The following is a 65,076-nucleotide window of genomic DNA, read 5'->3' as shown; positions in this document are numbered from 1 at the left end:
AACTCATTAATGTTGGTTTAATTGTGAGTGTTGGGAATGGTAATTAATATGGTTTGGTTATGTGATAAACAGAGTCCTCAAGTGTCCTGTTAGCAATGGGGAGGTTAATTTCTGTTACTCAGCCTCTGAGATGGCCTGATGTTAATATTGAAAAAGGACTAAATACTTACATCAATGAAGTAAAACTTTTTAGAAGGCAAACTTCTGGGTGAAAATCCAATTTTCTGAATTTGGATCGAAAATATTTAATAATGCTGTGTATAATTCTAATTATATTGGTTCAGTTACTTTAAAATGGAAATACTTTTTAGTGCCTGCAATTTAGTGGGGAGGGAGGACCTACATTTTCAATAATAGCAAACTCGAATGATAACCAAGGTAGGAATCTCAATATTTTTGACATCCTGCCCATCACATTGCTGCTTTTCTGTTAAGGGAAGTACTGCCTTGAGATCAGGCAAGATCCAGTTTGCTAGTTTCACAGTGGGCTTTTCTTTTGGTTTACTTTAAATTGTCCATAAGATATAAAAACAAATGAAGATAAATTTTACTGTTTAAAAGTACATACATTTGGGCCCGGCGTGATAGCATTGTGGTTAAAGTCCTCGCCTTGCAGGTTCCAGGATCCCATATGGGCGCCGGTTCTAATCCCGGCAGCTTCACTTCCCATCTAGCTCCCTGCTTGTGGCCTGGGAAAGTGGTCGAGGACGGCCCAAAGCCTTGGGACACTGCACCTGAGTGGGAGACCTGGAGGAAGTTCCTGGCTCCTGACTTTGGATCAGCACAGCACCAGCCGTTGCGCTCACTTGGGGAGTGAGTCATCGGACGGAAGATCTTCCTCTCTGTCTCTCCTCCTCTCTGTATATCTGGCTTTGCAATAAAAATAAATAAATCTTTTAAAAAAATGCATACATTTCTGTCAACTTACACTTTTTGAAATATGGGCATTTTCAAAAGAATGTCATTTTAGATCTTCAGGAAAGAAGATCATGGAGGGAATTAAGTTTATGACTCATGTGTTCTAATTTGGATAGATGAGTTGGCTTGATGCTTTTATAGTCCAGAAACTTTAGTCTTACCTTTTCTGGCATTGAATATTACTTACTTTTATCAATATAATTATAAAAACTAAATTGTACCCCCAAAAGGCTCTGAAAATAAAAAATAAAATATTATGTAAGCCCATTAAAAATGTATTGTTCATTACCACATACTAATAGATACTTACCCCAAATTGGCTCAAAATAGAAGTGATTAACTGTAAAAGAAATCAATGATTAGTATTTGCATTTGGTTTATTTTAAAATTGAGTGTAGTACAATGTAAGTTAAAATATGTTATATATTTTTATGTAAAATATATATATATATTTTATGTAAAATATTTTTATGTAAAAACCTCATTTTGCTGTTTATTGTGTACATGGGATTTTGAAATGAAAATGCAATCTTGATTAAAATTCACAAAATATTTAAATATTTTCTGTTTTTTTCCCTATAACTGTGTTCACCATATTTACAAGGTACCTTTAGTTGACTGCTTAAGAAATCTGCTGGGATCTGGTATTGTGGCATAGCAGGTAAAGCCAGTGCCTGCAGTGACAATCCTGTGTCACGGCTGCTCCGGCTCAGGATGGCTCAACCGGCTAATCCTACCCTTTCGAATGCCAGGATCCTATATGGCACTAGTTTGTGTCCCAGTTGCTCTACTTCTCATCCAGCTTCCTTCCTGTGGCCTGGAAAAGCTGTGGAGGATGACCCAAAGCTTTGGGATCCTGCCCCTGCCTGGGAGACCCAGAAGAAGACCCAGTCTCCTAGTTTCGGATGAGCTCTGCTAAGCTCTTGTGGCCACCTGGGGAGTGGACCGGCAGACAGAAGATCTTTCTTTCTCTGGTCTCTGTAAATTTGCCTTTCCAGTTAAAATAAATAAATCTCTTTTTAAAAGTTGCTTTGTTGATTCATAGTTTGTAAGAACTGAGTGAATGATGCAGAACTCCTGTGCGTTCAGATGTCCGGCTTCTAATTTAATGGCCGTGCTCTGCTTTGTGTCCAAATGAAATGGACCAATAAAGACAGCAGCTTTTAAAATATAGGTTAGTAAACGTAATATTTTTAAAAACTTTATAAGTTAATAGGACAAAATATATTTATCGCCATAAAGTCATTGGGTGTCAGGATCTGGAAAAAAAGGAAGCAGAAATAAGGAGTTGTAATTTAGCATTTTCTCTCTCCTACTAATGAAAACAGACTTTCTATCGTTTTTGGCATTTAAGAAATTGCATCAAGATTTATATTCATGAATACTTAAAATACCTCCTCTTCCCCCACCAGCCTGTGTCTGAAAACATAATCTATATTCTTTTGTGGACTCCAGATGAGGCAAGGACCTTATGAAAATTAAATGCATGTCTGCTAGGTTGGGAAAAATACTATTTTGGGGATCACTTTATGAAAAGAAACTTTAATAATGTTATTTTCTATAACTGTAACAGAAGTACCATGTAAACATTTGGAATTAACATATGCCTCACTCCCTTTCTTATGGTTTATGACCAAGATGAATCTCTTGTATGTAATTATCACTAATTTGGTAAAATCTGGTAGAAAGTAAAATACCTCTTATGCCATAATTAACCTTAAATCTAGTTCAAAGGCATGTAGGACAGATTACATTTTAAGTAAAACTTCTTTGTCCCCAGTTAATGGCAAATCATCAGAGATGAGAGGGACTTTTCATGTCTTTTTCACTATCCAGTTTTCTAGAAAGGAAGCCTTAAAAAGAGTCTGAGATTGCTCCGAAGTGATACTAAGCAGCTCGTCTGGAGCTTGCCTTTCAGATTAGCTGACTTCAGATTGGATGGTTTCTCTGCTTCTCCCCAGAGTTCGCTTACATGATCATGGGGAGCTCAGATTTTATATTGTTCTGTTTTCAAGAGTATATGGAATTTCTAAGTTAATCAAAGTACTTACAATACATTTTGTTCCAAAGAGATTGTTAATCAGTAATTCTTGGTTATCAATGTTAATCATTAACGGTTGGTTATCAAATTCCTCTCCAACAAAAATATAAAGAAGTTTACAGTTTTTATTTTATGTTAACAAAAATGCTTTCTTAAAGGAATTTTTAAGCATAATTACCTGATTTGGAGCATATGGAAAGGGTAGAGGAATTGGAATCTGTAAGAAGGTAGGGGAAAGTGAATTATGAACAGAACAATCTGTGAACATTTTCTTTTGTCTTTTTTACAATTTGTTCATTTATTTATCCTTTCCCTTACCCATGCACCTGTCCAACCATTTGTCCCTCCATCCATGCGTTATATGTTGTACAATTCTGTCTGTTACTAGGGACGGGTAAAGATGGCCCTTCTGAGGGAGCTTACTTAGTTGGTGGAGATTGGAGTCCAGTGAGTTCTGTATAAATGTTTGTCTTTCAAGAAGTATGATCATTTGCTTAAGCAAACCCTCAGCCTGGGAACCTGTCTTAGCTATCAGTACTTGAAATTCAAGTTTCTGAATTAGAAATGTCATCCTTTGTCTGTTTTAAATACTATCCTGCCACCTGGTGGTCAAAAGCGTTTCCACTTTAAATACTAGTACCTTTTTATTTCCAGATAGATTTTACATAATTTTAGATAGAAGGTACTAAGGACGATTCCTTAATTCTAACCATGAATCAAGACTTCAGGATTTTTGCCTGAGTTTAAAATAAATCTGATTTAATCTTAGCCAAGAAGTAGGAATACTGCATCTAAACATAATCAAAAGCCAAAGATGATCAGTTTACTATAAATGCAAGTACTTAGAAATTAAGTCATGTGAAAAAATTCCATCAAGGACTCTAACTCGTGGGAAATCCTCATGAGCAGTTGTAGCGATGGAATGGGAGCTGAGGGGAGAACGGTGATCCTTGTGGCAAATGCAAGTTAATTCTCTGTGGAGGGAGACATGATGTCCGTCATTTCACAAGGCTGCAAACTTAACAATGACAAATGCATCCTTTGAAAATGCAAGAGGCTTACCTGTTCGCTGCAACTTTCTCCGGATTGTTGAAGCTTGTAAAACAACAACATCAACAAGGTAAAACAGCCTATGACAATCTATTACACGTTATAGGAAGTTTTATTCTAAATGAGAATAGTGAGGCACTGTTGAGTATTAGACCCATCGGTAACAGAGTTTCACCACTGAAATAAACCGCAGTTAAATATATACCACGGCAAAGCTGAATTAGCCCAGTGATTAAACTCACATTCAAAGAATATTTTCACTTATGCTTCTTACGAGTAATTATGTGTTGCATGCTTTAAGAGATCTTGAAATCAACACACGTTCAAGAGTGAGTTTTCAGCTTGTGTATGTTAAAAATGAAGGACAATTGGAAGTGTCTTTGTTTTTTAATTCCCCAAAACACATTTTGAAAGCTTGTTCAGTCCTTTAGAAGATCCTTTGTTAAGAATATGCAGAGGAAGGTTGGTTGCCTAGGAGTTATCCAACATTTTCAGACTGTAATAAACACAGATGACACTCATAGATATTTTTCAACGGAGAAGTTCTGGCTGTAGTTAGTTGATGGCAGAGGTCCACAGGATGAAAAATTGGTGTTTGGGGGTTGCTGTATTCCATGTGCGCTAAGATGCCATCATTGTAAAACCATTTTTTCATTTATTACCAAAAAATTATCACAGCAGAGATGCTAAAATATAAAGAAGCATCTATTAGAATCAATTAACTATGTGCACTGCAGCATTTCCAGGATTATCACAATATTAAGAGAAATGGTCTGAAGTTTTAGACAATTACAATGCTTGTTAACTTGGGTTACAAGGACTATGGTTCTAAAGGAACAGTTTTTTTGTTACCCATTAGCACTACCGTATGAATGCTGGCTTATAAAAGTTGAACTTTTAAAGATTTATATGTATGGAAACCTTTCAGGATATAACCGTATGTTGGATTCAAAAATAAGCTGTAGTCTTCACTATTCCTTTCTGCAAAATCAAATATAATGCTGTGGGTGATTTTCTGGCTCCAGGGCCTTCCTAGATTCTTGTTGCCTCTCTTATGAAAATGTAATAGGAAATACCATCTAGTACAGAAATGCTGTGTTCGCAACTGGAAATTAAATTCCCAGCGGAGAAGGGAGTTCTCACAGGGATGGGCAGGGAGGTGGCAATGCCCAGAAGGCTAGCCAAGATGAGAAGTTTCATCCTGAGGACTGAACCTGGACATGAAGGGTTAAGAAATCATTCCTAGTTTTGTTTTTCTTCCCTACATCTTACTCCATTGTAAATAGATTGTTGAGTTTGGCAATGGAATAATAGTCAGGCTATACCCTGCTTTCAACTTCAGGATTTGCAAGTCTACAAGATAAACAATATTGAATGTGTTTACATAAGAAATGCGCTCTTTGGCTCATAGCATTGTCTGGTGTGAGCTTCCAGACTTTGCTTACACCCCTACAGTTCACCGTATGTCTGGTGAAGGTTTACTCACACACGAGTCTTCAATGCTGCTTAATGGTTACTAACAGGAGTTGATCACTCCTGGCTGACCTGAGATTTTTCTCTGATGTGCCACATAAACGAGCTTCTCCCTCTGAGCCCTACTAGCTCTCTCTGTGGTCTGCATGCTGTCATTGGCAATTTTGATTTTTCAGGAAGGAAATAATACAGGAAAAATTTGCAAGGTAAAATGGGGTGGCAGAGAATGGAGTCGATATGAGTAAATTTAATAAAACAAATCAATGAGGTCTACCCTGGCCTGCTATTTCGGCAAAGAAATCTTTTTCTGTTTTTAAAAATCATGTTTAGTTTGGGTGAACTTACCTTGTGAATGTCACACAGGATCACTTTACTCTGGAATTGGATATGGGAGAGAAAAACAACTTTATCATAATCTTAGTAAGACTTATCTCTAAAACCTGAGATAAACTATAATTTTATTTTAATATTCAACTTTTTTTATAAACCCAAAACTCATATCTAATTTATCTTGCTGTTATTCTACTTTGCCTGAATTTAGGTAGCTTATCCCCTGCCTTCTCCATTTTTGTGTCTTTTTAAAAAATTTTTACTTTTTCCCTTTTTGGATTCAAACCCTTGGTTTTCTTTCTTGATAAATGGACTGACCTACTAGAAATCGTTGAATTACTAAGTACAAAAATAGCTTTTATTCTTAAGCTAGTGCAACAGAAGCAAATCATAATTCAAATTGCACTGTATATGTATTTAATTGCCTTTGCTTCAAATGGCTCTTGCAGCAACAAATTCAAGAAGTATGATCTGTAGTAATTGTGCTCAGCCAATATTCAAGCTGTATTTCTAAGAGCTGTGTGGTCGTAGGTAACATGAGTCACAGAATTCAAAGCTAAACTACGTAATTGATTTCAGACTAGAAGCACCAATGTCCAGTCTCAGTTACAAGGAGATGGGTTTTCAGACTGATTACTGAGAAAGCAATTCATCTCCTTGGTTGAATTAGCATCTTTATCACAAATAACTTACCATTAAGAAATTTGATCACCAAGGATCTTACCACACAACTGCTGAATATTATCCAAGTATGTATCTGAGAGCGCTGATGGAGAACTACTAAAAAAAAATTCATTTTTATTGGAAAAGTAGATTTCCAGAGAAGAAAAGGCAGAGAGAAAGATCTTCCATCTGCTGATCCAGTCCCCAAGTGGCCGCAATGGCCAGAGTGGAGCAGATCTGCAGCCAGGAGCCAGGAGCCTCTTCCAGGTGTCCGAGGCAGGTGCAGGATCTCAAGGCTTTGGGTCTTCCTCCACTGCCCTACAAGGACACCAGGAGGGAGCTGGAAGGGGAAGTGGAGCATCTGAGACACAAATCAGCACCCATATTGGATGCTGGCACTTGCAGGTAGGCGATTAGCCAATTGAGCCAGTCTGCCAGCCCACCTTTAGACAACTTTTGAAAGCATTTTAGGAGAGTGAAAAGTAATTTTAATGATAAGAACATAACCTAAATGTTTACCTGGATGCTTTTTTTTTTTGAAAAAAATTTTATTTTAAAGTGAAAAACAGTATTCAATAATAGAAATCCAAGGACAAAACTTTTTAGCACAGTGATTAAGTTGTTGCTTTGGATACTCATAGTCCCTATCAGAATGCCTGGTCTGGATCCCAGCTCCTCTAGTTGTGATCCAGCTTCCTGCTCCTGCTACGTATATTCTGAGAGGCAGTAGGTGGGTTCTCTGGTACCTGTGCCACACAGGGAGGAGACTCAACATAGCCAGGCTTCAAGCTTCAGCCTTACCCAACCCTGGCTGTCAAAGGCATATGGGAAGTAAATCAGTGGATGGAAAATTTTCTTGCACTCTCTCTTCCTTTCAAACACTATGAAAATAATATTTTTAAATAATAGAACTCTTGAACTTTTAATGTCTCCCTCATGGAGCCAATGCTGTGGTATTGTGTGTTAAGCTGCCTCTTGCAATGCAGGCATCCTCTATGGACACAGGTTGGAGATCCCAGATGCTCTGCTGTTATCCAGCTCCCTGCCAAGTTGTCCCAATCTACCCATGTGGGAGATAAGGGTGGACATCCTGCCTCCTGGCTCCTGGCTTCAGCCTGGTCCAGCTTTGATTCTTATAGCCATTGGGAGTGAGTAGCGGGTGAGAGATCTCTTTAACTGTCTCTCTCTCTTTCAAATGCATAAATAAATAATTCTTTAAAGATAGTTCTCCAGGGCCTGGCACTATGGCTCAGTTGTTAAATCCTCATGTTGCATGCTCCATGATTCCATATGGGCACTGGTTCATGTCCAGGCTGCTCCACATCCCATCCAGCTCCCTGCCTGTGGCCTGGGAATGCAATAGAAGACAGCCCAAAGCCTTGGGACCCTGAAACTACATGGGAAACTCGGAAAAAGCTCCTGGCTCCTGGCTTCACATGAGCTCAGCTCTAGCCCTTGCAGCCACTTGGGGAGTGAACCAGTGGATAGAAGATCTTTCTCTGTGTCTCTCCTTTTTCTATAAATCTACTTTTCCAATAAAAATAAAAGAATATATTTTTTTAAAAGAGGGTGAAGTATTCTTTGGGTCTAATTAATAGCTCCAAATATAATGTCACTATACCCAATAACTTGGTTTCTAATTACTTAAATCCTTTTTTTAAAATCCATGTACAAAAATACCTTGGGGAACTGATGTTAATGGCAGTGGGTCAAGCCACCTGCTCATGACATCAGCGTTTCATGTGTGTGCTGGTTTTAGTCCTGAATGTACTGCTCAACTTCCGATCCAACTCCTTACTAATTGCCTGGGACAAGCAGTAGAAGATGACCTAATTACTTGGGCCCCTGCCACTCATGTGTCAGACCTGGATGCAGCTCCCAGCTCCTGGACTCATCGTGGTCTAGCCGAGTCTTTGTGACGCTCTGAGAAATAAACTAGAGGATAGAAGATCGCACGCTTTTTGGCCCTCATTTTCTAACTCTTACTTTCAAATACATTTTTTTTTTGAAAAAACCTGTTAAATTTGGAATAGTTTCTAAAATTATTTTTCTACTTGGGAAAACTACAAATAATGCTTAGATGTTGATGGATACAATTGAATTTAGCTAGAAAAGGACATGCTATAGTATGGTTCTGGACAACAACAAGTGATTGAGCTAAGCAAAAAGACAGCAGATCTAAGCCTGAAGTAGTTACAAGTTGTTCTGATAGAAATAAACTCTCCCTGAAGTATTCTCTGTGTATGATTCCTTGGGCACGTTTTCCCAGAGACTTCCAGAGATAAGGCTTTGAAGAACAACAGTAAACTTTTAATTCTTTAGAAAAAAGAAAGATAATTTTGTGGACGTCTTCCATTTCAGGTAAGAGAGTATGCAAAAATATTATCTTTCAATTATTGTGAAGTGTTATAACAAAGTTGGTGTTAAGTTTTCTATTAAAAGCCTTTTGAACTTTTTCAATTTAGCTTTTACTCCAATAGTTACTGAAGAAGAGCTCCAGTGAAGGCACAGATTTTCTCTTGCAACACATTTCTTTTGCTGTCTTCATTAGATGTGAAGATGTTTCATAGCTCCCCACCCGCTGAACTTGACATTACCTTCATGTTGAGAAAATGAAATGGGTAGAGGTTTTTCACAGCATGCCTGTCTCCCAACACACAAATACAACTGCAAAAAAGCTAGAAGTTGAATCAAGCAGTGCAGTTATTTGCATTTGATATTAAATTTTTCTCAAAAGCATTTGAGTTACATTGTTTTTCTGTTTTAACCTATATAATGACAAAGGGCATTCACGAGCAACTACAGAAAATGTCTTACATTTCCCTCAGAAAATGTCTTGCATTTTTTTCTCTGATCAGTCATGCTCACACGTTTGTTTATAACCATAATGTCTAGAAAGCACAATTATAATTTTATATAAAATGTACTCCTTAACACTTGACTGTTTAAAACATGGAAATAAACTTGAGTTAACATTTTTATTTTATCGACTCTTTATTAGGATATTGAGATATTGAAAGTAATGCATGTTAGCTACAGAACAATATTGCATTTTTTCTTGAAGTGCACATAATATTACAGACAACACAGACACATTATTTTTGCAAGTTTTAGAATTAGTAATTGTAAGTTGAGCAAACTGAAATTACTCTAAGCTTCTGTTCATAAACAGCATGTAGTGTTTGCATATGTTGATTTTTTCCAAAATTAATATTATAGGTCAAGAGCATGTATTGTTATCAAGCAACTATTTTCATTGTCTTTTCATACATGCAGACATCTTGCTAAATATATAGCTATCACGGCTACATATATTTAAGAGCTAGTTAGAATGGAGAAAGATGCTGGAAAGCTTGAGTTCCTTCAAATCTTAATTCAAAACAGGAGATTTTCATCTATGTCTTCTGCAAAAAAAAAAAAAAGACACTTTTAGAAAGAAGCAAAATCAGTAACATAAACAAAAATACTGGAGTTGCCGGATGAAAGGAACCATCAGATAAGGTAGCACGATGGTGATTGTCAACATTACCCAGAAACTTGCTGAACTCTGTCTTCCAATGCCTCACTCCTGTCCTCTGGAGGCAAAATACCTGGGGTTTCCCTAGGCCAGTGGCACACAGACACGTGGAAAGCTCTGTGGGCAATTTTGATTTAGGGTGGAGCTATTCTGATAGAGATAAAACAGGTTCAAGGGAAGCCTGAAAGAGTGTCAATTCTATCAGGGGAGTGAAGCTAACAGAAATAAATAGAAATACAATGACATTCCGATCACTTGTCAAAGAATTTATTGCCATATGTTTGTCTTCACAGTGTCCTCAAGTAGGTATAAGACCACTCCTTACCAATATGACCTGCACCAACTCAATACCTGCTATATAAAATTTTAAAGCAGATGAATTATGAGCATTCTAAATTACTGCTCTGTCAGGAGCACCAGGCAATTTTCCTGCCAGATACACATTGTTATCTAGCCTAGACATGGGAGAGATCATGGACTTTGATGCTTTGCCTTGTTCTGTATTTTCTGTTGCATTCATAACACAAGGATAATAATTCCATGACTTAAAATGCACCGCACACCTACGTTTTGACTTGTTGCTTTTGTTCAGGTGAAAAAAAAAATCTTTCCTATTGATGTAAAGGCTAATTCCTCTGCCTGCGCTCAAGATCTGTTCTCACTGTCTTGGAGAGTCTTCTATTTCCTTCCTTCTTTCCATGGTGTTCACATTTGCTTTTTTTTTTTTTTTTAAAGATTTTATTATTATTGGAAAGTCAGATATACAGAGAGGAGGAGAGACAGAGAAGAAGATCCTCCATCCGATGCTCCACTCCCCAAGTGAGCCGCAATGGCCAGTACGCGCCGATCAGATGCCGGGACCAGGAACCTCTTCTGGGTCTCCCACGCGGGTGCAGGGTCCCACAGCTTTGGGCCGTCCTCAACTGCTTTCCCAGGCCACAAGCAGGGAGCCGGATGGGAAGTGGAGCTGCCGGGATTAGAACCGGCGCCCATATGTGATCCCGGGGCTTTCAAGGCGAGGACTTCAGCCGCTTGGCCACGCCGCCGGGCCCTACATTTGCTTTTTTTTTTTTTAAACCTGGGTCCCTCCCAAGAATCTTGAGGGGCTGTACACCCATCTAGGGCCTGCCAGTCAGGAAGATTGGTTACATTTGAATGAATGATCGAATGGACTGCTCAAGACTATTTAATCCCCCCAAAATGCTCTCTCAACTCTGTGCAAACTCTCTCTTGCTTCCGCACATTCACTCTTTATCCTTTCTCCTTTGTCATTCATTCTCAACCCATGGATTGGGACTTTCATTTTTATCTCTTCACCAGAATTGCTCTTACCAAGGCCGCTCAGGACAGCCTTCTCTCTACATCTGGTGGACACACATTTAGAGTCCTATGTGTCTGGACATCTCAGCAGGTCTGAAAATCCTGCTTTGATGTGGTGCTATTCTGTGTTTTTCTTCATTTTAGGAAGGTCTTCTCTTTCTCTCCATTCAACTTCTTCATTGGTGTTTTTTCAGACCTTTTCTCATATGACCCTAAATCCTTTTCCATATAACTCACATACATTTTTGGGGGGATTTGATTCATCTCTCTGCTGCCAGTGGCTATTGTCTGTGACTTATCCCCAGCTAGCTATTTTCAAAACTTTGTCTTGAAATGAAGACTCGTATACTTAACTACCAGCATTGCATTGGTTCCCAACTAGTCCTTATCCAAAATGGCATTAATCCCTCTCCTTAAGTCTTCTAGCTTTGTGTGGAAGGCATCTCCAGTTTCCTTGCCTCTCCAGAGCCAATACCTTGGAGACACTATTTCTCTTTCAGTCTTTCCACCTGTCTGCTTCCTGCCCTCCACAGATTTCCTATCAAATATCGCCTTCATGTTGCTACATACTATATGTGTCCACGCCAGTCTCCATCCACTCTTGCTTGGATTTACCATGACATCCTCTTAGGTCCTGTGGCCTCGGCACAGTGTAACCACAGGAATCTTAACTGCAGACCCAGAGAAACTATTTTTGTGGTGATCCCTGGTACTTTTACTTAATGTCTATAATTGGCTTAGTAAGATCTGTATGCTATGATATGTTTACCCCATTAGTTCCACCTTGAAGGCTTTCGTGAAGATTAACATGACCATATGTGAATGCTCAGCATGTCATAGACACTGAGCTAACCCCTCCTCCAGCTCTCTATTGAGAACTTCCTCTTTACAGATGGAGAAAAATGAGCCTCTTTGAGGCCAGGTGGCATGCCCCAACTTACCCAGCTAGCTCATCCAGTTTAGGTCACAAGCACTTAAAATTCCAGGAAAACACTAACACTGAACTTTTAAATTTCTTTTTCTTTTTCTAGCTGCATCTCAAGGCAATAACTTGTTTACTCTGATTGAATTTCTAATGTCTGTTTCATTGGTATATTATGTGATAATTCTTTCCCTTCTTTAAAATGACATAATGACAGCCAAACCACAGCTCATAAACAAGATCATTATTAGTTTTGTAAGTCATTGGGCTTTAATCCCTTGCTGCTCCTCCCAGACAACTGCCCCGCATGCAGCCTGGGTGAGCTTGCACGAAGAACTGCCAGAAATCTTGTAAGAAGATTTCTCTTTTCCATGAATGATCTATGCTCAAATTAGTCTTTTTTTAAGTGAGTCCTACAAAAGCATATGCTTCGTGAAAACACATGCATAAATATATCCCATCTTGGCTAAGTTTTCCTCTCTTGGCAGGTTGAAGGACATCAGTACTTCAGTATTACTCAGTGTGGTTTTTTTTTAAGTTATATTTTTATTTTAATGACAGAAAGGGGGAGAAAGAGCAAGTTCCTAACTGCTGTGTTATTCCCTAAACATCCACAGTGGCTAGGACTGAGTTAGACTCAAGAGCAGAGCTAGGAGGAAGCAGAGCAGGCTTCCTCCTGGGTGGCAGAGATCTAACTACTTGGGCCATTGCTTGAGGAAGTCAGAGTCCTGGGCTAGAGTTGGGTTTTGATATGAAACATAGTGTAGCTGCTGTGCCAAATGGCCATCTTTGTTTTGATCTTTAATATGGGAGGTAGAAAAGACTATTTTAACAATTTTTAGCAGCGTATTTGATGTCATAGAATAATTTGTATTTGTAATCCTGGTATTGCATAAACTGGTTAGGAAATTGATGTTACTTGCACAGCTCTGATCCTTAACATCTGATTATTTTTGCATCAATACTAAGAGTGCTTCTAGAATACATGTTATCTTTCAAGCTTGTCTCCAGTGATCCCCTAGTCTTTGTTTCCCTCCTTTGTTTTAACAAGGTTGTTCAGTGTGAGCAACAGAATATAGAAGAAATAATGGAATAGGCTTTGGTCTTGGGTCCTCTTTCATCACTCACGCTGGAGCAAACTAGACACTAGGCTGGGATCTGCCCTGTGGTCAGGGCTGTGGGGGAGATTCTGAAGCTTCCTGCAAACAGCCAGTTCAGCTTAAGAGCAGAGTCTTTAGCTCATGTCAAGCTATTGGATAGCTGACACACGTTGACAGCTTGACTGCATCTAACATGAGATTCTGAGCTGCAACCATCCAGGGCAAACTCAACCTTTGAAACTACCAGAGAGATTTTAGACTGCATTGACAACTAATAACAAGAACTAGGTGCTTACAAAAAGAGACATTGTTTTGGCCCATTATTATTGTGCTTGTTTTACAGGATAGTAATACAGAGAGGAAAACACTAACTCTTGTGAATTACCTATTTTTCAGTAACTACCAAAGTCTTCCTTCTTTCAGTTTTTTGTAATATCAAGCAATGTATATGTATACATAAATAATATTTTAAAGGGAAATTTCCATAATTTACATCTTTTTGAGAAACTCTGATCTTTTATTGACTTATTTTTCTTTATTGCTATATATTCATCTCACATGTTTGTCATAAGCATATCTAAAACATATCTACTATACAGATTTGATGATCATGGTTGATTTACATCTAGTGAATGGTTTTGAATGCTCACCTTTGGGGTATATTGATTTCATACCTTGATTATTCAAAACAACCATGCTTGCTATGAAAGTCAACTCTAATTTAACAAAATGAAAGCAAGTAAATCAAGAGAAAAACCCAGGGTTCAACATTGCTATACACCAGGGTATGCCACAGCTTGCAGTATTGACATCACATATTGGAGTGCGTGTTCGAATCCTGACAACCTTACTTCCAATGCAGTTCTGCTAATACACTTGGGAAGGGAGCAAAAGACGGCCCAAGTCTTTGGACTCCTGTTACTCATGTGGGAGACTAGGATGACGTTCCTGGCTGCCGAGTTAGGTCTGCAACAGCCCCGATCACTGCCATAATATGCGGGAGTGGATCAGTGGGAGGAAAATCTCAAGCTCTCCTCTGTTCCTTCTTTCCTGTTTCATCTTTCAAATAAATAAATCTTAAAAGGAAGACATAATTCAGCAAAACAAAAGTCTGCCTTTAAGTTTCTCCAATGCATGGAGTAGGTAAAGAACCCACAGATCTTTCCCTCCTTTCCGTTCCCCTGCCCCTTCTCAGAGGCTGCAGCCATGGCTCAGTTGTGGATTACGATCTCTGGGCGCAAAGGGTGATGTAAGATCCAGTCTTAAGCTGTCAGTAATGAATTTTAAGAACTCTTTTGACATCTCCCATTGTCAGAAGCAGGCTTGCTGTGTTACTTTTCTCATGGCTTTTTAAAATTTTTGATCCAATATCCAGGTTTAGGATGAGGGTAAAATAAGCAAAAACAGAAAGCTTTCTGAGATTTAGCACAGCTCTCTGGATTAACGTTGCTTTCTAAGGTTTAGCTGGCTGCTGTGATCTCAGTGTGAGTTTATCCTTGCTACTGTCAGAACTGGTGTCATAAAAGGCAATGAGAAATGACTTTGTAATAGCAACAGGGGCACCACTTGGGATGCTACTGCCTTTATTTGAAAAAAATTAAAGATTTATTTATGTTTTTATTGGAAAGTCAGATATGCAGAGAGAGAGAGCAGGAGAGACAGAAAGGAAGACCTTCCACCCAATATTTCACTCCCCAAGTGACCACAACAGCAGGAGCTGAGCTAATCCAAAGCCAGGGGTCCAAAACCTCTTCCAGGTCTCCCACATGGGTGCGGTGTCCTAAGGCTTTGGGCCGTCCTTGACTGCTTTCCTAGGTCACAAGCAGAGAGCTGGATGGGAAGCGGGGTTGCCGAGACCAGAACCAGTGCCCACATGGGATCACAGTATGCTCAAGGTAAGGACTTTAGCCACTACGCCACCACGTCGGGCCTGCTACTGCCTTTTTGTCTCTGGGTTTCAATTGGAACACATTGTGGGACTGTACTCGAGACCTTCAGGGTTGGGGCTTCCTTGGGAGGAAGAGGGCATTATTTTTCTTTGGCTAGCCATGAATTTACCTTCTTTGATTCCAAAGCAGTGGCCCCACTCCTTCAGGGTGATATGCTTGTCCTTGTTTGGGTCACACTCCTCAAAGAAGCGGGTTATGCAGTGTTCCATGGGCACCAGAGACGCTCTCAGAGGAGCGAGCTCTGAATGGGTCAGGACCCTGCAATGAGATAAATTGCAGACTATGAACTCAGTGGCTTGTGTCTGGAGGATTAACCTTTAGAGTCACCAAAAACATTTGCTTTTTTCTTCTATAGGGTTGCAAATAAATAATACATTCATATGAGTAAAGCTGGTAGCTTTCAGGATGTTGATTCAGAAGGTCTCTTTCTTTATGAGAACTGTCTTCCCTCTTCCCCAAATTTATAATGGGAATTGCATTTGTACAACTGGATTCTCATCCAAGAGTTATTCTGGTTGCTCCAGATGTGACACATTTGGGTCAATTTTGGATCAAGTTGAAACAAAGAAGAGTTGAGAGAGTCTCTCTGGAAGCTTGGACCTTACCTCATGTGTAAACCCAGGAGCAATGCTATGCCCACAATCTGTTGTTTTTAAAACCTTTTTTTAAAATTTAAATTTCTATCTACATTCATTTGGCATTTCAGCATTCAAGAATTGAACTGAGTAACTTCCCAGCTCTGCTCAGATTGCCCATTTGCATAGTTAGCATTGTATTGGAGACATGGCTTCTAATTAGGACAGTGAATATTTTTTTACCTGTCCATAGGATGCTGATCAAGTTCACTAAACTGCCAGTGCACAGGATACACATACATGTGATAATTTTTCTTGAAGTCCCTCAAGAGAAGGTCAATGGGATGGTCCCCAGCCAAGAGTCTCTTTTCATCCAGGTAAATTTTCTTGACCTAGGATTAGGTAGGCAGCTTGTCAGAGCCAGCAGGCAAGTGTAATAGAATTGCCATTTGCTAAGCTTCACTTGAAGAGTAACAATACAATGACAGAGTAAAACAAGCATCATGTATGACCCAATTCCCAATTAAGTGTCTCCTAATCAATACTGTACACTTTTTATGTCTACATAAAATAACAGCTATTTTTAAGAAATTGGTGGTTTGTAGAAGAAACTGGGGTATGTTCAAAAGACATGAATTAATTGTATCACATGTCCCACCATGTTTATCACAGCATTTGTTCATGATAGCCAAGACACCAAATCAAGCAAGAGGTCCATCATCAGATTGGTAAAGAAAATATAGCATATATACAATGGAATATTGTTGTCATAAAAGAATGAAATTATCTCATTTGCAAACAAAAAATAAAAATGGATAGAATAGGAGGAGATTATGTAAGTGAAATAAGCCAGACCCAGGCAAATACTACATGTTCTCTCTTCTAAGTGTCATACTCCATTCTTTATAATCTGCGTTAATTCTAGTGTTTGCTCAGTCTCAGGTCCGCAGTGTGTACTTGCTTGGCCACCCCTACTTGAAATCCCCTTGCCCTTTGAATAATATTTTCAGAGCTCTCTGGGACAAAGGAGGGTACAAATTGTTCTTGACACATGCTCATTTTATGAGATGCTCATCTTATTTATATAAGCCTATTATTTCACTGAATAACTGAATAACTAGTATCAATCTAACAGGATTCCTAAAGGTTCTCTTAACCACACCTACCAACTTTCCACTTGAATTTCCTTTGTGCTTAATGTAAACCCAACATCTGTCAGCTGACTTTGATGTCTAATTGAGAACAATGTTTGGCAGTTGTGCACATTTTCTGCTTCTCACAGATGTCTCTTTCCTTACTGAGTTATTTCCAGAAGCTTACAGCCACCTTCTTCCATCTCCTGTGAGTAGAAGGATTATTGAACTGATGTTCTCTTCCAGTTACCACTCCATCTCTCTTTTCATTGGCATCTTATTCTGCCTTTGACACTGTCCACTCAGAATTCTCCACTATGAGCCACCTCCCCCTACCCACACAAACAGCTCCAGGAACTACGATCACAATGTGCAAGATCAGTGACCAACTATTAGTCTTCGCCCCACAACACAGAAACAGCAGTCGGTGATTTCTTCATAAATACAGTTCATTCCACCTGACATATCTCTCATATTTATTTGCTGAATTGGTTATATTTGCATGTATTTTCTACTTTTGAATGTGTTGATGATGCATGTTTGCCTGTATACACACAGATACAGACATATGCTCACACACATTTGTTTAGTGTCTGCCTAGAAAATAAACTTGCAAAGGCAGATATTTTGTTTAGTTCATTGATCTTTACTAATTAGGTCAGTCCTGCCACCTAGGATATGCACTCAGTAACCATCTAATGGATAAATTTTCTCTGGAAACTTTTGGAAGCAACACTTCGAACTTCTAAATATATTTTTAGTGTACTGCTACCAAGGCAAGCAGTGGATTTCTCTTAGATCATATCTCTACATTTAGTCTGTGAGGGCAAAAATATTGTTAAGGTTTAAATAATATGCTTGGACCTGACCATCCAAATGCTGAGCATATGTTAACTTTGCTCAACTAGAGCCTGCTATTGGTAGCCTTATTCAGGCTTCTGCCTGTTTTGCCGGAGGAAGGTAGTTTGACAGTGTCCCAAGCCTTGTGGCATGTATGGTGACCCCTGTTATTCTGTAATTCATGTGGGCTGACCAGGTGTGAGGAGGCACTGTAGAGAGACAAGGAGTCCTCTCAGCCTACCACAGTGTTTCCCCTCCAGCTGTGTGGATAGACATTTGGTATTCAACTTATGGATTACTTACTTTGTTTCTCTGCTTCTCATTGAGATACCCAGGGTGCTCAGGGTTAGGTTCATACAATTGCATGAGGATATTCTTGAGCCAGTCTCGCATCCGTAGAGGAAACTGAGTCACTTCAAAATCCGTGCAAGCAGGAATGGCTGTTATTAACAGAAAACACATTGGCATCATTGGTTCTTACCCCTGTCCTGAAGTCCTCCTCATTACAGGAAGTTTAATACCTTCCTCACTGCCCCGTTACTCCAACAGTGGTCCTTAATTCTCGTAGCAGAGGAGAATTTTTTTAAAGATTAATTTATCTTTATTTGAAAGGTTGAGTGACAGAGAGGGAAGGAGAGAAGGAGGCAAGGAGAGAGATCTTCTGTTTGCTGGTTCACTCCCTAAATGACTGCAACAGCCAGGGCTGGACCAAGTCCAAGTCAGAAGCATGGAGCTCCATCTGGATTTCACTCATGTGTAACAAGGGCCTAGGCATTTGGACCATGTTCTGCTGTCTTCCATCAATAGAAAGCTGGGTTGGAAGTGGAGCAGCTAAGATGCTGATGTGGGATGTGGATGTTGACACTAGCAAATTCACCCGCTGTGCGATAATGTTGACCATGCTTGAGCTATTTTAAAAACAATACTTCACATGATATTCTACCAGCTCTAACTTTGGACCAGAAATGGTCTCCCCAAGAAACTGTTCAACCCATCTGGACAATAAGTAGCTGGACTCTATGTTTGGTATATGTTTGCAAGGAAAGAATCTTGATTGAATTTGAACTGTAATACTGCACCAAGGCGGAGGAATCCACCAGGGGGGAGGGGCGTCCGGAGGGGTGGGGGGATTCCCAGAGCCTATGAAACTGTCACATAATGCATAATAATTAATAAAAAAACAATACTTCACTTCTATTCAGAGAAACATAAACATATAGGGGGGATAGAGAAATACAGATAGAGGGAGCGAGAACAAGAGCAAGCACTACCACCTACTGACTTACTCCTCAACTGCCTTCAATAGTTGAGCTGGAGTTAGGAGCCAGGGACTCAACCCAGAACTCTGATATGGGTGGCAGTGACACAATTACTTTAAACTATCACCTGCTGCTTCGCACAGAATGCTTTGACAGGAAGCTGGACCTGAGATCTGCCATGGGCATCCTGTTAGGCTTATGTCCACCCTCATCACAGTGTTTTCAAAGCTTCAAGAGTAATTTTGAGTTTTGTGTAGAGCATAAGAACCAGTGCTGAAGAGCCAGAGAGCTGGAATTCAGAGATGGTGGGCACCAGAGCTATTTATTTTATGGCATGTGAGGAAAAGGGGAAGTTAAGTTTGTCATATTGTGACAAATAATGCTAGATCTCAGTGGCTTACAGGAATAGAAGATGGAGATCCTAACACATAGAGCTTCAGGGTTTGTGGTGACAAGAGGAGAGGGCAAGGAAAATCACACACTAGCCCTCCCATGCTTCTGTTCAGAACTCACATGAATGATTTCTGCTCACACTCCATTGGACAAAGCACTGGCAACACCTACATAGTTAATCCTTTCATGAGCCTGGGAGGACAGAGGAACTGGAAACACATTAGCACTGCTAATGTGGAGAACCACTTAGTGGTAAGGGGAGCCAAACAGGATTGGAAGTATCCTGAGGAAGGAAGACAGTTTAGAAAAAACTTCCAGAAGAATGAGCTATCCTACAGTTTCTTTGCAAACACTTGACTTAGATTGGGAAGAGGGGAAGTAATTTAACAAAACACCAATGATTCATCTCTAAACGAATAACGTTATCATAGTGGTTATGAGCCCTGGAAGCATTAGAATTGCCTAGGTTACTTAAAAAACAAACAGAAAATTCCAGTGCTAGTGCTCCAGTCCACTTCAATTAAATCCAAATCACCTATGATTAACAAATGGAAATTGCTCTCCTCATTTTTGAAGTTTCTCCATTGATTTTAGAGTGTAGTCTGGATTTAGATTTCTTGTTTGTGTATACAAAGATAACTTCAACAGACTTCTGGAACAGTTGAATTGCAAGATAAGTTTACTTTTGTACAAAACAATTTTTGAAGTTCATGTTCAGAGTTTTTCATAATATACATTTTACATTAAATTTTAAAGACCCTTTATATACATGAATTTCAATATTTGTGTTGCACCAAAATAAACAACAAACATCTCTTAATTCCATCTTCAACAAATGTTTTAAAGTCTGCTTGGACACAATTTTGAACATATTTGGATTCATTTGAAACTCTCTGAAATTATGGTTATTAGGAGTGATGGGATCTTACATTTGCAGGCACCAAAGTAATCCAGCTGCAGCTGGTGTCCCTTTTTGGTCCCCTCCAGTTTGCATTTGGTGGCGAACAGGTGACAGGAGCTAGTATAGGTTTGATTGTCAGTGCCACAAACCTAGGAAAGATAAGCAAGAAGAAAAGCTGATACAGGCAAGTGCTGATTAGAAAACACTCTACTGTTAAAACTCCAAGGCTATCTGATCACAGTGCTGTGCCAAAGATGTGATCAGATAGGGAGACCATTAACATCATGATTTTCCCATTTGGCACCTAAAATATCAACAAACTTTACCAAAGCTGCTTACTTTAGATAAGCTCGATAGAAGGAAAGTACAGATGTGCCAAGATCAGAATGAATTGTAAAATGAGTTCTCCAGCTCAAATGCTATTACTACCTTTCAATGAAGCAATTTACACTGATTTTGCTGGCTTCTGTTCCCATTCAATATTACATCAAATGTTAGATGGTAACCTGTGCATCTATAATTACAAACAGCTTCACTTAAATCTGTAATCTTTGCATGCCTCTTAAACATGATTTTGTTGAATACTTACTTGGTCAATGGGTTTTGCCGGAGGACAAGTCATTGGATCTTGGCAAACACAGTGAGGGTTTCCTTGCAGGTCAGCCTTACAGATGTGCCCTCGTTTACACTGGAAATTCACACATGAATCTAACAGAAAAGTTTGGACAGGAAATGTATAAAAAGTTATATTGATATTATAAACACAAAATCATTCATTCAATGAATTTTGATTTTATTAGTGAGAGTGAAAAATTAAAACTTTTTTCTAAAAAAGAGATATATTTGGAACACACACACACACACACACACAGTGAGAGTGAAGCAAGCAAGAGAGTTTTTCCATCCACTGCCTCATTCTCCAAATGGATGCAATGGTCAGGTTTGGGTCAGGCCAAAGCAAGGAGGGTATCCGGGTCTTCCACATGGAGGCAGGGGCCCGAATACTTGGGGCATCTTTGCTTTTTTCACAAGCCATTAATGGGGAACTGGAGTGGAAATGGAACAGCTGGGACTTGAATCAGTGCTTGGATGAGGTAGACCAGCATTACAAAAAATGGCTTAGCCTGCTGGGCCACAATGTTGGTCACTAAATCTGAAACTATTACAACTTGAAAATTTGGATGTCAAAAAACAGTAACAACCACTTGATGGACACGGAACTTTCTGACATTAGAATATTTTATATGGTGGTCTACATTTCTTCTTGTTGCAATTTATATTGGAGTTGTAAAAAGAACCGAAAAGGATCAGAGTGATGGCATCACAAACCAAACCTCCATTGCAGCCCTTTCATCCCAAACAGGTGCAGGTTTGAGTCCTGACTGCACCACTTCTGATCCAGCTTCCTGCTTATGGCTTGGGAAAGCAGCAGAGGATGGTTCAAATCCTTGGGTTCCTACATCCACATGTGAGATCTGGAAGAGGTTCCTGACTCCTGGCTTCGGATGGGCTCAGTTGCAGTCATTGCAGCTAATTGGAGAATGTACCAGCAGATGAAATATCCCCTCTCTCTGTCTCTTCTTCTCTCTATAAATCTTTCAAGTACAAATAAATCAATCTGTGAAAAAAGAATTAGCAAGTTGTCTTGGTCTGAGATGATTACAGTCTAAAGTATCTACTGTGATGTCTTAAAAGTTGGTCAGAAGTTAAATATGCTACGCTGAAGCTCACAATATTTATGATTGACATAGGAAGTAGCCCCTTAAACATGGCATCTAAGTTCAGTAGTGAGTTAACATTTGAGAATAAATATGGTAGAGTAAGTTTTTTTGAGAAGCAGAAGGATTTAAGGAAAACATCTACTTTTACAAGGCATATCAGCAGGTCTTCTAATTTGTTGACATACTTAAACATAGTTGAATTATTAAATATGTGACAGAAAACACTAACAATGTAAAAGACCATTTCCTGGAATCAATGCGATGGCTCAGCTTGGCTAATAATCTGCTTTCAAGTGTCAGCATCTCATATGAGTGTTGGCTTATGTCTGGATGCTCCATTCCCCATCTATTTCCCTCCTTTGGCCTGGGAAAGCAGTAGAGGATGTCCCAAAGCCTTGGGACCCAATGCCTATGTGGGAGACCAAGAAGTTCCTGATTTCTGGCTTTGGATCAATTCCGCTCTGGCTGTTGCAGCCATTTGGGGAATAAACCAGTGGGTGGAAGATCTTGTGCTCTTTTTTTTTTTCCTCTCAGTAAATCTGCGTTTCCAATAAAAATAAACAAATCTTTCTCTCTCTTTTTCTAAAGGGAGTATTTCCTTGGGGGATGTTTGAGGATCCAGAACAGATCTGTATTATAATCACAAAGAAAGGGAGGAGTGAAACCCCGGGTGGAGATTCATTTGTTCTTTCATGTGGTCAAGGAAGCTCACCAATGCTGTGAACTCTCACGTTGTCTTCACTTGAAGCTTCATCTTCATTTGATGAGCTTTCTGCTTTCTTGGCCTTAAAAATAACAACAGCAGAAATTAAACTCAGTGAAGAAAATGTCATTAGTTGGTTCATGTTCCTGTTCTGTATATCTTCACAGAGTTTTACATGCCCCAATCATTTTAGATCTCTAAAAGGGAAAACCAGGTGCAAAGGCAGAGACAGGGTCTGGCAGCGTGGCCTGGCAGCTAAAGTCCTCGCCTTGAACACGCTGGGATCCCATATGGGCGCTGATTCTAATCCCGGCAGCGCCACTTCCCATCCACTCCCTGCTTGTGGCCTGGGAAAGCAATCGAGGACAGGCCAAAGCTTTGGGACCCTGCACCCACGTGGGAGACCTGGAGGAAGACTTTCCTGGCTCCTGGCTTCAGATCCTCACAGCACCGGCCGTTGCGCTCACTTGGGGAGTGAATCATCGGACGGAAGATCTTCCTCTCTGTCTCTCCTCTCTGTATATCTGACTTTGTAATAAAAATAAATAAATCTTTTTTTTTTTTTTTTTTTAAAGGCAGAGACAGACAGTAATCCCTGAACATGAGCTGTTTCTGCCCTGCTGGATGCAGATCTTTAGCTCAGGGGATTTCTCACTGAGAGCTGGAGTCTCCCTAGAGGATATGGAAAAAACACTAGGCAAACAGCTTTAGCTTGCTATTCTGTAGTTCAGTTGAAGTTACACCAGCAATCTCCACTAGTTGTTGTCAATGTTTCCTAAGTGTAAGAAAACTTCTATTTTAGAATGATGAGAATTTTCAGTAAACAGGTTACTGATACAACTTTCCCTCACCCCAAATTGTACCAAGTCCTACTTGTCAGCTTTTCATGAAAGCTTCAAAGGGTCATACAACTACTGCACTGTTCCTCCTTGCTGCAGCCAGTCCTACTGGTATCCAGATTCTCCCTATGGTCTGTTTGCATGATGAACTAGAAGAACTAATTCTTTAATTGTAATGACTGATTCAATAGATGTTGCTGAATTCCTTGTTATGGGAGAGATATTTTGTCGCATTTTAGTGATTCAACTTGAATACATCATGGCACCTGCTTTCAAGGTACTAGAATAGCAGTCGTCAGGGTCTCCCATCTTTTACATCTGTCAGAATTGATTGTTCCAGTTAGCTCCAGGAACACTTAACAGGCAGTATGTGTGTTAGGAATCTGGAAACATTGAAAATCTAGTCTGCTCAAAAGACACAGTGGAAGTGCTGGGGAATGTCTACCCTCCCCTAGCAATTTCTGGCTAAACTAAAGGTCGTAACCACACCTGCCCACTGCACAGATGGAATAATTCTGAAAACTTCTTTATATAGATGTCCCTGTATCATTTTCTTCACTGTTATCTATGTTTGCACTTATCAAATAAATAACATTCAAATCCAGGATCTACTTTAAAGAGAAAATAGAGGATAGAAAAAAATAAGTCATTGTTATATATTTTAGTAATGCACCGAGACAACTAAGCACAGACAGAAAAGCACAGAGAAAGTTGTTAACGCTAATTTTGACTGGACAAGCTTCTTTGTAAGTAATCTCACCCCGTGGCGGTCTCCAGGTTCACTAGTATCTACACTCTCATTCTCAAGTGCTCTTTCTCTTTGCTCGTCATTTTTGGTGTGATGGTAATTGGACTGAACTCTTTCATTCTCCACAAAGGCCTGGCTTGGGATGAAGTAGTCATTAGTTGCACCGTGCTTGGATCCGTCACTGTTCCCGTCACCTTCAGCCCCATGATTTCTGGGCACAATGTTAGCATCATCATTAGGTTCCAAGAACAAAGCCTCTGAAAGAGTCATTTTGCCCATTCCCTTCTGATTTCTAATAGCTTCTAGACCAGTTTTTCCTTCTTGGGTCTGCCATTCATTATCTTGGACGTGTTTATTGTTGTCCGATGCATTTTTCTCCTCCATTTCTGCATCAGAGTGAACTTCTTCCTGTTCTTGGTTTCCCTGCTCAGATTCATCCTTTTGCACCTCGCTTACTTGAGTTGGTTGACTGGTCGCTTCCAAAATGTCATCGGGTTGGGCATCGTCTTCGTCCTGCTCGCTGTCAGAATGCTCCAGGGAAAGTTCTCCCTCCTTCTCTTGGTTATCATTTGAACTACTAACTTTCGCTGGCTCCTTTCCTTCTTCCTCTTCTCCATTTGGAATGTTTGGATCATCTTCTTGGTTTCCTTGATCACTTAGGTCTGGGGTGTGTGCACCACTTCTGTTCAGCTGATGATGAGCCTCGCTTATAGATTGTTCTTGGTTTTCCTCTCCCTTTGGGATGGTTTCCTCTTGGTTCGAGTTCTCCAAGGAACTAACATCAGAAACAGGGGAATCGGTGTTCTCTGGGAAGTTTTGCTCCTGAGGCTCACTCATATCTTCTTTGGAGTCCAATGTGCCTACAGTTGGTGTAGATGCTGAAGTCACACCTGTGTCACTAGTATTCTCCTCCTGGTCCTTCAATCCAAGCTCTTCACTGTAGCTCTTGTCCTGTTCTGCCAACTGCTCATGGTTTTGTAACACTGAAGATTGTTCATCCTTGAAAAAAAAAAGGTCATTCTTGAAACAAATGATAATATCATATTTATAATTCTTAAGTGAACACTCATTATTCAATAATATTTTTGTTTGAACAGTATCATGTAACTGTATTTACCATATCCTTTCTGTTCTATAGCCACAGGTTTCATTTGATTCAAACTTATAAAAATGCAGCTATTACATAGCAGCCTAGCTCAAGCGGTAAAACTCACTTGCTGGGCCCACCTCAGTAGTCTAGCGGCTAAGGTCCTCTGCAGTGGGATCCCAAATGGGTGCCAGTTCAATCTCTGGCAGTTCTGCTTCCCTTCCAGCTCCCTGCTTGTGGTCTGGGAAAGCAGTCAAGGACAGTCCAAAGCCTTGGGACTCTGCACCCATGTGGGAGAACTGGAAGAGGCTCCTGGATCCTGGCTTTGGATCGGTGCAGCTGTGGCTGTTGCAGCCACTTGAGGAGTGTATCAATGGGTGGAAGATCTTCCCTGTCTCTCCTCCTCTCTGTATATCTGAATTTCTAATAATAAAAAAAAAATAAGTAAATAAATAAATAAATCTTAGAAAAATTTGTTCTCATACTTCTAGTTTCTAGATTCAGTTGATGGGATCACCATATTTATAGAAATTAAAATTAAACATAATCTCTTTGACCATGTTTTAAACTGAGACCTTTGAAATATGTTTTAAAAATTTATTGTTACTTTTACCTTATTGTTGGGTTGGTTTTCTACGGGTTCTACCGTTTCCTTTTCATTTTCTTCATCTTCAGTCCTTAAAAAAGGAGTTTCTGTATTCTCGTGCGTTACCAATGTTTCAGCAGTTGGTTGAGAATGAGCAGATAAAAACCTTGCATTTGTCTGAAAATTTTCAAAATCAGTTTTTATTATCCACTCTTAGATGCTCATTTTAAAAATCATGAATTATTCTTGTCACTATTGTTTACCAACAATGTACTTCAAAAAAGCAATAGCAATATACTTCTTTCATAACACTGATTAAAAGATATTCTCTAGAATTTTTGAGGATATAGGCAAATTCCCACAGTATGATGTTAAGTGAAAGCAGAATGCTAGTTATGTTTAAGGGAAGTTATAATTGCAGAGACTGGTTAAAAAAAGCAATCAAATGAAAATGACTTCAATAATGGCAACCTGGCTGTTTTGAAATTGTTTTCTATGTTTTTAAAACTTCTAAAAAATATTCAAATGTAATAATTTTGAAAAGTGTTCTTAGCAGGAAGTTGAAGTCAAATAAAATTAAGCATAGGATATAATGTTGTATATTAATTTAACATGTAATTGTACATTGATAATCAGCAGGAAAGATTATAAAACTTTATTCAACATTTCTTTGCTTTCTTAACACTCTAGCATCCACCAGGAAATCTATGAAAAACTAAATTGGTCAGGAATTAAATCAAAGATTGTGCGAGGCAGGGCAGAAAACCTAGTAAAGAATGACAGTTACGGATGATTTCAACCAGAGGGATGATTCTATATTTAGCAAGGCTGAAGCATCAATGAAGAACTGAGCAGCGATGCATGATGGGGAAGTGGAACATCTGGAGTTGGAAGTCAAACAGCTAGACTTGGAAGCACAGCTAGATGGCTGTGTCTATTTCCAGCAAAACTGGAGACCTCCGTGAATTAGCCAGCGATCCATGCTGCGGAGGCAAACAAATGGATTTGGAGATCAGAGACCTCCCTCTCAAATCTTTTGACTCCGCACAAATCTCCACTCTGCTATTTGCTTTGTGTTTGCAGTTTGGCAAGTCATTTGATTTCTGCCTCAGTATGAGTGAGCAGAAATAACAAACTTAGAAACTTAATTTTGTAAATGTTGAGGAGTTGTCCAAATTAAAAATACTACAGTATTATTAGTTGTAACATCATATAGTAGCAACAGTTAGAGCCATCCAATAAGAGAGTCAGGTGTCCACCGTGGGCATTTAATATAGAGGTGCTGTGGACACTCAACTGGCTGACTTATTGGCTTGGCTCATTTTTAGCTCCATCAATAATCCTTGGAGTGCTGATAATGTAATATGCAGAAAGCCATGGAATACAGGGTTGATTTCTGAGTTGGTTTGCACTTTCGCTTCTTAATCTCTTTTCCCACCATGAGGCATAGTAATATTCAGAAGAATTTCAGAAATTGTAAAGGAAATGGAAAAAAAATGACACAAGTTGGGTCCGTTGCAACAGTGGCTCCATGGGACCATTTCAGACTGGGCAGAAGCGCTCCTTCCAGTCTGCTCTCTCTGCTCCACTTCAAACAGGAAGAAATGCACAAAAACATGGCAACTTATTTGTTCCAGAAGAATTTCGAAACTAAAATTCAGTTTTATCCTTGTGCCCACATCTAGATTTATTCAACGTGCCTTCTGGAAATATGTTTGGAATCTTCCACCCACACAGATTATACTTCGTTAAAATCCAGGGAAGCATGAAAAGCAATGCAAGATTTTTAATATGTCAATCTTATGAGAAGGTATATAACCTTTTAGCTTCGGCTCTGTCTGAGTGTTACACACTTCTCTAGAAAGAACACATCTGGAATGTGTCTGTATGTAGACATGCCATTCAAACATTTGGTTCAAAGTCAGTTTTGATGCCTGTTTACACAGCAATAACCATTGGAAATGTGAAACACATTGTTGGGAGAAAACAATTGTTTCATGGAAGCTTCTTTTTGTACTGGAAGAGAATTTGTCCAATTTTTTCTTTATAATTTCAAAGTACAATGTATGATTTCAGCTGGAGCCATTCCACATTGCTCAAGCATTATTCTAAACTAATGGTCGTAAGCTCTGTTTTGTAAGAACTGCTGGGTTTGGGTGCTATGGTGCTTACTCTTGTTGATACATCCGTCAGTCAGAGAAGCCTCTAGTTATCCAATTGCAAGGACAGAACCACAGACCTAGTGAAGCGGGGACAGGGCATAGCAGAAAAATTGCCTTGTCTATGTAGGGTAGCAAAGTCTTTCATTCGGTGAATAAGAAAAAGTGGCACAAATCTTTCGGTTTAACTGAAGATAATAGGGATCATTTGTGGAAGGTTCTCAATGATCATTTAAGCCATGACTCTCTTTCTTTTTTAAAAACTTTCTGTTAGTTTTGGAGCTGCTGATATGATCTCTGATCATCTGAGTTGTGCCTTACTGTTATGTAAATACTAGGAACATTGTGTATTTAACCATGAAGAACTGTTTTCAGCATGCTGCGTTATGATCTCTATATCGTTTCCGGCTCCTAAACTGACGGCACCTGATTTTAGTGATGAATTCTCTGTATTTCTCAGCCAGTGTGTGTTTGATTTTGAAGAAAATGCTGGAGCATGTGGATATGTACCCCAATTAAAATTCTTAGATTTCTCATCTCAATGTGTTTAGCACCCATAGAAGGCTTTACTTTTTCTTGTCCCTTTGATATTTTGATATATTGTATAGATAATAAGCTTATGGCCAACACTTTCAATTCATATTTATTGCAATTTGTAATACCTGATAGTTGTGAAAAAAGATTTAAGTATCTTGACTTTTCCAGTCATCTATTCACTGCCTGGGTAATTAAAAAATCACAACTGATATAAAAAAAAGAGGATTTCAGGCCATTATATAAGAACCTTCTCTTTTAAACGGAAGATTTATAAACTAAATGTCAGTAGGGAAAATGTTTCAAGACAAGAGAGCAGAGTTACCGGGATCGCAGCTGCAGTTCCCAAGAAGTACAGGAGCAAAAGCACAGTCTTCATGCTTTCCAGACCTGTGAATCAAGAAGCATCAACGATTACTAAAATTTCCCCCTGAAAGATTAAAAGACAATTTTAGCAAATATTGAGATCCAATAGAGATACCATCTTTTACATGTAAAAGCAATTACTGTTTTTAAAGCAGATAATCTGTTTGTTTGTAAAGACATACATTGTTTGTAAACATAGACAAGTGACAGTTCTGACCCAGTTGTGTCCTTGTGAAAATGGCTGCTTGATTTCTTGACAATAGGCAAGTCACTTGTTCTTTTTTAAACATGATTTGTCTTAAGCAATGAACCATGAAAAGTTGTTATAAAGAACCCAGATGGTCCTCTAGCCCTAATATTCTATGAATCTAAAATTGGAAAATAATTCTATGAATCATAAACTACAAATTGTAGCTGTAGTTTTTCTTTTTATACACACCAAGATACTGTGATTTTACTATATCAAAAATACAATGGCTTATATATAGTATTAAAAGCTCAGTGAAAATATGTCAAATCTATTTGCTCTCCAGCCTTGATAACAATTTAAAATATTTTATTGTTGTAGTGAATGCTAGTATGGTCTAATTCTTCTATATTCTGAAATTTAACACATATGTACTTATTTATTTCATAAATCTTTATTAGGTTTATAGAACTGTACTCATATTTTAGATCAATATACTATTGCTATTTTTTGGACACTATAGAAATACAAAGTAGTATGATGAGTTTTTTAAGTATCTGAATTTCTAGAAATTCAGTTGTCACTTTTATGAAGATTTATTTATTTGAAAGGCAAAAAATGAGGGGCACACACAAACACATACATTCAAACACACTCTCACAAATGCATGCATGCTCTCTTACACACGCACACTCAGAGAGAGAGAAAGAAAGAGAGAGAGAGAGAGAGAGAGAAAACTGTCTTCCCTCCCCAAATGGCTACAACTACCAGGTCTCTGTCAGTCCAATGCCAGAAGTCAGGAGCTCCATCTGGGTCTCCAATGTGGATGGCAGGGACCCAAGCACTTGTGCCATTCTCTGCTGTTCTCCCAGACAAGTGAATAGGGGGCTAATTCCAAAGTAGAGCAGCTGGGTGCTTGAACAGGTGTTCTGATGTAGGATACTGGCATTGCCAGTGGCATTATCTTAATGATGTGTCACAACGCTGGTCTGTCAACTGTGATTTTTGAATAAATAACTTAGAATTACAGGAAATGATATCACTTAAACTTCAAGATGAAATCATCATAGTTTGCCAGTGGAACATGTAAAATCCATTTTAGCCTCACATTGGCAAAGCTTCTTTTACCTCTGGGAGCTTTCCCTGCATTTGTCGCACTTGACAGTGGAATTAGGCTAAGAGAATTGCATCATATTTTCTTACAAAAGGAAAGCAAGAATCCTGAGATGAGGCAGTAAAAGCCATCAAAAATGTTGTGAATCATGAGACTGATTTCATTTTGATTTTGTAGTAATATTAAATCTGAGAAAATATTTCCTTTTTGTTTTGACCACAGGATCTCATCAGTTCTTTCACTTTCCCAGATCCGGGTGGAGCTGAATGAGTGAAGAAGCACGTCTAGTCGGCCAGGGCAACATCATTTATTCACTCTTTTATTCATTTATTGAATACTATACCCCGCCTAAACACAGAGATAATGAGTTACAGAGGAGGAAGCCACATGAAACAATGGCTTTAATATAATATGGCAACTGGGTGTATAAGTTCTAAATAGCTTCTCTGGGGGCTTCACACACTCTCTATAACAGGTCCTACCATCCTGGGAAGCAAGCTCTGTATTGTCAGCATTTTACTGGTCAGGAGTCTCAGGTCAAGCAGCCAAGTGACCTGTTGAGGGTCACATAGCTGGAACGTGGCAAGCAGATGCTTGGGACCTGTCTGTTTGATTACAGGTCTATGTTCTTCACTTTCATGCTACATGATTCTTGGGTGTAGACAATTTCTGGAGAAGGCAATTCTCCATCTGAGATTTGAAGACTAACAAATACTTATTTAATGTATAGGATGAGAGATGTAATTCAGAGCGGCTTGTGTGAAGGCCCAGACACATTTCAGTGTATGTTTGAATTGTGAGGGTGTTAACATACAAGTGGAAGAGACAAGGCTCAAAAAACAAGGCAGCTGTCCAGGTTATCAAACCCCGGTGCATTGAACTAGGACATTTAAATTCTGGCTGAAAAGTTATGGGAACCCAATGAAGTGTTAAAGTCACAGGATTGCAAAGCAAACAAGGGCAGAAAATTATCCATGGCCTTTGGAAACACAGAGGTTATTAGAAAGTGTGGGGAGAGCGGTTTTACTATAGCAGCATTAGTGGAAGCCAGTCTGCTGTGATTGGAGAATGGATAGGAAGAGGTGACGTAAAGACAATTAATACAGAGCACTCTTTAAAGGTAACTGGCTCTGAAAGGATATGCTAGCTAAAGGGAAAAGTTCAGGCTGGGAGATTTATTTGTATTTAAACATGATCATCTAAATGTTTTCTTTTTTCTTAAAATGATTGATTCAGGGCCTGGTATACAGCCTAGTGGCTAATGCTATCGTCTTGCATCTGCCGGAGTTTCTTTTGGGCACTTGTTTGTATCCTGGTTGCTTCAGTTCCCATCCAGCTCTCTGCCTGTGGCCTGGGAAAGCAGTCAAGGATGGCCCAAAGCCTTGGGATCCTGCACCCATGTGGGAGACCTGGAAGAGGCTTCTGGCTCCTGGCCTCATATCAGCTCAACTCCAGTCGTTGCGGCCACTTAAGGAATGAACCAGCGGGTAGAAGATCTTTTCTCTCTGTCTCTCCTTCTCTCTGTAAATCTGACTTTCCCCATCCAAAACCCTTGGAAAAAAAGATTGATTCAGTTTCTCTCTCCGTCTTCCCCCTCATTTTTTTCTCTTTCTCTTTCACACACACCCTGCAATATTATACCCACTTGTTTATTTCCCAATTATCTACAGCAGCTGGGCTGTACCAGGCTGAACTCAGAGGTAGGAACCCCATCCAGGTCTCCTATACGGGTGGCAGGGGCTTGAGTATTTGTGCCATCATCTGCTGCCTTCCTAGGACATGAGGAAGAAGCTGGATTGAAAGTGGAACAGACAGAACTGAAACAAGCACTTGGAAACAGGATACTGCATCACAGGCGAAAGCTTAACCCACTGCACAACACTGACCCTATCACAGTGCTTCTGTAAACATAAGTGAAGAACGAGAACCTGAAGACAGAGGGTGGAAGCTGAATCTTGACTCCTGAGCATCCTGTCCCTGTGACTTTGGCCTTGACTTGATGACTTTCTTGGACCAGCATGGCACTGGCCAGCGTGATGCCTACCGAGGCTTGTAAGAACTTTCTCGTTGGGGTTCATCCTCTGTGGATGTCATCTGCCAGTTTCTTTGAAGGCTTGGAATAGACTGCTGAGTGGTAAGAAGCTGTGTAGAAAGCAGCTTAATGGTTTAGCACCTATTTTTTAAATTTATTTTTATTGGAAAGTCAGATATACAGAGAGGAAAATATTCCATTCATGGATTCACTTCCCAAGTGGCCGCAATGGCCAGAGATGCACTGATTCAAAGCCAGGTGCCAGGAGACTCTTCCAGGTCACCCATGTAGGTTTCAGGGTCCTAAGGCTTTGGGCCATCCTTGACTGCTTTCCCAGGCCAAAAGAGAGCTGGATGGGAAGCAGGGCCACTGGGATTAGAACTGGCACTCGTATGGGATCCTGGTGCATGCAAGGAGAGAACTTTAGCCACTAGGCTACTGCGCTGGGGCCTCATCTCCTATTTTGCTGTTAGGTCGCTGGAGTCGTAAGAGTGATTTTAGACAAAGTCAATGGAACAAGCACACAGCTGAACCCAGTGTAGATTGACGAATCATGATCGAATCAGGCAATGTGATTTTAAGATGAATTGTTATACCACGCTAGATAACTGAAGACAATTTTGCTTGAGTAGTAGTTTTACTTTAGTAGCTATGAATCAACTAGCTTTGAGGCAGGACTTTTGGGACTCTACTACTTGATTAGCACTACCTTGGACAAGCTGTTTAGCTTCAGGAGCCTCAGTTCTTAATGTGGAAAACGACGTAATGATTAAATGAGCTGTTACACAGTTCCACTAAGTCCTAAGTATTTGCTGGTGTAATATTAAAGCATAGCGGGTAGGTTTAACTTTAAAGAGAAGGAGGAATTCCTTGTTTTTAAAGACAAAAGAGAGGAAAGTTTAACTGTAAGGATGTGTTGACAGGGACCCAGAATTACCTTGATTAAGATGGAGTTAGTTGTATGCTTGCCTTGCCATTCTGTAACATTTGAGTTGATAAAGTGTTTTTCTCCTTACTGCCTCAGGAATGCAATTATTTGCCCAAATACACAAGACGTGAGAAGAAAACAAACATTCCAAAGTTGAGCCTTGGGTTTGGAATCCAGTGCTCTCAATGACAGTCTAAAGAGACAGGCTTCAGGCTAGAGATCCGAACTTCTGGCTTTGGGCCTCAGTTCTGCCAAGTACTAGATGATGCCTTGGGTAGGTTACTCAGTCCTTGCAAAGCTCACTTGTGGAATGGAGCTAACAATTTCTTCCTGGTGTCAAGGGACGCAAACTCCAAAGCACCAGCCAGATGTCACCATTTCCCCTGCCGTGCTGCCAGCTACCCCTTGTCAACACTTGCATGGTAGACTTCCATGTTTTGTGTGACATGTGACATTAGCAAAAATAACTTGATTCTTCCTTGCTCCCATCTACCGTATCTTCCTGCCTTCAGTGATTTCAAATTGTCCAGGAGCCCTACTTTTAGAACATATTCCTAATCAGTTTCCTTATTTAAAACAAACACACATTTCTACCTTTAAATCCCAAGGTGTTTTAATGACATTTTAGAAATGCCTTGTTTATTTGTTTACTTACTTGCCTAATCATTTTGTTTGTTTGACTGACAGAGACAGGGACAGAGACATCTTTCATCCATCAGTTCACTCCCCAAATGCCTAAGACAGTTAGGACCTAGGACCGAGCCAGGCCAAAACCTGGAACTGGGAGCTCAATTTGAGTCTTCTAGGTAATGGCAGGTACCCAGCTATTTGAGCTATATCACCTGCTGCCTTTCAGTGTCTGCACGAGCAGGGAATTGGAGTTAGCAGCTGAACCTGAGACTTGAACTCAGGTACCCTGATGTGAGACTGGAGTGCCTTAACCGTAGTGTCGGACTTCCATCTCTAAATTCCAGCTGTTTTATATGTATCGAAGCCACAATTGGGAGAAAAGAATACTCCTGAATTAGTGTCTGCCTCTTCTCAGTATTTTCACATTGGTCTTCACCCATGCAAGCTGCTAGATTGGCACGAGTATTAATATAACTGAAGAGAGGCCCTTGAAGCCCAGAAGAGCTGTGAAGTCTGCTATCGAACCTCGAGTGGCCAGCTTTGCAGGCATGTGAGATCCCACACATCCTGCAAGGGCCTGGATTGTTTACCGTGTCTCTGGATGAAACTGCTGTTTTGGAGTGTTGTGCTGATTTTCATTGTGATATTGAAAATAAAATTTTTAGAGAGACAGTTAGGCCATGTCTACTAGGATGACCCAAGCAGGACACCACCTCCAGTTTCAGTTGCACTGTGGATGCTTATGTTTTATTGCTGCAAGGAAGGACCTTGAGAGACAATCGATACCTTGTATTCTCTCATGTTCCATTTTGTCCTTCGTCTTACTGAGCTAATTGTGTTTGTCACACATTGATCAAAGTAATTTCACAGTCTTTAGTTCTTATTTCAAGCTGGGCAAATGTGTTGATTCTTGTAAGTTAGGACACAGTGCAACACTTTCCTGGGAAATGAGAGATATTTTGCAAACAACGGTGGCACTGAAGACTCGGGGAACTTAATTAGCTGATGCTTGCAAAGTACATTGCAAATGAAAACCATGATGTCCTTGCTCAGTACCATGAATGCCACTTATTCTTGGAGAAGTAAAAAAATCACTTATTTTGAGACTTTCAAATCTGGTGTGCACTCCACAAAATGCAGATTGTGATTTTTGCAGACAAAATAAAACTCTAAATGAAAAATGCGGAACTGAGAAAAGTTTTGAATAGACAGAAATCCTATTCTTGAAGACTTACATAAGGCTCACAGATGTGAAATAAGACAAATATTATTTTCTGAAAAGCATGAACTTATTCCAAGGCAACAGCATAGTTGGAAAAACACTTGGTAGGCAATTGATAGACACAAATTACAAACCTGAACTATCTTTTATTAAGCAAGATACTTCAGTCAAGTCACTGGGTTCTTTATCTACAGAGCAAGAAAAAGAGTGGTGCCTGAAATACTTATCTTCTCGTATTGTCTTGAGACTCTGAGATCATGTTGTCATTTGATAATTTCACCAATTGTAAAGGTGAAATTAAGAAGAGGTTATCATTTAATGCAGCAGATAAGGTCATGCTTGGAACACCCACATCCTGGAGTGAGGTGCCTGTGTTTGAGCCTTGGCTCTACTTTCAATTCCAGGTTCTGCTAAGGTGCATCTGGGAGACAGCAAGTAGCTGAGCTCCTGCCACCCATGGTAGAGTTTCTAATTCCTGATTTTGGTCAAACTCAGCCCTGACTGTTGTAGGCACTGGGAAGCTAATCAGTGAATGGAAGTGGATGGAAGACATCTCTCCATCTCTCTCCATCATCTCTGCCTGTCAAATATTGTAAAAAATAGAAATAAAAGAGAAAAAATACTTTAAAGATGTTTTCATTCTTTGAAACAACAGGATAGAATATGGCTTAATTACTCCTTTTTTTTCTTTTTTTAAAGATTTATTTTATTTTTTATTACAAAGTCAGAAATACTGAGAGGAGGAGAGACAGAGAGGAAGTGGAGCTGCCGGGATTAGAACCAGCAGCCATATGGGATCAAGGCGAGGACCTTAGCCACTAGGCCACGCTGCCGAGCCCCGGCTTAATTACTCTTAACAATCAATCATTCAAAAAGACTTAAATGTACCCTGCTACTTTGAATCCTTTGTTTCTTTCATATCACTGTTTGTTGTCATGAATCCAGAAAGATTTAAGATGAGGGTGCTAGGAACTTCTAGGGCCTTTGTCTTTTGTTGGGAATAGGGTGCCTCATTGCCACCCTGTTAGAACTTTACCCAGAACTTAAAGCTACAGTCTTTTCCCAGATATGGCTCTTGTAGAAGAGGTTAGGAAGCCAGCTTATGCAAAATATCTAGAGTTCTTCTATTGCCTGGCCCCTGTATACTGAGGCTGACAGCCAGGTGACACATTGGGCATGGCAGTAATGGGCCCTGGGAAATCAAATCCTCACAATTGTCAACTCTATTTTGACTCACTTGGGTAAATGTTTCTCAAAATTTCTCATTTAATTTTGTTATAGGTAAAGATGGCTACATTTTTTTTTTTTTGCCAGTTCTTCCATTAGAAGGTAGAGTCTCATTTTTCTCATGTTGAAACTGAATTGTCCTTAGTGACATATTTAACCAATTGAGGCAGTCTTTTGAGGCTGAGTTGTAAAAAGCCTTGGAGGATATGCTTTCATCTCTTGGAAACTTGTTCTGGAAGCCTCAAGTCACTGTGTAAGAGACCTTCATGCTTCAGAAGTCACTGTGGCAAGTCCCTGCCAATCCCACCTTGCCACCTGGCTTTGCAAAGGCATAGGATGTCCAGTGGAACCATCTGGACACTATAGATCCACTCATTTGCCAGCTGAGCACTCCCAAGTGACCTGCTTGAGTTACTGACTTACAACATCTTGAGATGCTATGAAATAGCTGTCATTTTAGGTCACTGCATTTGTAAATACGAAGATTATTACAATAAAATTTAAATATTTTATATGGAATAGCCCTTAGGGATAGTCATTAAAAATAGAATCCCTTGGGTTCATCAAGATACTATTTTAATGAAAAAGTAAATTTTTTGTCTGATTAGTAAATACTAGTGAATATAAGTGGCTTATATCTTAGAGATGTTATTATAGGCCAGGCACAATGATGATAAGTGCTTTACCAAGGTGCCATTCATAATTCCCCTAACTGTGACCTCATCTCTAACTCACAGAAGTATTTCATGTAATAGGAACTTCCTGTATATCTTGAGTTACCTTGGACACACTTTTGCACTGTGCCCGTTCTAGTTGTGGCAACCTTCATTTCCTCTTTGCCAGAAAGAGAGAGAGAGAGAATACATCTCCCCTCTTCCCTAATGTGAAAGTCAGAGATTACTTCAATTCCATTTAGAGGCTTATGGCCACAAGATTATCCCAGGCAAGACTGTGTAATACCTGCCTTTCCACACCTCTCCATCATTTCTTTCAGAATTCCTCATCTTATTAAACCACTCACTAATCTCACTGTGTCTCATTCCAGATCTCCATAAGCCATGAACGTGCAGTAGTGGGTCATGGGTTTTTTTTCCCCAGATAATTGCTTTTAGGAAGTCTCCACCATTTTGCCTCGTGGTGTACTGAGAGAAACTATCTTGACTATATGCATTTTTCTTTGCTCAAACCCTATAATATGTCCTTTTATTTCTCCTTTCACTGTGAATAGAGTTTTCTTAAATTTACATTTATTTATCCGTGCCAAACTATATTTTTCATGTTCTTTGGGATGTATGATTGAGGATGGCCAGATGGATACATAGCAAAATTAAGAAACAATAATTTTCAGGGATCCTTCCTTGCTCAGTCTCCATACAAACTCTTAAGCATGATTTTGACATTTAAGTTTTTAAAAAGAAGCTTTTACACATTTGTTTAAACTCCTGGCTTCACAAACCTTGAATCCATTCCTAAGGATGGCTCACACGAAGGCCTGTGGCATTTGTGACACTGTCAGACTCAAACGTGACTGAACATTTGCCTGCTGTTGTGAATTACTTACTGGTTCAACTTTTGAAGTCTTGCTTCTGAAATACGCAGGTAGATTTTTCTCCCCTTAGCACTTCTCTCTATTCCTTAATATATATATTTTTTAACCTCTCTGGAATTCCTCCTGCCTATGGTTTTTGGCTTTCTCTTCTGATTGCTCTTACTTGAATACCCTTTGTTAGAGAAACTCCACTGGTATAATAGAAAACTTCTTGGGTTCTTTGGAAATGGTCTCTCTTCTGTTAACAGGGTAAGTCAGTTTAATTCTGCTAGTTGGGAGAGAAATCTCATGTGCTTTCAGTTCTATGAATGGATCAAGAATTATTCATTGGAGGTAGTTTTCCTCCAGAACTAAGAAAAACAGCAGTTAATACCCAAGAACAGTTCCAAGTAGCCTCATTCTCATGGTGTTGGGACCCTCTGGGAACAGTGGAGTGCTTTGATGAGTATTTAGTTCTTGTGTGAACCACTGTGAGAACAGTCACTCCAAGCAGAAGTCCCCTTAGGATTCAAGGCATGGGGAAAGCTTCTCATGTATGTTTTTGAGGGCTAGCACTCATAATGGGAGAAACAATTGTTTTTGCTTTGCTTCAGTGGTGTAACATTACTCAGTACCTGCCCTCTCCAGAAGAAACAGATACAATAAATCCTAGTGGATTTTACCACTTGGAAATTGAGGAACTCTTTGAAAATAGAGTGGAAAACCAGAGCTTGTTTATGCTAGCAGAACAAAGCTCTGGTAAGTAGTGGGAGCATGCAGCTGGCCCACAGCTGGCTCGTGGCTTGTTCATGGTTATTCCACAGCTGTCTGTTCCTTCTCTCTACCCTGGGAAGAGACTGTCTCTGTCTATCTAGCTGTCTTCCATTCGTTGCTTCACATGCACTCCACCTGTTTCCACCCTGTGCTGTCCAGGGCCTGTGTGAATGACCACACCAGGTGCGGAGCCCAGTGGTTTCTGCTGTGTTTAGCCAATGGGGAGCCCTGGCTAGGAGGGGTTGAGGGTGGGAGTGCGCTGGGAAGATAATTATCTCAGTTCCCTCCTGCGTGTGTGTCCCTCTTCTGAGGGTCACAGTCTTTCTCAGTGACTCCCATAGCACTTCCCATCTGCGTGCAGACAATAGTCCTTCTTCCTCATAGAAGCTTCACTCTGCCTCGCTTCTTCTGCCTCAGTTGTGGCTTCTCTGCCCTCTGCCCTTACCTTGGTGAAGAACCCCTTCAGTTATATGCACCTCCAACTCCCCAGTTCAAGTTTCCTGCTTGCATCCATATTTTTTTTCTGGATCCTTGACTGGTACAATCCACAATTCAAAGTTTCATAGCTTTATTTATTTTCACATTGCCTGCCAATAAAACTGCCTCCTACCGCCAGGACTCTGTTGTTCTAAGCCTCTCAGGGACTCCTTTATCTGGGACATACTTTTATTTTTTTTTAATGGAACATAACAATCCTCATCTTTGGAGAGAGTCAGAAGCTACAAGATATTCAAATATGAGCAGCACTCAACAAAATGATTTTACAGATATAATCACGTGATTTGAAGATACTTTAAAATTGAAGAGCTTTAGAGGAAAATGTGGGAAGCTATGCCTGAAAGAATTTGTGTAGGACAATGCAATTTTTCACTGCAATGTTTGTTCCCTTTTCTGTCTTTACTTATCTCTAGAAGGTTAGGATACCTTAATTAGACCTAATTCATTTGCTCTGTCTGACCAGACATTAAAAAATTATTTCCTTTTTTCAAAGAGAAAGAGAGAGAGAGAGAGAAATAGACAGTGAGAATGAGAATGAAAGAGAGAGATGGAGAGAGAGAGAGAGATCCATTGATTCTGTCCCCAAGTACCCTCCCATCACAGCCAGAACTGGCCAGGCTGAAGAGCTGGAAGCCAGGAATGCAGCCCAGGTATCCAGGTGGATAGTAGAGACCAAATACATGAACTGTAAGCTACTTCCTCCCAGGGGTTGCATTACCAGGAGCTGGAATTGAGCAGAGGCAGGATTTGAACCTAGGTCCTCCAGTGTGAGATGCAGACATCCCAACTGACATCTGTTTTCACTGCTGTGTGAAATGCCTCGCTTGTCAAACAATTTAAACAAGATTTAAAAAACATTGTTTTTGGGTGCTTAGTCTCAGAATACGTGGAATTTTATCTGGTGAAGAAGAATCTCATTAGTTGAACTGAAACACAGTTGAATTTTAGACGAACCATACCATACAAGGAAATCTGTTAAGTGTTTTAGTGGGATAGTGATTAATTTTGGCTATATGACACTGAAATGCACACATCACATTTAACATGTGGCTATGGATCCCTAGAGATATGAGGACTTTTCAAAAAGTTCACGGCAAATGCATATTACTGGAAGATCATTGATGTAATGCAAACTTTTTCTGTGACAATTTTTAAAATTGTATTTCCCACACATTCTTGGGGTACCCTTACATTAGCCCTATTGTCAACAGGCTAAGAAGCAATGGGGTGAGCCATCCACCACCAGCCACAGCTATAGCCTCAGACATAACTGTGGTCACCATCTAAACACAAGGGGCTTAGAAAAAATGAACAAATAACCCAATGGAGAGTAAACATGGGCTGCTTTTTGTGTGCCACCTGTGGCAAAGAGAAGTTAATAATATAAAGTTCTTGTGCTGCAGTAACCTTTCTTATCAGTATATTTTTCAAATTGTAGGAAATCATTTGCCCTTGAGCTCACTCACTTTAAGTTGTTCTTATAGCACAAGAGCCAGTGAGCTGAAGGGCATGCCTCTCCACAGGTCTTCTATGTCTGTCTCCAAAAGCTACTACAACTTAAGGTTACCAAAACTTTTAGAACTTTCCTCACATTTTAGGGAATTATTAATTCTGGAAGGATTCTAACTTGCCCCCTATTGTGAAGGCCTCAAAGCCTACTTTTATGCTGCTGGAGTGATCAGGGAAGACAGAAAGAAAAGACAACATATTGGGTTTCAGCTTGTACTTTATGTTTTTCTGAATCCCACCGGAAATACTGCATGAGTTTTGAGGGAATTAGAGTTGAGTGGTCCCCAGTGAAGAGTTGCAGGAATCCACTGCACTGCTAACTTCAGGTTCTAGTATGCTGGGAGAGCCTGAACATCTGACCAAATACGGCATCTTCAATCAGTTGTGGGTTTGTATTGATTTCAGATAAACTCTTTAGGTTTTTGTATATCTGAAGTTACCTTCTCACCAAGGCCTTATCACGTTATATAAGTGAATGAGAAACTCAAGTTGAGCAGATTTAATAAAAACACTTTACTTTTAGACCTATTTAGAAGTTACTTTTAATCTTCCTCTTCAGTTGTTATTACTGTGTTTGAGAGTCCGGTAGAAAGAAAATAAAAAGAGAGGAAGGGCAAAAGGGAGGGTGAAAGTGAGAGTGAGGGTGACCATAAGAGCAAGGAGGTCAGGGAAGAATGAAAGAGAACCATCCAACACTCTTACTCCATATGTTAACAACCAAGGCTGGACCAGAACTGAGACTAAGAATTTAATCCAAGTTTCCCACATGGACAGCAGAAACCCAATGAGCCATCGTTCCTGCCTTCCAGGTGTAATATCTGCAGGAGGCTGGAATCAGAAGCCCTTGAAACCCAGGCAAGACAAACAATATGGGATGCTGCTGTCTCAACTAGTATCTTAATGCCCGCCCCTTGAGGTTCACTTTGAATCGTGCCTTCTTAGCTTTGTTTGCTTTTGTTACCTCTAGGCTCATAGATAGCACTTGTATTTGAACCTAGAGTAAATGTTAATCTATTTTAAAAAATAACAAGTTCCCACTTCCCACTCAACGCTTTTTCAGGTAAAGATCTTTTTGTTGGTCATGTGCTCCTTCTGAATTTTTTTCCTTAATAAACTGCAGATGTGGGTTGTATATGTTTCAGTTGAATACAAAGATTAAATAGTAGCGATGGAGATTACAATGTGATTCGTGATTTTATTATTTCTGCAATTATCGATTTGTGTTAGGTAATTATAAAATATGTATTCCATAAATTATTCTCTTGAGAGCTGTCATTTATGGCAGTGTTTAGGAATTTACAGTGTGACGCTTTGCTAGCCAGCACTGCAGTTTCTTGTTGCATTCAAGTGAACGGGTTTGTTGGGAAGACGACACACAGCACTAAAGTTGTTGGGGGAAAATTACGGACCTTAACAACTAAATCATTTCTTGTTTGTTTAAAATGGTACTTAAGTCATCATACTAAAAAAAAGTTATGTGTGTTGGCTCAAATTTTGCTTTGTATAATTAAGGGATATTTGAGGAAAATCTGACATTAGATATGTAAATATTTTCCCTTTTCATGGAAATGTGGGATAGTGATAGGTTTTATGACCATTGTTCCTAAGCAAGACAAGCCAAAGTCACCACTACCTTTCTGCATAGTTGCCTAAGAGAGAAGGCAGAGCACAGACAGATCCACTGTTTCCTTTTGTGTTAAATTTTGGATTTCATCATAGGAGAGATTGTAATTGAGTTTCGTCATGAAAGGAAGTTGTAATTACATTTTTTTCTCTCCCAGGGAAATCAAGGAAAGAGGCCTGAATATCCTTTATTTCAACTGCAAATCTTACTCAGCCAAGCCCACTGAGATGGCTCTATAAGGCACAATTAGAATGGGCCATGAAGGGGCAGGAGAAGAACTGATCCAGCAATTGCAACTACCAGTGTGTGCGTAGGCTGATGTGGGTGATGGTCTTAGACAAACCTTTTACTGGCAAACATACACTAGAGTCAGGTCTGGGATCACTTCAGATGAGGTTGTTTGGGGATCCCCACAACTGAGCTGCTGGACTCAGATTCCAACCATGGAGAGAATTGCAAAATCAGTGGACTGAGCGTGGAGTGCATGTGTCAGAACTGGGCTTCCTCTGTGGCCTGACAGAGCAGTGGACAGCATGTCCAGAGGCACATGGAGGATGTGGCAGGCCACAGGGCAAGAAGAGGGCATCTGGTACCATAGCAGAGGAAGGAGGGTACAACAAATTGGACAATAATCCCAGCCAAGTGTTGACAGCAAGTATCTGGGAGAACAGAGACTCTAAGGTGAACTATGGATCTTGGAAGGCTTTCCTTATCCTTGGATTGGTGAGATTGACAGCATTTCAGAATTACCAAAACCAGTTACACAGAACCCTTGGAGCATCCTCCACAGGATGATTTCGGGTGGCTGTTCCCCATCCCTGGGTACTGGGGTACCTGGGTACCCTAACCCTAACTCTGGGTACTGAGGCAGGTGGTAGACTGGGTGCAACTTCTTCCTTTATCTCCCTCTTCCCTAGATACAGGAGGAAGAAAAAGAAAGTTTGGAAACAGTGGTCTCACCCACTTTCCCCTAACACTTGAATCTCTCCACATTGGTCAGCTATGTAAACATCATCAAAATAGAATAAAAAGAATGTGGGCCATGCATTTGGTCAATCATCTTCTAGTCTGATAGAGTAGTGATAGCTCTGGCCTCTAAGATTCAGTGCATGGTGGTTTTGCTCAAGGGTGGAAAGCTGTATGTGATAGTCAATTACTGGTAAGACATTGAATTTGGTAGGGAACACATGGCATCCCACTGAATGAAACCACGTGACTCTGCTCTATCTCTCTGTCTCAAAGCTTTTATCTCTAAAATTTGGCACATCCTGAAACATCACTCTCCATTTAGTTCTAATAATGAATTTACACAGTCATGGTTCCCAAGATACAGTAACATAATTAATTTTGCATTATTTTTTCTACAATTGCTTCCATTTTGGTTTCTACAGTATCTTCTAGAAATTTAAATTAGAGTAAGATTGGAGTAGGTTTTTTGTTTTTCATTTCTTTTCAGTGCCTATAAGTTTTTGGAATACCAATTAATTTAGAACATTGAAGTTTCTGCATATGACCTTGTCACTTCTACGAACTTAGCTTAACCGATGTCTTCCCTGGCTTCCCCTTGCCTCACTATATGCCTTTCTTCTGATCCTGCTTTTCTTTTCCTTTGCTCCTAAACATTCATTAGCAAGCTGTCTGAAGATGAACTTAGAGTACATCTATCCCTTGAGAGAGGGAATGGGATTTCTCCCTTGTATCAGCTGTGGCATGACTTCTTTTAAGTCAGCATGCTGGTAATTATACTTCAAGACTTTCTGATTGAAGTTTTCTGTTGTTTTGAGATTCCCAGGTAACCCCTGCCTCCCCCTTCCCCTTCTCCATCATTGGCTCCTGAGCCAGTATCCTCTGCACAACTTATGAGTCCTTCTCCTTCCCTGTGGATCAAGGGAACTTGCTTAACGTCTTTGATTTTCAAGTCAGATGATGACTGCTTAATAGTTCTTAATGATCTGTATCTCATCTAAAGTCACTTGAACTGAAAAAGACATCCCATGTCCTCTAGGAGAAGGAGAGATTTCATTGGCTGCTTTTCCTCTTCTTTTCTTTTTCTTATTAATGCTGATTTATACTTTCCTGCAGTGTTGGCATCCATGTCTCCAAATAAGGCCAGGTATCTCCTGTTGAATTAGTTTAGCTCAGAGGAAGCCTGTAGGCTGCTATTTTTAGTGGGTATTTTAACCATGGAAAAGTTCCTTTCTGGGAAATGTAGTAAATAAAATGGTTTTAGCTACTTCATGATTAGGCTCTGACAGAATGTTCTCCTTCACCTTGTCTTCACATAATAGGCAAAGCTTTGTTAGCAGAAAGCAAATCCCTTCGCTGCGTTTTGGCTGAGGCATATGTGCAGCTACCTGATCTGCAGTTTACTCTGGTGCTTTAAGGCTTTTAAAGTATTAATGAGTCTCTAGGGAGAGCTCTATGGCTTGGCATTGAAGCCCTCTCACGGATGTAAAAGATGCTTTTCTATTTTGAGTTCTCTGCTGAGTCACCATCTAACATTGAGCTGTCCCAGCCTGGGGAGTGTATATGATAAACCCAGACCTAACGATACAGACTTTTATTAACTCCTCACCTATGTCTGCCACCATCTTTCCTAATTGAACCTGCTACCATATGGATCCCAGTGAGACATAGATGTGGCTCTTCCCTGTCAGGGCTTTGGGTTTACCGAGAGTTCCATGATTGAAGCTTTAAATCCGAATCAAGCAAAGAGTGCATGTATAAAGCGCTCAGAGCAGGGTGTTTCATGGCAAGGTGCACAGGGATTGCAGCTCCCACCGGCCTGCCCTTGCTCTCAGGGGAGCTGGCCTTCTTTTTCCTGAATGGCACAGAGGTCTTTCCTGCCACTGGGTTTTTGAGCAAGCTGTTTCCACTTATCTTGCTAGCACCCATTCCTGTCATTCACTATCACTCAACACATACACACACACCACATACACACACGGAGAAAACCAACCAACCTCCATTCAGTCTTCACATCAGAGAAAGCCTTTACTAACCTTGACCCAGCATCAGGCTACTTGAGCACTTTTTGAGAACAAATGTCCAGTTATCCCATTGTCTTCATTTCATCGTTCAATTATATACCATATGTGTTTAACTAGAATGTGAAATGTCTTATCCCTCACCCAAATTACACTGAAAAAGGGAGTTTGCCTTACGTGTCTAGTGCTCTTGATGTCTCTCACATCATCAGGCAATAATAATTCCCTTACTTTAAGACAAATAACAAAGTACAATTTGGGAGAATAATCTGAAACGATTTCAAGTAATATTTGTTTTTAAGAAAATCATCTTGGCAGAATAGATGAAAAAGGAGACAAAGACATTCAGAGCAAATCCAGTTATTATTCTTGAGGTATAACTTCACTATTACAAGAATTAGAATTACATGATTTTAGAAAATCATCCCCACAGATATGTGGTTTAATGTAAGCTCTTTAAAGAGCATTAGAAAAAAAGTGATACAGTAAGCAGGTCCATCAACCAGGGATTTGGGCCTGGGGATTAGCTGCATCAGCAGGTTTCTGCAGGTGCGTTGGAAGCAACATGCTGAAAGGTGGGTGATATGCTCTGTATTAGGTCATTACAGAGTGGATCCACTGAACACAGACACATGTTACAGATACTTCTGAAGAGTTTTAACACAATCATCTCAGGTACTGTGAGAATCAAAAAGATCATTTTTGTAGAGTGAGGTAGATTTTAAACATGTATATGTAACAACAGAGGAAATGTCCTAAGTCCACATTATGCTACACTACTGCTTTGTACATTAAGGCTGGCCAAAACCTTTGGTGGAGGATCTTTTCATTAGAAAAATCAAAGTTGGCTTCCTGGTCAAGGTCACCTTATGCTTGATGTATGTGGTTTTCATTGATGAGATGGTTATTAGCGACTGCCTCCCAGAGCACAAGTTAAACTCTGTGAGAGCACAGCCCCTCTCTCCCATGGCTTCCTGTTGCCTCTGGGATTTTGCCTGATATACGACAAGGAACACTTAGTTATTTGAGCAATAAGATAAAAATATTACTTACTTATATAATCATATGGCTCAGAAAATACTGGAGAAAGTAAAACAGAAACATTAATAAGAGGCATTTTGATGAAAACTGTTTTCACACTCTTTGCCTTTGTGTTAATCAACATGAGAAAAACAACATAAGCATGTATATATATTTAGAAATCCAAGGTTCATTCTTTATGCTGTGATAATTCTGAGGCCACTATTGATAATAGTTTATTGCCTGGGAGATTTCAAGTTCAAAAAGGCCATTCCTATATAAGGTAAATGTGACCATGGAAAGAATGACACTAATTGCTACTTCTTGAGAATTTACATCAACCGTTTCAGTTACTCCTACAATGATCTTATTAATTAGCTGCTTCTCATGTTTAATAATGAAAGAAATTCAGGCTTTGGGTCCAGCAACCAACTTTACCATGGACTGGATAATAAGAAGGCAGAGGCACAGAGCAGATGAGACTTAAGATCTCAAGAGTATGAGCACCAGGCTTCAAGTTCAGATGGTAGACTCTAGAATCGCTCTGGTTAACTGCTACATTACTATGATGAAGACAGAAGGAACGTGGAATTTGGGTTTATTCTAGGATCTGCTGTGTATGCTGTCAAAAGAAGCCAGGTCTATTTTCCTTCTTTTGCCTTCTCCCTTGTTTCTCCACTGTATCCCATAGTCAACTGGCCACTGTTTTAACAGCTTTCTTGCTCATTTTTCTTAAGACCTATTCACTGATTCTTTAAAGGAAACATTTAGCTCCTCTAATGGTGTACATAAGTTGGTTGCATAATCGGAGGGAAGCAGGCCAGGCCTGGAGCCTGCATTTCTAAAGAAGGATTTTTAAAGCAGACTGAGTCCTGAGGCCTGAGTCTCCATTTCTTTTCATTGCTATGACGACAGGGTGCTCCTGCTACACGCAGCCAGAATAAGCAGCTGACATTTCAATGCTAGGAACATCGGGAGAGGTTCACCAAAACAAAACACAAAGAAAAAACTAAACAAAAACTCCCTTTCATTTGAATTTCAGTGAAAGAGGAAAAAAGGACCCCCCAGAGCAAGTCAAAAATCCCTATTCTTGCCTTCAGAAAAGATGCGAAAGGAAAAACGCTGGAGGCCCTCTGCCCTGTCCAAGTAGGCCAATAAAACAGAATTGACTGAACCGCAGTCTTTATTCTCTTCTCTGTGCACTGGCAAGACCAAACAGCAAAGTCTCCTCGCTTTCCTTTGACTTGGCCATGGAGAAGCTGCTAATTGAAGGAGTGGTAGGGACTCATGGTAACAAATGGCCTCATGTGGAGGCTCCCCAGGGAAATGCAGTAGTGTCACATTTCTTTGGATTCAAAACAAAAGACTATTCAAAACTTATTTCCTTTTTGATCCCCAATTTTGCAACCAGTTACATTAATTCCAAGTGCCTACCAGATACCTCCTTGACACGAGACCTCTTAACAGGCAACCAAGAAAATTTCCAATGCTGTTTCCCGATGCTATACCTGGCATTAGATAAGCATTTGGTTTGATTCCTACCACAACCCCACCTGTGGCTATTACCACCATTTTGTTTCAGGGATGGGTCTACTAAGTCCTGAAGGATTGAAGGGACGGCCCAGTTTCACACTTATCAGTGGCAGAATCACAAACCTTGTCCAGGTATATCACACATTCTTAAGTTATGCTCTGTCCACCTTGCTGAGCTAATAGCCATCATCCTGGCTTTAATGTTTTATTACAGAGCAAAATGTTCATGAGCACAGGAAGAAACTCCAAACAAAGCCCTAGAGTCAACTCTTTCCATGTGTTTTGTAAGGAACTTTAGGTAGACCAGTAGTTTCTCAGGAGCTAGGCTTGATTTACTGCTTTTAATCCTCCAAGTATCATAGTGGCTTTCTGCACTCACTTCTTAATAACAAATCTACAAGGAAGCTCTTAACTTCATGATCTCCTTTCTACAAATGAGGGGACAGAAGCACAAAGGGACTAAGCCATTGGGCCAAGGTCACAGCAATGTTTAGTAGTGAAGCCTGGACATAAACTAGATCTATGGTCACTTCTATAAACTAGGTTTATGCAATCAGATATAGAGCAGAGTCATGGTCTCATTCCCTTTGTTGGACCTGCTACCTACCTTTGGAGAAATAAATTAAGTTTATGCTCTCTGATGCTCCAAACACAAGTCATGCTAGCTGGGAAGGCTTGCCATGCCAAGTTCAGCTTTGCTTGCAGCAGATGATGCTCTGTAGGCCCTGTAAGAACCGGACAACCAGACCCCCACCCGGCTGGGCATCTCTCAGTCAGGTCTACAGGGAGATTGTAGGATTCCCCTTCTTCACCACAAAAGATCAGTCTGAGGACTTAAGGACACCTCAGCTCTTCCAGCAAGTTGTCTGTGCTGTTCTGGGTGGAACAAATAACAGGTTCTCAACGTGTTCCTGATACTGTGCTAAGTGTCACTAAGCTAACAATGTCTGTGCCCTGTTACAAGTCAGCTGAGTAACAATAGACTAAAGAAATTGAAATGAATGATGGTTTGGCCTTACCCAGATATGCATCACCAGTCATTTCATCTCTGTCATCACTGTTTATTATTTTTACTTAAATGATAAAGTGAAACTATAGCATTAGAGGCTAGTGGGGATTATCTCCAGAAGGACCTGGAAAGGAATCTCTGGCAGCATAATTCTGAGTACTGAAATTCTCTGAAAGAATTTATGAGTAACTCATCCATATTCTTTTCCCCAATGTGGTAAACACCATTTGTTGATTGGATATAAGTAGGTGAAATAGACTGTACTGCTTTGCTAGGTTCTGCTCTCTGATCAGAAACACATATTTAGAGATCCTCCCTTTTGTTTAATGCTAATGGCTTTTGTTTAATAGCCATAGTTTATAATAGCTGTAACCATGAAATGAGAAAGCTGGTATCCATGAGAGAGGGGGCGTTTTTGCAGAAAGTGTTCTGCTGAAGTGGACCTGGTGAACATTTCTGTTCAGTGTGCTTTGGCCCTGGGCCAGGGGCAAGCTCAGATAGTCTGCCAAGGTGACATATTTAACCTCTTTCCAGATGAAAGGCGGTGCAGAGGAGATGTTCTCCCTGCGGTCCCTCTGGGTGTAGGGTTTCAGCACTATTGATCTACAGATGAAAGCAGGGATTTCTCCTGCACGATGACCTTCAGGAGCTGCAGGAGTGAGTAAGCAAGACTGGCTTCATTGCTGTTAGGACAGCATCTCCCCTTGTTACAGCCACCATCATCTCTCTAGTGCTGTAATGCAACTCTCCCCTGCTTTGGCGTTTCTAAATGAAACATCATGGAGAATTAGAGAAATTTTGTCTCAGTGTATAAATATACTATCAAAGAATAGTAGGAGGCAAGAGAAAGTTATAAAGCAGTAAGAGTTAATTAGTAAAGCTATAATAGTCACAATAACTTGAATTTAATTAAATTAGGGCATATTAATATAGGTGTTTTCTTTTGGTTTGGAAAAGCAAAATATCTCATTTCCACATGGAGGTACAGATTAGGACTACAATGATGATTAAATAACTTTAGACAATTTAAACACCGAAATATATAAAAATTATGATTTGAAAGTTAAAAAATGACTTACCTTTTAGTTTCTTTTACTTTAGTAAAACATTTCAGACTCAATAAATATAAAATGCAACCCAGGCTAACAACAGTTTTGGATTTCTATGCTTGGTCTGTATTAAAGCCATTGCCATTTATTACTGCTTATGGTTTAATGTTGAAGGAAGAAAAGAAATATGAAGACAAATGATAAAATTCTCTGTTAGTAGCTTTCTGTCTAAATTCTGCAAAAGGATATTTCGTCAACAAAAGACTTTTTATCATTTTAGGCAAAGCATTAGTTTTACCAGGTCATGCAAATCAGCTAAAGAAATTGAATTAGATGAGACTATGCATTTATGAAAATTTACCTTCAGGTAGCTGACTGGAGCAAGCTGAGTCCTGGTTGAAGATGGAAGTTGAATCCCCTCTTTGCGTACAGCCAGGAAATCAAAGTTGGACAAATACCCAGGAGAAACTCTTTAAATCTCTTCCCTCGTTAGCTCTGCTTCTTTGCCCAGAAACACATTCAAGGCTGTTGGAGTTGAAATGCTGCTGTTCTGCCAACCAGGCAGAGTCTGAAGTGACAGAGGAGAATTCGGAGGTCGGCACCAGCGGGTACTTCAGGCTGTCAGCATTTTGGTTGCAGATCTCTGGGTTTCTCTGGGAGGGTGAGATCTGCGGTCCAGAAAATGCAAACCCAAAGAGAAACAGCAAATTTTGCTGGCGTGGATGGAGTTAACGGCCCTTCCCTGGAAGCTCTTGCTCTGACTCTCCTAACTTGGCTAGAATATAAGCATTTGGCTTTGCATGCATTTTTTTTTTTCAAACAACTCTGTAAGGTTTTGTAAGCAAGATCCCTTTGGAGGGGGGGTTATTTTAAGACTTTGAAAAAAGCTCCATGCTGTTGTTTCTTCCTAAAGGAAACTGGGGTTAGGGATTTAATAGGAGGGGGGAGGAGAATGGGGAGGAGTTGTACTTTTGCAGTGCTATTCTCACCGGGTGTCTGGATTTTAACAGCAGACAGGGCAAACACTTCATCCTTTCTTTGAACCAGCTTCAAAAATGTGTGTGCATGTGTGCCCTTGCTCGTTACAGCGCAGATGACTTGTCCGCCTTTACAGAGATGTTGCAGTTCACAGATTTTTCTACTCCTGCTGCAGCTGCCTGCTGTGACCCCATGTTGAGTGGTTGGTCTATAAGAAGTTTCCCACGCAATGTGACAAGAGGTGGGGGCTTACTTTTCACTTATTATTTATATACACATCCTTTTTCTTCTGCTGCTACTTCCACACTTTACTGCTAATTAATTATGTGTCAGACACCATGCTAACAGCTTTTTATGCACCACAAGCCTTGTTCCTCCCAAGTATAATCCCATTTACGGTGTTCCCATTTGAGGAGTAGTGTAGTGTGGTGCGAAGTCTGCAAGTGTGGTGGTTAGGTAGCTGGGCCTTGCATCCTGGCCCTTTCATTCCCTGAACTGCATGACGCTGGGCAAGTTACATACCCCTTGCAGCTTCAGGGCCCTTATCTGTAAGATGCAGAAGCAAATATGAAAATGATAATACTATCTATATCAGACCATTCTTCTGAGTTTTAAGTAAGTGAAAATAAGTCAGCCACATAGAATGTTCTCTGCTATCCTAGTAGGCACTCATGTACAGTAGCTGTATTGATTTGCATAAAAGGAAACAAAAATTGAGGGAGGCTGAGTAGTAACAAAATCAGTTACTTTGACTAAAGACAGAACTTGGGCTATTCCACCATAACAGTAAGTGTATCACAGCTTTTCCTGAGCACGTGGCTTACTCCTTGAAGGTAGAGGAAGCGACTGATTTCTGTTCTCCAGGTGCCTAACACAGAGCTTTGCATGTTGCGAATACGACATTAACATTACTTGAGTGGTTGCAATTAAAATAAGTTTTTCTAAATCTAGGGCAAAGGTTGACCAAAAGTTAAACAATGTGATTCAAAACAAAATAGAAATATGCCCCTATCCCATCCCACCCCAGTACCACCTGCAATTCTGTACAAACACAACCTCAGCCAACTTTTTCAGAGCACTTTAGAGACATTTGCACCCTTTGTTATCTGAACACCAAACACAGCAAGCGAAGGGTAACCAGAATTATCTCTAGTTTGCAGTTGGGGGAATTCAGGAGCAGAGGAAACTGGGCAGTTTGCCTAGGAACCAAAAGTGAGTCGCAATGCAGCTGGGAGCCATCTCACGCGCTAGGATCAGGATGACTTGCTCCCAACGGGAGGAAAGGACGTGACGTCCTCCTTTCTTTACCCTAGACAATGTGTTGTTTTTCTTCAGGCACAGTCTGGCGTGGGAGCCACCTCCTCAAAGGAAGCATGAAGGGATGGGCTGTGTCTGTGCACATCTGGTGACAGGGGTGTGGGAGACACAGGCCCCGCTTCCCCAGCTGTCTCTTCCAGGGCCCTGGAGTAGCAAAGGCTATTGCAGGGTACGTGGGAGAAGTGGGTCTGAGGATTATTCCCAAAGATTAAAGGGAATTCTCTTCGGGATTAGACATTCTCACTTTTTGTTCTAACTAGCATTTACGCTTTATCGGAGATGATTCCAGGTAGTTATGCCAATTTAGTGAGAGGAAGTTTTAGCTAGAAGAATATGGGAAAAAGATTTGACCAACACAAACTTTTGTCCCAATACCAAAGTGGATGTTTTTGGTGTCTATGAAATAATAAAAATAAAATTTCTTATATGAACTGTCAATGTAGAATTTGACGAAGCAAACTGGGTCCATCTCTCAAATATAAAAGTTCATTTGTGGCAAAGTTTTATTTTCACAGGCTTCCTTATTAACCTATAGCAGGATTTAAAAGATCCACTGTTTCTTGTAACTGCATGAAAGTGAATTAAAAAATAGACAAAAGACCCTTGAACTCACAATGTCTTTTAAGCATGACTTTATTTTGGGAATATTCATTGGCAGATGTCCAGGCTGTTATTGTTTCTAAAACTGTCATTTCCAAAACAGTTTATAGCTCATGGAGCTGAAGACAATAAACCCACAACACCACCCACCTACCAGATGGAGCTGTCGATCAGATTCACAAATGTGTGCAGTCTCCAAATGTGAAGGGAGAATTTGGACAAAGAACTTGTATCAGTATTGGACCATATCACGACGGCGTGGGTCAGAGGCACTGACAAATGCTAGCATCTAATTTGGATTTTTGTTTTAACTCTTCAGTGTTAATATTTGCTTTGGGAAGTAGATGAAAGCCCCAGTTGGCTCTCAAAGCCTCCCAGGAACCCCTCTTTCTTCATCTCCTGCTCTACCCAGAATTTCTATGAGGTGAAAAAAGTCCTAATTCAAGTAAAACCAGATAATTCTGTACAGTTGGTCCAGTGTACATGGGTTCTGCATAGGGAGATCCAATCAGGCACAAATGCACAATGAAAACCCAAAATGAAAACCCTTATCTGTATTGGATGCATACAGACTTATGTCCTTGTCAACTATTCTCTAAGCTATATTACAGTATACAATGATTTTCAGAGCATTTGCATTATATTGGATTATAAATAAGCTGGAGATGATTTCAAGTATAAAGAAGGATGCATTAGATTTTGTGCAAAGATCACACTATTGAGCATTTGCCCTCTATGGAAGGGTCAGGGTGTTCTGGAACCAGACCTCTGTGGATGTTGAGGGATGAACGCATTCAACCCCAAGCACATAATGAGCTGCTTTGTGACTCATGGCGCAAGTCTTGAGTTGAGTCATTAGAGAAATATCACAGTTTCTGCCTGTGACACATACACCCAGTGTCAGAGGTCATATGATCTCAGTGGACTAGTGAGAACCCTGGGTAGGAAGGCATTGTGGGTGAAGGGAATCTGCAGTGACAAATGTCTCTAGCAATCTTGGCCAGGATTTGGCCTGTAAGGCCCTGTTGTTCCTGCGAACTGATTGTGCCGGTTTTCGAGAGCTACCACCACAGAATACTACAGCCTGGGTGGCTTACCCAACGGAGGTTTATTCACTCACCATTCTGGAGGCTGTTAGTCCACGTGTTGGCTGGTTTGACCTTTCCCATGGGCTTGCTGGTGGCTGCCTTCTACCAGATCCACACGTTTCCTCCCTTTTGCCTGTAGGCATCTGTGCCTCTTCCTCTTCCAAGGAGGCATCCTGTTGGACTATGTCCTCAACCTAGGACATCATTGAATCTTAATATCTCTTTTCAGGGCCCTGACTAAATACAACTACTTTGGGCAGGGTTAGTATTTCAATATACTGGGGCAGCTCCTCAGTGCATAGCACTTCATCATGTCTTTTTGACCTTAATCATGGACTCTCTGTAGGTCTGATTCTGAATCCTGCACTTGAGTCTCAGTCCTGGCTCATCTGCTGTGCAATCTTCCCTGAGTCTCAGAATGACCATCAGATCCTTACACGGCACTCCAGCAGGTTGCTCAGCTCAATCTTGGTCATGAACACACAGCTGCAGTTTTTGACTGCAGGGTCTTTCAGGAGTTAGTGGTAGCCATCTCTGTCAGCCCTTTTTCTTGTTCTTTAGTATTTTTTTTTGTAATTTCATTTGTTTGTTTGAAAGGCAGAGTGACAGAAGAGACAGAGAGATATTCAATCTGTTGGTTCACTCGCTAGGCATCTCCCACATGGAAGATAGGGGCCCAAGCAGTTGGACCATCCTCCCCTGCCCTCCCAGGCACATTAACAGGGAGCTGGATCTGAAGTAGAGTAGCCAAGACTTGAACCAGCATTCTATATGAAGTGCTGGTATTATAGTCAGGGACCTAACCCACTGGCCACAGTGCTGGCTCTCCCTGGCAGTACTTCTATAGGCTTAGCCACAGCTCCCATCAGATGTTCAGCACAGGTTTAGCACACAGGGAACAAGTTAACAAGAGTAATAAAATGAACACAAGGAACTGCCAAGTATACCGTGGCTGCTGTAATTCACTTTCATTTTTGTAGAAATAATTTGGAGCAGAAGAAATACTTGCAATGGGAGAAATACAGGTTAGGGCTGGATTGATTTTAGAAACCAGCTTAAGCAGTTTGGCTTTCATCAGTGGGTGAAAGGGAGCACTGGGTGGCGTTGCCATTGAAGGTTAGGATGAGTATGGAGAGCATCTGCCAGGGTAGGTTTTACTGTAGCCTCTAAGTATTAGGGTTTTGTTTGTTTGCTCTTTAAGCCCCATGGTTTTTGAAGATGTGTTGCAGTTCAGTTCTATCTCTTCACTCTGGAATAGGATGGTGGAGCTGTTTTCTTGGTGGAAGCAAAAGACAGGTGCAAACTGTCTGCTTGTTACAACTGCCTGGTTGTGATAAACTTCACTTTTGTCTGTGTTTCATGACCAGAGCAAGTCATGTGACCAAGCCTGAGGTAGGAGGTGTGTTCTTCCCACCCAGAGGAGGAATCAGAAGTAAGATAATTAGAAAGCTGACTTTTAAAAAATTAATTTATTTTTTAATTATATTTTTGAAATCTTTACATAGTTAATTAGGGTAAAAAGGTTCAAGGGCTATAGGAAGTGGGTAAGACTATTATTCCCATATTGTTTCCTTCATGTTTAAAGGGGGGTATTAAGGGAGAAGGCCTACCCTTTTCCTACCCACCCCAGGTCCTGGATGTAGGGCATGCTCCGAGGTTCTTGCTCAAGTGGTTTTGATGGTTCACCAGTTATGAATCGCTGCCAGTCTTGCCACTCCAAGCACGATGAGGTCTTTGAAGAATCCACTGATTGACATAGTCCATCATAGCGTCTCCGTTTGCCCGTATTTCGCTGCCAACATATAGCTGAGATGGTTGATTAACCTGTTCTGTCTTCTGTCTTTTGGTGGTTAGGGTTCTGAGTCCAGCATTTCGATTGGGGAGATCTCCAAAGAAACTTTGTCTGAGGTGTCCTCAGACCAGATTCTTGTATCTACTAGCAAGTACAGGGCCCGGCACAGTCCATTGCCCTGATCAGCTGGTGGTTGCAATCGCTGGGTTGGTTCTGTTTTCAGTCCCGACTTGCACTGGAACCAATGGGTATTGCAGTCCAGCCTGGTTCTGCCCTGCACATACTCGGCCCTTCAACCAGTGGGAGCTGCAGCTTAGTTGGAGTGACCCACAATAACCCCCACCAGACCTGCCCCCTACCCTGGTTTGCCAGTATGTGTATCAGTAGTCCAGTCTGTCCCACACCCCATTCGGCTCTCGTACATGTCAATGGGTATTAAAGCTTTGTTCCCTCTAACCAGCTCCACTATGCAGCCCACACAGATGCTGTTGAGTGTCTGTCTAGCCACCCCAGCCCCTGTCCTAGTAGAAAGCTGACTTTTAATGGCCATTTTATTTTGTTTCATTTGTTTATCTGAAAGGCAGACTGATAGAGCAAGAGGGCCACACACAAACACACACACACACACACACACACTTCTCCTGTATGTTGGTTCACTCTCCAAATGGCCACATGGAGCCCAAAATTCCATCTGAGCTTCCCATAAAGATGGTGGGGGCCTAAATACTTGAGCCATCACCTGCTACTTCCCAGATGAATTAGCATGCAGCTGGACTCAAAGTGTGGAGTAGCTGAAACTTGAATGGACACAATGGGTGGCAATTTAACTCGTTGTGCCACAGAATTCTTCCTTCCCCTCAAAAAGTAGATTTTAATTAGGGATGGAAGATTAGCAGATTCTGTTGGAAAAAATTTTAGGGAAAAGATGGAAAAAATATTTTTAAAGCTAGGTTTGATGAAAGGAGGAAGGGAGAAGAAATAAAGAGCAGGATAGAAAAGAAAATCAGATAAAAATAAGAGGTAGCTGCTTGAAAGGCTCCAATAAATGACAGAATCCCATGCTTATTTTACTGTTGTGAGAGTTGTGCCCTGGGCTCCTAGGACTGTCTTAATAAATCAGCACAAACTTCAGAAGCTTGTTTTCTTGGTGAACTTGAGGGTAAAAATGTGAAACAAAGATGTCAGCCGGCAGTGCTGCTTCTGAACGCTATGGGGAAGAATGTTTTCTTATCTTTGCCTGACTCCTGGTGACTCCCAGAAATGTAGGGGATGTTACTTGGCACAAGCTGTAGCACACAGCTCTCTGCCTCCATCTTTGCAGAGATCTCTCTCGTGTGTGTGTCTTCTGTCTTCTGAATCCATACATTCTCTTGTAAGAGTGCCAGTCATTGAGCTGCAGTTCATTGCCATCCATTATGACCTAATCATAACTTTATTACATCTGGAAAGACCTATTTTCAAATAGGATCACCTTTCCATAAAGAAGGGGTTGAGGCATGACCATGATTTTTTTTCCGGAGAGGGGGGTCACAATTCATCCCATATTAGTCTACTCCCTGCCTTCCAATATTTACATCTCTCCCATGTGTAAACTACATTCATCCCACCCCAACATTTCTAATCCATTCCAGCATAAAGCCCCAAGTCTCATCTCAGTACCATCTGCTCAGAAAATCTCAGATTTTCATTGTTTAAATTGGGCATGTATGAAACTCTAGGCATGATTCATCCTAGGACAGAATTCTCTGCCAATGAAACAAGCAAACAATGACACAAGATAGACTTTTTGAGAAGGGCTTAGTTCCAGTGAACAGGAAGCTAGGCAGGCAAGAATAGCTTAGTAATGTAGTTCTTGGAGGAATAGAAAATATCGGATCTGACTCCGGTCCAGCTCTCAATAGACCCAATTGCAGCCTGGAAAGGGAAAAACTCTAGAATTAGATGGAATGAGCCATTTCAAAGGAATCTCAAAGAAATACAAGGCACAGACATCTTTGCTTTATACCCATGTCATTCTGTGTAGCATAAAGCACAGCAGGTGTTGGTATGTGAATACAGAGTGGCTATGGCATCTCAGTCTTTGGCATGTTCCAGACATGGGCAACAGCACACAGTGGGCACCCTCAGGGTGGCTATGGTAGTGGGATTCAGTGGCAGAGTCACAGTACATGGTGATGTGGGTGGCAGCTAGCATCCTCACGTGCCCAATGGAGGTGGCGATCACGAGCAAACTAGTGGGGCTTAGCAGGAAGGGAAAGGCCTGGTGACACGTGGTATGATTGTGTGCTTCAGGCCAGAGCTGACATCATGTGGATTTTCAGAAGGAGGATATCCCCAAGGGAGAAACAGCAGGACAATGCACAGTGGGAGACAACAGCTGGAGATGCATGAGAGATCCCTGAGAAGACCCAGATAAGAATGCCTGAATGTAGGGTGGAGGGGAGAGCTGTTTCAAAGAAACAGAGCTGAAAGCCAAAGAAGAAAAGTTTCAGTGGCCTCAGGACAGAAACTGATGACTTTAATAAACACTAATAAATACTGTTCTCTCCTGAAAATACTGAAAAACCCAGTATCAATTTAATCTGATCCCAGTTCGTGATAATATTTTGCACCTGTGGATGAGTAGATGCTCATTAAGGTTCTGCTACTTTACATATATCCCTAAGGTCTTTCTTCATAATAGCAAAAAATTTTGTGTTTTTTTCCTCTAAAAAGATTTAATCAATGTTAAAAGATTACAGGTGTCTAGTTTGATGATATTTGCCATGAACAGAGACCATCAAATCCATTGCCAAAGTACAAGACCTATCTTGCTGAATTTCAGCCTGAAGAGTTCATTGTTTTTCCTGAAAGAAGCATAGCAAGATAATCCTCCACATCAAGTGCCAGCATCCCATTGGGGCATTATTTCATTTCTCAGATGCTCCAGTTCCCATCCAGCTCTCTGGCTTGTGGCCTGGGAAAGCAGTAGAGGATGGCCCAAATACTTGGTCCCATGCACACATGGGAGAACCAGAAGAAGCTCCTGACTCCTGGCTTCAGAACAGCTCATCTGTGGCCATTGTGGCCATTTGGAGAATAACCAGTGAATGAAATATCGCTGTCTGTGTCTCTCCTTTTCTCTTTGTAAAATCTGGATTTCAAATAAAAATAAATCTTTACTTTTTAGAAAATTAATTTGGTACTATTATCATTTTTTTCCACACTAATATCATCATTTTTTTCCCTGCATCTGGGGTCAGGGAAGAAACAAAGGGAAAAGCCCCACCCAGCCTCCCACCCATCCCAGATCCCCAATTGTGAGGTGCGCTCCCTGAGGGTCCTGCTCAAGCAGTTTTGGTAGTTCAACAGTTCTGGATTGCTGCCAATCTTGCTGTTCCAAGCATGATGAAATCTATTCAGAATCCACTGGCTGACATAGTCTCTTCTTGGTTAGGGTTCTGAGATCAGCAGTTCAGTTGGAGGGATCTCCAAAGAAACTTCATCTAGGATGTTTCCAGACCTGATTCTTGTGTGTGCTTGCCAGTACAGGGTCTGGCACAGTCCATTGCCCCAATCAGCTTACACACATGTTGATGGTTGCAGTTGCTCGGTCAGTCCTGTTTCCAGCCCTGTCCTCCATGCAAACCAATGGGTGTTAGAGTCCAGCCTGATCCTACCCACTTCATAGTTGGTCCTCACGCAAACCAGTGGGAGCTGTAGCCTAGTTGGGATGACTCCCCACAACCCCCACCAGGCTTGCCCCCTATCCTGGTTCCCATGCTTGCCACTATGTGCCGTAGGCTTGTCCAGTCTGTCCCACATCCCATTCAGCTCTTGTACATGTCAATGGGCATTGAATCCTAGTTCAGCCCAACCAACCTACTGTTCAGCCCACACACATACTGGCAGGTGCCTTTCTGTCTAGCCATGCCTGCCCTGTCCTGGTTTTTGTGCTCTCCAGTGAGAGTGGTAACCCAAGAGGGAGGTGCCCACTATCTCCCTGCTAGGCCACTCCCAGATTATGCACTCTCCAGGTGGTTCTGGAGTATAACTTGACAGATTCAGCCTCCAGTGCCAGCCTCTGCCATCTGAAGTTGTGGCGAAGCCCAACCAACTCTCACCCACTGTACTTTTTGCTTGCACCAGTCGGGACAGTCAGCCCACCCTGGCTCTTCCCTTGTGTAGCTCACATGAGGCCCACAGGTGTTGTGGCCCTGCCTAGTCTGGTCTGCCCCATCCCAACTCACGCTCTCCTTTGGGAGTGGTTATCTAGCAGGGGAGCCCACAATCCCCCTGTCGGCTTTGCCCCTCCTTCCCTGGTTCTCTCACGTGTGCTGTTTGGGCACTGTGCCCATATCTGGTATGGCTCGCCTCACCTTGGCATTCTGTAATGTGTACTGGTTTGTATTGCAATTGAACCTGGCCCGGCCCACACTCTGTTCTGCTGCTTGGTTTTGCCAGTGGGTGATATGAACTGGGAAATAACTAGTAAATGAAAGATCTCTGTCTGTGTCTCTCCTTTTCTCTTTGTAAAATCTGCCTTTCAAATAAAAGTAAATAGAACTTTAAAAACAATAAGAATAAAAAGTAGAGAATTGCTTGTCAAAAAGACCTGAATTCAAATCCCAGTAGTATTGCTCTGAGTTGTGTGACCTTGGAAAAATTATTTTACCTGTGTGTGTTTATTAAATTAATTACATTTTATTTTTAAATTAATTACATTGCATTATACAGTTGCATAGGCTGTGGGATTCCCCCAACCCCTCCTGTACCCTCCCCCCATGGTTGATTCCTCCACTTTGTTGCAGTATTACATTTCAAATCCAGTCAAGATTCTTTCATTGCAAGCATGTACCGTGCATAGAGTCCAGCATCTTATTGTCCAGATAAATTCAACAGTTTCTCGAGGAGACTATCTCTGGTCTAAAAGCAGAGCTGGCAGAATATCATCCTGTCCAATGAAAAGTCACAACATAACATCAACAACAATTTACAACATTATGGAGTCAATTGACATGGTATTGAGTGACCAGTATGTTAGAAAATGCAAGTTCTTGACCACATCCTGTGACTACTTCATTGACATTTCTATTTTAGTTTGTACACAACCAGCTGCTATACACCTTAAAATGGCTATAGGGTACTATTCAGCTGTCTCGTGTCTATTTTCATTTTAGTATTTAGCAGCTTGTAGTGTTGAAGCATAATTTTTACTGATCTTGGCAGATTTTAGGATAGTCTAACCTGGTTTATAACTCTAACAAAGCATATGTCAATAGCTGAGGCACAGAATAGTTTTAGGAGGGGTGTGCAAAGAAATCTTCAATACCTTGTGTGTGTCTTTTTAAGATCTTCTGTCTGATGATTCACTCCCCAAGCAGCCACAATGGCCAGAGCTGTGCCAATCTGAAGCCAGGAGCTTCTGCACACGGGAGTCTGGGTTCCAAAGCTTTGGGCCCTCCTTGACTGCTTTCCTAGGCTACAGGCATGGAGCTGAATTGGAACTGGCGCCCATAAGGGATCCTGGCACATACAAGGTGAGAACTTTAGCTGCTAGGCTACTGAGCTGGGCCTGGCTCTATGTGTTTTTAATGTCCTTATCAATCTAATGAAAATGATGGTATTGACCTCATGGAGCAAATACATTGAAAAGAACTGATGCTTATACAGTGCTTTGCCTGGTAGATGATTGGACCGGGGGTCAATATGTGATGATGATGATGAAATTGAAGGTCAGGAGGAAGGAAGTTGTCATGGAACCTTCTGCAACAGCATAGAGACGGCCTCCTCCTCTTTTCACACAAACTACTAGCAGTCTGGGAGGAATGCTGCTTTTCAAGCAGCAGGGCGGACATGGCCTTTTAAGCAAGCTGTGCAAACAGAGCAGCTGCTTACATCCATTGCCAGGATCCTGTGTAGTTCTATTCTCAGATGGAAGACCTTGCCTACAGTTTGGGAGAATTGGACTCAACTGTGTAGTGGCAACATGAGCTACATAACGCTCTTTTGTTCAGACCTCACCCTAAGAGAGATGAAGTCTAATTTGTCTGGTAGACGTCTTACTTATCTGATGTTCCCATTCCTTGTTCAAGTGTGGTACAGATGGGCTTCTTTAGATTTCAGTGCATTGGAACTGTCTTGCTCACCATGACAGGAGATTGTTCTTGGTGGGTGAGGTCACTTTGTTTTATAGCCAAAGGTTTTCCTCCTACAAAGCAGTCTGATGTTTCTCTGGCTCTAGTGTTAGGATCCCAGAGCAAAATGTTTTTAGACGAAGAAGTACTGCTTGGCTAATGAAGCAATCCTATTCCGGAAATCTGTTGCAGTACCTGTGCTTCTTTCTTGGTTTTCTAAGCAGGGATATTTACATTTGTGTTGAAGCTGCAGATATAGAAGAGCAATGGGTTTGGTGTGGATGCCGTGTGACCTGGGTGTATTCTAAGGGCCACAGTTGGAGTTTGTCTGCAGCAGAATTGCAGAGCCAGGCTAGGAATCCTTACAGGCTATAGTGGCATTCACTAAGTTGGAACCTGAAAGGAGACAATGAGAATGCTTTGCACAGTGCCTGTTTCTGTTAGTCTACTTTTTCTCAAAAGTTTATTCTTCTTTTCACTGAGCTTTTCTTTTAAGGATTTATTTGTTTGAAAGACAAAGTGACACACGCAAGGAGAAGGGGAGCGACAGAATGACAGAGAGATCTTTATTTCTGCTGGTTCATTCCCCAAATGGTTGCAAGAGCCAAGGTGACCAGGCCAGAGCCAAGATCTTGGAACTGCATCCAGGTCTCCCATATGACTGGCAAGGGCTCAAGTACTTGGGGTATCATCTATTGCTTTCCCAGGAGTTTTAGCAGGAAGTTGGTTTGGAAGCAAGCAGTGAGACTGGAACCAGCACTCTGATATGCAATGCTTGTGTTGTAGGTGGCATCTAGCACTGAGCCAGAAGGCCAATCCCTCACTTAGCTTTTTTACATTTTTCACCCCATGTCCCTTCCCTGTGAAGTTATAACCCCATCAGTAGCCCTTGAATCTGTGTTCTATAGTTATGTCTGTGTTTTATGTAAGTGTAAAATGAATATAATTCCAGCCATCTCCTAACCAATTCTACCCCCATGACTAATGAACCTCATCAATTGATTGAAACAGGTCTTATACTTCAATTTAGAGTTCCTGTGGTGTGGTTAACTGATCATTCTAATTTATCGTTAGAGAAACTCACACACATATTTCTGTGGAACTCCATATAATATTTACAATAACATTCATTACTGCACAGATTTTTATAAAGAACCAAGACAGAACTCTTTTTAAATGCATTATTTGCAAGTCAGAGAAATGCACACACAGAGCTTTTATTCACTGTTTTATTTCTTGCCCTGGAGTGAGTGTGTGGGCTCAGAGGCTCATCTCTGTCTCTTTCACTACCTGTCTCTGGCTTCATCTTCTATCACAGGGAAATAGGATGATGATTTGTTTAATTTTTCTTTTGGTTTTTTAAAATCTCATCAAGTAATATTATTTTTATTCAGATCTCTTTTTCTCACTAAGCAAAATCTCCAAGCAGGGAACATTTTTAAAAATTATTTTTTAATAATCTTACTTAGTTGATTAGGGTACAAAGGGTCAAGGGCTACAGGGTGAAAGTGGGTAATACCATTGTTTCCACACTAGTATTATCGTTTTTTCCCTGTATCTGGGGTCGGGGAAGAAACAAAGGGAAAAACCCCACCCAGCCTTCCACCCATCCCAGATCCCCAATTGTGAGGCGCTCCCTGAGGGTCCTGCTCAAGCAGTTTTGGTAGTTCAACAGTTCTGAATTGCTGCCAATCTCACTGTTCCAAGCATGATGAAATCTACTCAGAATCCACTGGCTGACAGTCTCTTCATGGTTGGGGTTCTGAGATCAGCAGTTCAGTTGGAGGGATCTCCAAAGAAACTTCATCTAGGATGTTTCCAGACCAGATTCTTGCGTGAGTTTGCCAGTAAGGGGTCCAACACCGTCCATCGCCCCAGTCAGCTTACACACATGCTGGTCATTGCTATTGCTCGGTCAGTCCTGTTTCCAGCCCTGTCTTCCTCGTGAACCAACAACAGGTGTTGTAGTCCAGCTCGATCCTACCCACTTCATACTTGGTCCTCACGCAAACCAGTGGGAGCTATAGCCTAGTCGGGATGACTCCTCATAACCCCCACCAGACCTGCCCCCTACCCTGGTTCCCCTGCTTGCCACTATAACTGCAGACTTGTCCAGTCTGTCCCACATCCCATTCAGCTCTTGTACATGTCAATGGGCATTGAAGCCTAGTTCAGCCCAACCAACCTACTGTTCAGCCCACACATATACTGGCAGGTGCCTTTCTGTCTAGCCATCCCTGCCCTGTCCTGGTTTTTGTGCTCTCCAGTGAGAGTGGTAACCCAAGAGGGAGGTGCCCACTATCTCCCTGCTAGGCCACTCCCACTCCCAGATTATGCACCCTCCAGGTGGTTCTGGAGTATAACTTGACAGAATTAGCCTCCAGTGCCAGCCTCTGCCAGCTGATGCTGCGGCTAAGCCCAACCAACCCTCACCCACTGTACTTTTTGCTTGCACCAGTCGAGATAGTCAGCCCACCCTGGCCCTTCCCTTGTGTAACTCACATGAGGCCCACAGGTGTTGTGGCCCTGCCTAGTCTGGTCTGCCCCATCCTGACTCATGCTTTGCAATGGAAGTAGTTGTCCAGCAGGAGAGCCCACATTCCCTTGTCAGCTTTGCCTCCTCCCTCCCCCGTTTTCACGTGTGCTGTTTGAGCAGGTGCAACCACATCTGGTATGGCTCATCTCACCTTGGCATTCCTTAATGTGTACTGGTATTTGTCGCAACCAAACCTGGCCCAACCCACACTCTGTTCTGTTGCTTGGGTTCGCCAGCGGGTGATGTAAACAGGTTCAGCCTGGTCTGCCCCCAACCAATGCCAAGTGTATGCCATTGGGATAATTTCCATAGCCTGTTCTGGGCTGTTTCCTATTGTGCTTCTTGCGCTTACCTGCAGGGACTGTGTCCTGCCAGAGAAGTTGCCCAGGCTCCTCCATCAGAACCTCTCCCAGTGCCAGATTTCGAAAAACCAGTGGGTCCATGAGGCAGCCCTACTCAGTTCACCTCCTGTCCTAGCAGGAACAGTGGCTTTTCCTGACTCACCTTCAACCCAATCTGGTTCTTGCTGTTTGATGTTTCAACCCAGCCACGGCGCTTCCATACCCACATACAGCTCACACATGGTAAAGTAAGGGCTGAGACCTAGCCTAGTCTGTTACACATCTACCCTGGTCCACCAGACCACAAGAT

At 41.0% G+C, this 65,076-nt stretch overlaps 1 protein-coding gene across 1 annotated transcript; it reads right to left on the bottom strand.

The window, feature by feature from the left end:
• Positions 1 to 9,736: 9,736 nt before the first annotated feature.
• SPARCL1 (SPARC like 1) lies at positions 9,737 to 50,522 on the bottom strand. Its single transcript, XM_004590586.4, has 11 exons — positions 50,360 to 50,522; positions 29,087 to 29,151; positions 26,096 to 26,245; positions 24,408 to 25,394; positions 22,818 to 22,890; positions 20,974 to 21,092; positions 20,413 to 20,533; positions 18,135 to 18,271; positions 16,102 to 16,250; positions 15,393 to 15,541; positions 9,737 to 9,879 (listed from the first exon to the last, which is right to left on the bottom strand). The coding sequence occupies exons 2-11, from the start codon at positions 29,138 to 29,140 to the stop codon at positions 9,851 to 9,853; spliced, it is 1,968 nt and encodes a 655-aa protein (XP_004590643.2). The 5' UTR covers positions 29,141 to 29,151; positions 50,360 to 50,522; the 3' UTR covers positions 9,737 to 9,850.
• Positions 50,523 to 65,076: the final 14,554 nt, after the last annotated feature.

Source organism: Ochotona princeps, chromosome 7, assembly GCF_030435755.1.
Source record: "Ochotona princeps isolate mOchPri1 chromosome 7, mOchPri1.hap1, whole genome shotgun sequence".
NCBI classification, from domain to species: Eukaryota; Metazoa; Chordata; class Mammalia; order Lagomorpha; family Ochotonidae; genus Ochotona; species Ochotona princeps.
This window is presented reverse-complemented; position numbering and strand designations above follow the sequence as displayed.

Bases quoted from the DNA above. Each gene is read 5' to 3' on its own strand.
- SPARCL1 (XM_004590586.4), bottom strand. From the start codon at position 29,140: ATGAAGACTGTGCTTTTGCTCCTGTACTTCTTGGGAACTGCAGCTGCG. The intron at 21,093-22,817 runs GTGAGCTTCCTT...CTTTTCTGTTAG, and splicing joins CGTGAGAGTTCACAGCATTG to ATTCATGTGTGAATTTCCAG. The intron at 18,272-20,412 runs GTAAGATCCCAT...TGTTAATAACAG, and splicing joins TTACTTTGGTGCCTGCAAAT to CCATTCCTGCTTGCACGGAT.